Source organism: Quercus robur, chromosome 11 (genome assembly GCF_932294415.1).
Source record: "Quercus robur chromosome 11, dhQueRobu3.1, whole genome shotgun sequence".
Lineage (NCBI taxonomy): Eukaryota > Viridiplantae > Streptophyta > Magnoliopsida > Fagales > Fagaceae > Quercus > Quercus robur.
In genome coordinates, this window is record NC_065544.1 from 9,638,557 (window position 1) to 9,693,763 (window position 55,207).

At 34.7% G+C, this 55,207-nt stretch overlaps 3 protein-coding genes across 3 annotated transcripts; 1 reads left to right on the top strand and 2 right to left on the bottom strand.

Annotated features, from left to right (window-relative positions):
• Positions 1 to 3,702: 3,702 nt before the first annotated feature.
• On the top strand, positions 3,703 to 8,039 carry LOC126707214 (accelerated cell death 11-like). Its single transcript, XM_050406804.1, has 4 exons — positions 3,703 to 3,990; positions 4,131 to 4,303; positions 6,584 to 6,729; positions 7,775 to 8,039. Exons 1-4 carry the CDS (start codon positions 3,805 to 3,807, stop codon positions 7,891 to 7,893), a joined length of 624 nt encoding a protein of 207 aa, XP_050262761.1. The 5' UTR covers positions 3,703 to 3,804; the 3' UTR covers positions 7,894 to 8,039.
• A 7,333-nt stretch (positions 8,040 to 15,372) lies between these two features.
• LOC126706916 (probable disease resistance protein At4g27220) lies at positions 15,373 to 19,421 on the bottom strand. The gene is made up of 2 exons (XM_050406498.1): positions 16,154 to 19,421; positions 15,373 to 15,742 (listed from the first exon to the last, which is right to left on the bottom strand). Exon 1 carries the CDS (start codon positions 18,955 to 18,957, stop codon positions 17,161 to 17,163), a length of 1,797 nt encoding a protein of 598 aa, XP_050262455.1. The 5' UTR covers positions 18,958 to 19,421; the 3' UTR covers positions 15,373 to 15,742; positions 16,154 to 17,160.
• A 4,018-nt stretch (positions 19,422 to 23,439) lies between these two features.
• Positions 23,440 to 25,337, bottom strand: LOC126704680 (disease resistance protein At4g27190-like). Its single transcript, XM_050403709.1, has 2 exons — positions 24,447 to 25,337; positions 23,440 to 24,315 (listed from the first exon to the last, which is right to left on the bottom strand). The coding sequence occupies exons 1-2, from the start codon at positions 25,335 to 25,337 to the stop codon at positions 23,440 to 23,442; spliced, it is 1,767 nt and encodes a 588-aa protein (XP_050259666.1).
• Between the last annotated feature and the right edge of the window lie 29,870 nt (positions 25,338 to 55,207).

Genomic DNA, 55,207 nt, shown 5'->3' on the forward strand with positions numbered 1-55,207 from the left:
TCAATACAAATTTTAACTCCCTAATTTCTTTTTGAAAGGTGTATTCAATATTTATAACAATAATAAAATTATTATAAAAAAAGAACAACGTATTCTATTTCTCAATGAAAAAATAGTGGAAGGTATACACTATTTTTTCTTGAAAAAATATACTCTAATTTTCTATCCAAACTTCTCCTTTCCTTTGGCAACTTTATTACGAACACAAATATTTTCACAATTTATTAAAGTGGTGAGTTATATATAAGTGGTACACAATCACTTTCATATGATCCATCATTCATATCATGTCAATACAAGTTATTGAAAAAGTAGTATCAATAAACTTATTGTTTATTTGGAGATTAAATAGGAAAATGGACCTTGATTTTTTGAGAAACATGTTCCTAAATTTTATTACAACAATACTAGGCTACCAACAAAAATTCACAAATTAAGGAGTAGTGTGGAATATGAAATTTTTCAGTGATCTTATCTTTAGTTCTTTATTAATTTTACTAATGCATTTTATATTTCTGAAAAAAAAAAAAAAAAGTGTGTTTCATCATTTATAAGAAAATGTATCAAATCCTTTTCAATAATATGACTTAATTCGATTAGTTCTTTTAGGATCACACACTTTGTTACAATTTTTGCTACAACTTTATGATATGTGCAACTTTAATTAACTATCATTTACATATGAATTCACTACTTTTTTTGTTTTTTTTTTTACTATTTACAGTCACATATGTCAAGGTTGTGACACAAAAGTTGTCTATAAACTATCTGTTAGGTTTTAAAGTTTAGGACTTTATGTATTTAGAACTCTAATTTGTTTTGTTGGCAATCCATAATCAAAACAATGTGTTTAGAAGTGTTTAAAGCTAGCTCAAAGTTGTATGTCAATGTAAAGTTGGAATCGAGTGTAAAGCAGAAAGCAGTGTGGCTTTCGGCCTGGCTCGATCGATCGAAGCTTAGGCTCAACCGATCGAATATCGGGCAGATTGCTTTTCTGCAGAATTTTCCAACTCAGCCCTAGTTGTTTTAAAACGTTTTTAGGGTTTCTTATTTGTCCTAAGTATAAAAGGAAAACCCTAGCCACGTTTTAATGTTGCTCATATTGCGGTTTGTGTAAATCTCTTGTGAGATCTAGAGAAGCTTTCCTTTACACAAACTTAGGGTTTTCAAGGAGGAGATATTCTCTACACCTTGATGATCAAAACAGTTGCTGCCATTAAAGCTTAAAGAATACACAAGCGGGAGTGCTTGTAGCTGGTGGGAATCCAAGAAAGAAGGAGTCCGTGGATTCGGAGCTTGCACGTGGTCGTGTCAATAAGTTCTACTGGTTGGTAGCAGTAGGAAGTCGAGCGGGGGTGCTTGTAAGTCCTTTTGTATGAACTTCGATTCTTTCTGATAGTGGATTCAAGTTTATCTTGAGGATAACTAGGTCAAATCCTCCCCAGGTTTTTACCGGTTTGGTTTCCTGGGTGATCATATCGTGTGTTATTTATTTTCCGCTGCTTTGCATGATTTGATCTTTATTATTGTGATAACCTAGACTTGTTTAATTGGACTAAGTAACAACTTGGCTAATTACCTAGGTTTAATCAATTGTTTAAGGGGTCTAAAAACCAACACTATCATTGTATTAATTCCAAAATGTGTCCAATTTCTTTTAAGATGTTCATTTTCTTTTAAGCAAAATTTAGCAAATGTTTTCTTTGATAAATCTAGCTAGAGTTTAAGTATCGGTTGGCGAGGTCGATATTCTTCCCTTCCTGACCAGAGAGGAATAGGGAATCCGACAACGTATCATTGCCCAATGTATTTGTCTACACCATGATGCTGGACAAGACAATGTGCTCCAAAGTTAAACATGGCACCAGGGCAGGTCCTAAATTTTCCAAGTACTCCCAATTTTCGTGTTAGTACCAGATACTCTATGATCAGGACTTTACAAAAAACAAGACAATGTGCTCCACTGTTAAACATGGCACTATGACAGGTCCTAAATTTTCCAAGTATTCCTAATTTTCGTGTTAGCACCGGATACTCTATCAGGACTTTACAAAAATATCAAATTTACTTCGTTAGCACAAACAACACTTAAATACCGTTTCCTGTCAAAAAAAAAAAAAAAACACTTAAATACCGTTTGAAAATTTTATATTTGTTGAAGTCCACTACTTACACCACTGCATACCCTTGGTGAGATAATCACTCCACAAATATAAGTGCTTGTGAAGTGTGGGGGGCAAGGGTCGGGGTTCAAGTTACTAGGAGGGAGCTTCACACACATATACACTTAGATTAGGTTAGAGTAGAATTCTATCTTGTATTAAAAAAAAAAAAATCCACTACTTACTTTCAACGGTTTTTCTTGACTGTACATGTTTCACAGAAACTACATTATAACAATTATATGCGCAAGATAGTATAATTGTCATTATGACAATTATAACTCCACATGTGTTGGTAGTCTAGTGGCAAGAGACGCCTTATCGATGATTGGCGCTAGCAGTCTAGTGGCCAGAGATGATGCACTGACGATCGGTGTTGATGGTCTAGTGGCCAGAGACCCTGCACCAAACCATGCTAAGATTCATAAATTGATTACATTAGTTTACGGTTTGCCAATATAGTCCTATATATGAATTCAACAAATGAATTAGAAAAATGGTAGAGAGATTATTAAAGGAAAAATGATCTTGTGTTTCCACTACATGTAATGAAATACTCATATTATGTGAGCCATAGGAGGAGCTAGGGGGTGTCAAGGGGGGGCCATGGCCCCCTCTAGCTTTTAAAATTTTCCATTAATTTTCTTCCAGAGATCCGGCACCAAACCATGCTAAGATTCATAAATTGGTTACATTAGTTTACGGTTTGCCAATATAGTCCTATATATGAATTCAACAAATGAATTAGAAAAATGATAGAGAGATTATTAAAGGAAAAATGATCTTGTGTTTCCACTATATGCAATGAAATACACATATTATGTGAGCCATAGGAGGAGCTAGGGGAAATTTCCATTAATTTTCTTTTACATTTGGTGATATATCTAAAAATAATACAAAAATGTATTCACCGGCACCCCTAAGAAAATTTCTTGGCTCCACCACTGAATTTTGGGCCTCACACATTAGTGGGATCAACGGTAAGTATACAGCTGCATGCAGTGAAATTGGAGGGTGTATTTGTTTATAAAGTAGTTACATAAAATAGTAAAGATGGGTTTTGACAAAGTAGGTCAAATTTTAATGCAAATTATAACTGTTGGAGATAGATGCATGCGTTAGCAAACCTTCCCTACGAGAAAGTATTTCATGTTTTGGTAATACCAACTCAGCATCTGTTTTGGTATTTCCTACCCAATAAATGAGTGACACCTGTTTCAAAAGACCACATCAGACTACTCTAATAAATTAATTACAATCTTCTATACTATCGGGAAGATAAATTAATAATTTATTAGAATAGTCTGATGTGGTTTTTTGAAATATGTGTCACTCATTTATTGGGTCATTTATTGGGTAGAAAATACCAAAACAAATGCTGAGTTGGTACTACTGAAATATCGTATACTTTCTCCCTCCTTACAGTCAGTGTGCAGTGTGCTGTGTGTTTAGCAAGCTTTTCTGGAACGTTCTTTAATGATACTTAATATCAGAGCATCGCTTGGTTTCAACGCGGTTACAAAGAATAAATTCAACACATGAAAGCCTGGTTGTGCAATACTTAATTCTCTACACACTAATATATATTGTGATTAAGAAGCTAACCTTGAATTTTCTGTGAACTTACTGGCTTGCAATTGCAATGGCGACACGAGACAATCCCTTGAGGAAGTTGGCAGATGCAATCGAGGGGCTTTCCAGTACTGTAAACTCAGAGAATCCACACCTCAAGATCAGTGATGTAGTTCAGTTTGGCCGTCTCAGTACTCCTTCCATCTTCTTCCTAGGAATCGCTTTTAAGTTTGCGGACTTGGAGCTCCAAAGCAAGGTACTATGAAGTGTGTACCCATATAATTAATGGCAATTAATATCTTCTATAACAATGTTTCTCAAGTTTGCTGTAATTTCTTTGTTCTTCATCATACACTACTCTAACTCTGTCCCGATCTGTAATACAACCAATGAAAGGTGGATAATCTTGAGGAAGCTTCGAAGACATACGACACAGTACAGGCTTTACTGGAAGGTGAGACTGAAAATGGATCTGCCAAAAATACTGGTAGTCATTGCAGAAACCTGGTGCGGCTTAAGCGTGTAATTGACTTGGTGAGGGTGATGCTGGAGCAAGTTCTTGCTAGCGGGTATGCCAAAAATACTCATGATTTCGGTTTAAAAAACCCTGTAACAAACACTACCTATAAGAATAATGATAATAATAATAGTATAATTTTCACATAAAAGTTTTATATACTACCCTTGCTCCCAATTAAAAAAAAAAAAAGAATATATATATATATATTTTTTTTTTCATCAGAGATTAGTGAATTGGGAAAATTATTAGGTATTTCCGGAGTACCATAAATGCGTACTCCCTCATCTCACATGAATGGTGGGTCACACCATGAATTTAATTAGTGGGACTCATCATTCATGTGAGAGGAGGGAGTATGCATTTATGATAATCCGGGAATACACAATAATTTCTCGGTGAATTGCATATATGATTCTAAAAATTAAAAAAAAGAAGAAGAAGAAGAAGAAGAAGAAAAAGAAAGGTCGTGTGAATTGCATTTGTTAATGCTTTAAAACTATGCAAGTTAATAACAGTAGGGGAAAAAATGGAAGTTAATTCTTATGCCTTTAGGGAGGAATTTTTTTTTTTTAGAATGTGAGATTTACCTAAATACTAAAATTGAGACATCTATTTTCTTTAAAATAAATTGAAAAAAATACTTAGTTTATAAGTGTTAAGAGGATACCAGCAAAGTGGTACAATCAACATCGATCTCACTTCATCTCACTTCCTTGATTGCTTTATATATATATATTCTCAACATTTCTTTTTCTATTCTTCTCAATATTTAAAATTTTGGTTTATAACAAAAACCCAAATTTTAAAGTGGTGAAAAAGCGAAGAGATATAGAGGAGAAAAAGAAAAAAGAAAAAAGGATAATGGCGACTTTAAGGTTAAGAAAAAAAAAAAAAATCGCTAAGCCACCACACCTACAATGTTATGCATAAAAAAAAAAAATAAAAAATAATGCTTTATATGTTTAACTGTAAAATGTTTCAATTTGAAAATATATTAAATTTGAAAAACATTTTCAATAAAATATTTAAGGTATTTAGTGCCGCATTTTAATTTTTCACGTACAAACCACCAAAACCAACGGCTTTTAGTCACTAGAGTTAGCCAGACTGCTTGCTCTTGCCACCAAACTGCCAGATCCAGTGATCAGCTAGATCAACGATTCTGCCCACTAGGCTGGTGACCTGCCCACTAGACTGGTGACTTAGCCACTAGATGGAGAGAGAGCTATTATGTGTTTTTTGTAAAAAAAATTTACCATATTTATTGGGTGAAACCTTTTACAATATTTTATAAAGGATTTCACACTTAATGAAAATATTTTTAAGTTTGATCAATTTTGCAATGATACAAATATGGTTAAATGTTGAAACCCACAAATTATCTACAGCACCCACGACAAACCCATCGAATTGAAGCTTAAAAAAAATTAAAAGGAAGAAAAAAAAGTAATAAATAAAAACTTACCAATATTAAATTCTATTTAATTTTTTTGTTTTTTAATAATAATGCATCTGACCACTTTCCATTAGTCATCATTCATATGTTTTCTTTTACATCAACTGAATATTGATGTCCTCAAAGGCTCAAACATTCATATGTTTCTTACCTCAGACATCACTTTAGCTATAATTGTGGGTGGTAACTTTAACAATGAGAATAGAAGCTTTGTAGATAATAGTCCTCCCATGAAGGCCATTAAAGCTACTTTCTCATTTGTCTGTTGTATTTGTAACACTTCTTTGATGAATCTGGTCACATAATCTTGTTAACATTAGGGCTCACCTTTATTGTGCTTAACATTAACGAGATATGTGGCTGGTCTCTCTTGCCTTTGTCCACAGTAAAGTGATCACTTACAAACAATTTGTTCGTGGGTTCCAGTTAATTTAACTAGTAAAGTCTTTTATTATTAAATAAGAGATTTTGAATTCAATCCCAGTCAATACCAAAAACCAATTAGTGTCTAAGTCTGATAATTATCATAAAGTGAACACCATAAGTTTGAAAAATTAACATATTTATAAAAAAAACAAAAAAAAACCACTTGCTCACCTTGACAAACGACTTCCAATCTATGTGAACATTGTCGATTCTTCCACTCTATTTTTCTTATTTTTGGGTTCTCCCTGTACAACTTCCTGCCTAACTTGTGTACTATTTTCAATTTGCTTGGTGATATTGATATTCAGACCCATGTTATGCATGTAGCGAAGTAAAATATCATTTTATTATATAATAATATTATTGTCCTTATATGCATACTATTCTCTCATAGATCATTGTTATATTTAAACGTAAATTACTATATAACGCCTTCCACCATGACAGGGGAAATTCACTCGTTGAGCCATTTACAGCAGCTTATGAGCAAGTTTTTGCCCCATACCATGGATGGACCGTTAAGAAAGCTGTGATTGCTGCATTGGAAGAACTTCCTTCTAAGGACCTCTTATTTACGTTGTTAAATGAAGATGGTAAGTATTCCATCTTATATTCTTAGCTTCTTTCTTTTCGAAATGTTGATAGTATTGTATCTTCTTGAAATGAGGAGCAGATAATACACTTGCCTCACGTATTGGGTCGAAAGCTTGAGCACTGAACATAAAGGATACCAGTGTTATGATCCTAATTCCTATTTCAAAAAGACTAGCTATACGATACCTTTCAATTTTGGTTCTATATGGGAGCATAAAATGTGCAATCAATTTCAACATGTCCTATTCCTCCAAAAAAAAAAAAAAAAAAAAAAAAATTCAACATGTCCTACTCTTCCTGTCCTTTCCCTCTTCTCAAACTATTGTTGATCCTTATCCTAAGTCTACACCCCTAAACCAACTATAAATTATACAAACAATAATTTTTCATCTAAGTAACTTTTGCCTGATTTGCAGATAAATAATATTATATCTACAACAATTTCACAAAAAATCTTATGTAACAAGTTGCTTTTTTGTTACTAGTTTTAGACTAGGCCCACCAATGACATTAGCATTTCTCTTTCAAGATACCAATAAAACACTAGTTCCTAAATTTCATAGAACAAGTCACTTAAGTTCACTCCACCTTACTTTCTATCATGCCTTTAGTAACTTTATGTGAGCCATACTCTTAATGTGAGGCCTCCTCATAGTATTTTTTTTCTGTGTTTTCTAATAGTTTAGTTTTAAATTTTGAGTTCTGATCATATGCTAGCTTTTGTTTGACATATGATAACCTCAGTTACACTAGTGGTGAATAAGGGCCTATTTGGTAACGTTATTTAAGCAACAGTATTCGTTGTTTAAACAACACAACACGTATTTTCACAATACTTTTTCATCCACATATATTTCCACAACACTTAAACAACGTTACTAAAACAATTTTACCGAATGGGCTCTAAAGTTTTCACTCTAGCAAAAATGACTTCCTTTGAGATTAATCATAACCAAAAAAAAAAAAGGAAAATCTTTGCATATTTTAAATATTTATTAAATGGTTTTGGTTTTGTTCTTCTAAATTTTCTTTAAACTTTATCAGATGATTCAGTGAAGGAGCCTATGCAAAAGTACATTACTGCATCAAAAGCTGTTCTGCAGTACGTGGATAACATCTTCCTATCAACTGAGACAGGAGCTGAGCTGCTTAAGATGATCTAATTTAAACTCCACTATGGCAATTTGCTTATGAAGAATATATAATCAGTTTGCTTCATAAACAATGTGTGTTTAATAATGATGTAAAATTTGATAACTATATATTTTCTTATCATCATCTCATATGGGATTTGGAATATCTATTTTCACTTACTATAGCAATCTAGCCTACCAAACCACTCACGTTTTACCTCCTCTCTTGTCATAATCATTCCGTTAATTAATTATTAATTTTTTCTTTTTTGGGTTTACATTGTACTATATTGTACACTTTTTACAAATGTATACAATGTAAAATTTACATTACTAGTACAATGTAGATCTATAAGAGCATCTTCAGTATAATCATCAAATTTTTGTATTGTTTGGAGAATGAACAGTGATTTTTACCTTTATCTACTAACTTTTTCAAATACACTTTCCAACAGACTCTTTATTTCATTCTCTATCTCATTTAAATATTATTTCTTTATTTATTATTTATTCTTTTTTTAACAATTACACATCTTTTAACATTTTTTTATTCAACACCTAATTATTATAATAGTAAAAAAGGATTTGAAGAATGAACAGTAGCTCATCAGACTTGATGAGCTACTGTTCATGAGCCAAAAAAAATTTCATGTATAGAGAGGCCATTGGAGCAGCATTTTGTGGTTATACTCTCTAAAATAAAGATTATTTTGTCTTTGCTGATGCTATTGGAGATGCTCTAACTATATACTTTAAACTTACAGTCGGACTCCCTATTCAAGTGAAAGAAGTGAGCATTGATCCTGAAGTATTGAATAATTTACACACATAACTATGCATATATTTCATAAATAAAGTATTTATGTAATATTATTTAAGAACTAATATTTTCTCATGTACAGTAAAAATATTTACATCAAGTTAATCTTTACCTAATTCAAAATATTTTTTTTTATCAAGTATGTTTGTAAAGCATAAACTCTCTTATAAATCATATTGATGACAATTAATATTCTTTACATGTTTTGACAAAAATAATTTTTTATTAAATAAATTAGAAATTACATGGTTAGAGTACTTGTACGGACACGATTATTTAACGGCCAAAGAATGACGTTGGGCTCGCACATGAAAGATCCCTCACAATATGAGTTGTAGAGAATGGGCTTAAAAGGCTTGCCTTTGATCACGAGGCGATGGTCCGGTCCTGATTTTAGGGGAACTCATGTAAAAAAAAGGGTTCAGCCTGAACATCCAAGCCCTACAGCGTCATAGCCTGAGGGGTTGGACTCCTCGGACCGAGGAGTATTAAGTTCTTCCCCTTCTCCTCCTTTTTCTCCCCCCCCCCTTTTCTCTTGGCTTTCGTTTCCTTTTATACTCGTATTTCTCCCTCTCTTTAAGATCCACGTGTGAGCTTTACTTTCGGGGCAGAAGACTTGTCCTATCCGCCCATACCTCAAGTGGTTGGGAGTAGATGTAAAGGTTGAATAGCTTGGTCAAGAATAGGGGCTTGTCAGGCACAGAGTTCTCTACTATAGTATGAGCAGTCTTTTCACTTATCCTATTCGTGCATTAAACTCCTCCTTGACAATAGGTCTCCTCAGATCAGGCCTTGGGCCTTGATATAGGGCGAGCCTGGGCCATGAATTTTCTGGCCCACAATCGGGACCGGACCATTGCCCCGTGATCAAAGGCAAGCCTTTTAAGCCCATTCTCTACAACTCATATTGTGAGGGATCTTTCATGTGCGAGCCCAACGTCATTCTTGGGCCGTTAAATAATCGTGTCCCTACAATTGGCGCCGTCTGTGGGAAAGGCTTGCGCATTGGCCCAGGTGGCGGTGAAGTCAACTCTCTAGCAAGTAGAGATTCGCGGGGTTTCCTCCCTCTCCGATGACATGTAGTTGTTGCTCCGACATAAACTTCTGCCGGGGGCTACGCCCTGCATTGCCAACGGCGCGGGCAGCTCTAGGGGCTTCCGGCCTCAAACCAATTTTCCCCGCCATGGTCTAGGGGCTGACCTTCGAAAAACAAATAAATACACTCAAAAGAAAAACACAAGTTTTGGACAGAACCAAGGCCTCGCATGGTCCTCGGACTCAAGCTTATGGGGAAACCAAGTACTTGAAAGAAAAACACAAGTTTTGGACAGAACCAAGGCCTTGCATGGTCCTCGGACTCAAGCCTATAGGAAAACCAAGTACTCAAAAGAAAAAGATAAGTTTTGGACAGAACCAAGGCCTTGCATGGTCCTTGGACTCAAGCCTATGGGGAAACCAAGTACTCGAAAGAAAAAGACAAGTTTTGGACAGAACCAAGGCCTTGCATGGTCCTTGGACTCAAGCCTATGGGGAAACCAAGTACTCGAAAGAAAAACACAAGTTTTGGATAGAACCGAGGCCTTGCATGGTCCTCGAACTCAAGCCTATGGGGAAACCAAGTACTCAAAAGAAAAAGACAAGTTTTGGACAGAACCAAGGCCTTACATGGTCCTCGGACTCAAGCCTATGGGGAAACCAAGTACTCGAAAGAAAAAGACAAGTTTTGGACAGAACCAAGGCCTTGCATGGTCCTCGGACTCAAGCCTATGGGGAAACCAAGTACTCAAAAGAAAAAGACAAGTTTTGGACAGAACCAAGGCCTTGCATAGTCCTCCGACTCAAGCCTGTGGGGAAACCAGGTACGCAAAGAAAGAAAAACACAAGTTTTGGACAGAACCAAGGCCTTGCATGATCCTCGGACTCAAGCCTAGGGGAAAACCAACTACTTCAAAGAAAAAACTACATTGCATGGACCTTAGAATCCTTCCGAGGAGAACTCTCCATTAACAATTGGGTTAACTCCTAAACTGCATGGATTCTCAAGTCTACTCTCGGATCCTCAGTACCAAAGGGACTGATGCAATATAGAGCAATATGTTACCAAAAACACAATCGGAGTCCATTACTGCTCGGTTACCCCCTCGGATGAATTATTTAGAGTTTATCGTTCTCGGATGGTCTCCTCGCACTTATTACAGAATATTCAGCTGTTATCTCGGTTAGTTTCCTAAGTTTAATTTACTGTGAATTATCGTTATTATGCCTGGTAATGTCGGTAAATTAAAATTAGTTAGATTCTGTTTTAAAGTTTTCCTGCTCTAAGTATCATTGAAGAAAAAACACATATGGAGCACACCCATTCACAAAGTAATATTGCAAAAAAGAAAAATATTCAAAACAAATAAATAAATTTCCCTTTTTATTAAAACAAAGAAATAGTACAGCTTACAATGAAAAACTGGAGTCAGCTTATATTAAAGCTAAGTACACAATCGAAGAGAAAGATACAAGAGAATAAGATAAAGCCGAGGAGGCAGTATAAGAGAATAAGATAAAGCCGAGGAGGTAGTACAGATGAGAGGTTGGCTGCTGCTTCAAGACTTTGTTCTTCCTCAACACTTTTACATGCTCATAACTCAGGCAGCAAAAGAACCCAGCATGGGACCTGCACCGTTGAAGAAAAGGTGCAGAGAGCGCCCAGCTTTGGGCTAGCGCAGCTGAAGAAAAGGTGCAGGGAGCCCAACTTAAGGCCCACACCGTTGAAGAGAAGGTGCCGGGAACCGGAAGTTGAGGAGTCTACACCAAAATTTGCCTGCGACAAGGCAGACGACGCTGATGGCGGAAAATCTTTCTTCTGACACACCAAAAATCTGGCGTAACCAGAACCTGCTTCGGATTTTGACTAAAAGAGGGGACAATACCATCCCCACCATGTCTAAGCGGGAAGACACCTTAAATCTGTGCCTCCCCTGCCCAAGCCACATCACTTTGCGTCTCGGAAGGGTCTGGTGTCTCTGTGGTGGGTGAAGTTCCTCCATCTCCACCCAAGCCTCAAACATATGGCGCAAAGGGAAGATGACACCGGAGGAGGGAACTGGATATGGACAAAGGGTTATGATTCTGAAGAGAGCAGGGTTTATATGCCAGGAGAACAACCACTTGTCCTACTTATATAAAGGGTAAGAAGGGGCCATTTAGTTTAATTTGAGCAGATTCCCAAGACGCGCTGCAGATAAGGCAGCTCTGGCTCAATTTCCCACACCATCCACAACCGTAGGATCTCAAGATCCTCAGGAAGACGCGCTTCGATTGCTGAAACTTCAGGGTACTCGCGAACGAAGGGATGACTCTTGACTTGACACGTCTCCCATGCGGAATTTGAACGAGTCGTGATGTGGGCCCAAAGTCACCAAAACCCTCCTCCCCGACTAAAAGTTGGGCAGCAGGATTTTGAGGGGCTATTGTGGGCCAGAAAATTCATGGCCCAGGCCTGCCCTATATCAAGGCCCAGGGTTTGATCTGAGGAGACCTATTGTCAAGGAGGAGTTTAATGCACGGATAGGATAAGTGAAAAGACTGCTCATACTGTAGTAGAGAACTCTGTGCCTGACAAGCCCCTATTCTTGACCAAGCTATTCAACCTTTACGTCTACTCCTAGCCACTTGAGGTATGGGCGGATAGGACAAGTCTTCTGCCCCGAAGGTAAAGCTCACACGTGGATCTTAACGAGAGGGAGGAATACGAGTATAAAAGGAAACGAAAGCCAAGAGAAAAGGGGGGGGGGAGAAAAAGGAGGAGAAGGGGAAGAACTTAATACTCCTCGGACTAAGTCTGAGGAGTCCAACCCCTCAGGCTATGACGCTGTAGGGCTTGGATGTTCAGGCTGAATCCTTTTTTTTACATGAGTTCCCCTAAAATCGGGACCGGACCATCGCCCCGTGATCAAAGGCAAGCCTTTTAAGCCCATTCTCTACAACTCATATTGTGAGGGATCTTCCATGTGCGAGCCCAACGTCATTCTTGGGCCGTTAAATAATCGTGTCCCTACAGTACTAATAGTCTTAATAATTATGAAACAAATAAAAAGTTAATCAATTTAAATAATTTAAGTTATAGACAGTTTATACACAAATAATTTATGAAACTCCCTATGGTTTTGTTTTATGTGAAAATTTAAAGGGTTTTGCACTTTTGTGATACATTAAAAAACCTCCCGGGGGGGTCAAGAGATACAAAATTAACGATTTATACATAAAAGAATACTAGAGGAGAGTTAAGTGTTACATTCAAAACTTTAAATAATTTCATGTTTTATGGAGAATCTAAGGGGGATTTTCTCAACTTTTTCCTATTTTTGACTAGTAGAATAACATCGCTCATGTCATTTCTTGATGTTGTTGAAATGGCTAGGACTACACAAATAGACTCACTAAGTTTTATCTAGATTCTTTGATTGCTTTGTTAAAGAACCTTGTTAGAGACACTGAGAAAAGTATAAAAATATTGACTCCCTTTAACACTTAGTTCACTTGAATAGTTGAATCCCACCACAATACAGAGCATTCACAATGCCTCTAGACTTTTCATTTGTTAAATCAAAGTAAATTGATAAATTTAAAAGGGGAAAAAGAAGGAAGAAGAAAGAATAAGAAAAGGTGGTAAGCTATTAACTAAACACAAACCTCTTACTCCTACAATTTCTCATGATGAAAAAGATATGTATATATATATATATATATATATATTTTTTTTTTTTCCAAAACATTTCTATCACACTACCCAATTGTTGACATGTTGACTTTTTTACTTTTTAACAAAAACCTTATTATTTTAGTGAATGTTCTTATATATTTTGTGAAGACAAATGTATTAACCTATTCTTTATGATATTTGAAAGATTTTTAAGAATAAAAATCGAATTTTATTGTAAATTTTCCATGTGATGCAAACTAAATGATTAAATGCTAAAACTTGAGTTCTATTCAAGAAGAGTAGTATTTCATGTTGATGCATATAGAAAAATAAGGTCTTCCAAGCTCAGGGGCAACATAATTAGTCATTAAAGACCCGCATTAATGACCTATTTGGAAGGAGGGGGAAGAAGGGGGAGTGGAGGGGAGTAGAGTAGAGTTGGTTAAAAATAAGCTAATTTTGTGTTAAATCTACTCTATTCTACTCTACTCCCTCTCCCCCTCCCTCAATCCAAACGGACCATAAGTGAAAAAGAAATAACAGGGGAATTTATGAGTATAAAGAATGACTGTTGCCCAATAGCTAACAACGACAATCATTAAAGGTGTCATGACATTATAGAGCAATAACCATCCCATTAATAGGGTTTCCAACAATCACTCAAAGGGCAAGTATATAATACACACCCACTAGTATGGCCAAGGAATGGAATATATAGATCATTTCTCTCCTGAAATTTAACTTTAGCATTCGGGGCTCTACCATTATACCAAATTACCAATTACCTAAATATATAAATGATCCTAAAGTCATACTTCTGGAAAAAGGCTCCAGCAGGATACCAATTATCATGACATAAGATCTTCTTACCACCACTCACCCCAAATTTTATAAATATTCTAACATCATCTCATGGACTTAGAATATCTCTCCAGCCCCATGTGCAATCCTGTGGAAGCTTGACAATCCAAAAGCATTTGCCTTTTAGCAAACACTAATGCACCCAAACTACCCAAAGGCTCCCAATATGTTTCATAACGAAACATTGCAGCTATATTCCAATCAGCAGTTTTTTCCAAGCCCAAGCCACCTTCTTTCATAGGTAAACAAACTTAGTACCATGCTAGTATGCTATGTTGATTCCTCCTTTGCTAGAAACATGTCCTTGCCATAGAAAGTAGTTGAAGCTTTGTTCTGATGTTTTAATAACCTTTCTAGGAAAAATGAAATAGATAGACCAGAACATTAGGATATTATATAAAAGGATAATTTTCTAGAGGACCAAGAAATGATCCTAGCCAGTAGCCATGATCTTGTCTAACAAAGGTTGGCAATCCTTCAAAGTCCTGTTTACCAAGAATTATAGGCAGGCCTAAATATCTAATAGGCAGTGGTCTCTCGTTTAATTGCTAAGTCTCAAGAATTTTAAGTTTCAAATCCTGAGGAACAATAGAGCAGAAAACCTCACTCTTGCTGGGTTAACAGCAAGACAAACAGTAGCTTTGAACTCTTCTAGACCTTCCTTTACCATGTGGATTGAAAGGAGATTAGCACCAATCAAAATAAAGAAGTTATCTGCATAGTTTAAGTGAGTAATCTTCAAATCTTTACACACAGCATGAAACTTGAACAAGTTAGGTCCTTGGACTTTATTCTTTATAAATCTAGTGAAAGCTTACATTGTTAACACAAATAGATAAGGGAAGAGAGGATCCCCTTGCCTACGGCCTTTACCACCCTTAAAGTACCCGACCATACTACCATTTAAAGCGATAGGATACTTAAGATTGGTTATGCATTCCCTAACCCAAATCACAAATCTCAAAGGGATTCCAGCATCAATAAGGCACATCAAAATGAAGTTCCGGTTGACTAAATCATAAGCTTTCCAAAATTCTGCCTTTATGACACATCTAGCAGGACTAGAGCCTGTATGGTAGCCTTTGACAAATTCATGAGTTAGAAAAGACGTTAGCCTTTGACAAATTCATGAGTTAGAAAAGACATTCTCAGAAATATTCCAACCCTTTATGAATTCTGCTTGATTTGAATTAACCAGAATTTCAATGCAAGCTTTCAATCTGTTGGCAAGAATTTTAATGACACACTTGTAGATTACATTACAAAAATTACATCAAATGCTTAATGTACATCATGCATTTGAACAAGTTAACGCAAATATCTTGGCTACAAATTTGCCATACAACATTAACAGACCATAGATTAAGAAGCTCCTTCAGAATCTAAATGACATTATCTCTGAGTCCATGCATTTGAAAGCAGCTTGCAGTGCACTTCTACAGGGGCTATCTTTCCAGCATCATCTCTATTCCAAGGCATTTGAAATATCTTCTGGTTCTTTCAGTCTTCAACAATTAAGAAACAATAGGATAAAGAATTAATAAATTGTAGGAGATAAATATATCATGAAATTCAGTGCAGCTGAATTATATAGTAATTGCCCAGTGCAATCACATTTGCCTGGAATGGCTAGAAACACTATGATAGCAATTGAAAAGATTTTCCAATTGATACGAGGAGGCATGCTAGACTATAACCCATTGCATGAATAAAAACGCACAATAACAAATGTATTCTCTTGAATGATTCTATCAAAATCTCAACTACATATGAGTAACCAAAATGTGGATAAAATAGCCGAAAGTCTATATAATTTATAACCCTGATTGACATATGCATTCATAGTGCTCCCAATTGTGGAGAAAGAAATACTACTAATTTATTCACATGTAAGGAAAACCATGATGGGAACATACCTCTTCTTTAGGAGGTTATAGTGATGTTCATCATTCAAGTGGACTTGTTTGGAGCTGTGAAAGTTGGGTGCTCCAAAATTTGGACAGTCTCGAACATGCAAGTGTTCCATAAAAGGGCACTCCAATGAAGAATTTGCATCATAGAAATTAACAAGATGTGCTAGATTTTGCAGTGCTAATGTCTTCAGTCGAGAGAATGTAATTTTATCCAAAGTAATTCCACTATCTTTCTGAATAATTTCATCCAAGTCGGAGCAATCCTCTACCCAGAGCTTTTCCAATTTCGAAAGACCTTGAGACATGGTGGGCAAGAAGAGATATTTCAATTTGTTGCATTTAATGACAATCACAGTTTTGACATTTCTGAAATCTGCAAGCTGAGCAGGGCCTTTCCATATGCTTGCTAGTTGAGATAGATTGTCCAATCTCAGTTCTTTTAATCGTTCCAGGTAACGACGTCCCTCTGGTAGTCCTTAAAATTCAAACACCTCCTTAATAGAATTCCCAGTTACTTTTAGTATTTCCAGATTATTCAAATTCTGTATTATGTTTGAATGCAGAAGTGAATTCTCAAGGTAACAACACTGTTGCACCTCCAAGAATTTAAGTTTTTCAAAGGATCCTGGTGGTAATTGGCCAACACATATCTGTTTCATAGATTCCATGTCGTGAATGTGTAATTCCTGCAATCTGGCAAACACGGGGTTGTCTGGAATAACTTCTGCTAAGGGTATTAAGCATTGTACAGTGTGGCATTGCTCAACAAAGAGAGACTTCAATCCAAACAACCTTCCCTTCACATATGCTACAAGGATGTTCACGAGATCCGGGCACCATGAATAGATAAGCATCTCTGCTTTCTCGGTCACAGCCTCAAAGAACCAATCTGGTAAGGTGCTCATTGTAATGTCAATGAACAAGGTCCTTGTATGTGCCCTTTTCAATTTTGACAGGTGCACATTCATTAGCCTGCTGAATAATGATCTGCTAATACATATGTCAAACTTCTACCACTTTGGAATAAAGTTTTCATTCCGAGGGAAGCAATTAACATCTTCTATGTCAATCTTCAAAGTTGTTAGTTGAGGCAAGTTTATCAACTCTTCAAGGCTTGCATTCCTTTCTTCGTTGGTTCCCTCCACCCTGTGATTACCCCATTGGCAAAAGCTTCCTTGCAAGTATAACTCCTCCAACCCCTTTAATCTTGATATTATATTTGGCGAGATAGTTTTGATATGGTTACAAGATGTCATATCCAACATCCTTAACTCAGCCAATTCTGTTAATTCACCTGGGAAGGTATTGATAAGAGATTTATTGAGGCTAAGTATTTCCAGCTTCTTGAGTCCTCCTAATATGGAAATATCTTTTGACTTGCAACGATCCAAATATAAGGTGCAAAGGTTTTCTAGGAGTCTAATTGATGGTGGAAGTGACACTACCGGCAACCCACTTATATCCAGCACCTTAAGGGTATTCATTCTATTAAAGAACCCACTTGGGATTTCTTTCAAGTTTCTATTTTCCTGCAACAACAAGGTTTGGAGTTTTGGACATACCGGCTCATCAGGAAGTCTTTTGATATCATTGAACATAACCGAGACAGCGGTGTAGCTTTCAAAATGAGTGTCTCGGCGTGGCCACTCTTCTAAAGCAGAACCAGCTTGTGCCATAAAATTGAAAAGCTCCTCATTTCCTGATGATGATATCAATTTGGCTGTATCACGTACAACATCATGCATCTTTACAAATCCATCCTCATCACACTTTAACAACAATCCTGAGTCAATGAGATTTTTGGTGAAGGTATCAGCATCTCCTCTTGCTTCATCCAATGTGTCAACATTATGAAACAAGCGCAGCCCCATCCCATACCTCGCCAAAACTTCCTTGCTGATATTGTGATCTTCTGGAAAGAGACAACACATCAAGAAGCATGCCCTGGCTTCCCGATCTTTCAAAAAATCATAGCTCAACTTAATGCACTCGGTAACTTTTTCTTGATGATCAGGGTTTGGAGATACTGACCTTTTAAGTCGCCTTGCCGCCTTTTTCCATTCTTCCTCATCTTTGTCACCCAGAGCCCTTGCCACTGTTACGAGTGCTAAGGGAAGGCCCTGACATTCCCCGGCAACCTCACGAGCCACAGCTTCAAATTCGGGAGAGTCAAGATTAGTGCCTGCTGTCTTTTTGAATAGATCCCAAGAATCCTCCGGGGATAAGATATTGAGATGGATCCTATTTTCTTGGCATCCCATGGAATGGCAAACATGTTCTCGTCTTGTAGTCAGTAAGATCTTCGATTGGCAAGCCTCAAGGTCGTGGTCGAACGGAATTCCGATGCTAGATAGCTCAATCCTTTCCCAGACATCGTCCAAAATTATAAGAATTTTTTTTTCTGCCATTATTTTTGCCCTCAGTTCATTTGCTCTCCCATCGTCACTCTTCTTTTTCAAAAAGAGTTCTAGACCGTCCGCAATGGAACTCTGAATTTTTTTGAGATTCATAGTCTGCGACACAGTGGCCATCACCACACGATGGAAGAGACCTTCAGTCATGACCTTTTCCGCAACTTGTTTCACCATTGTGGTCTTGCCCACACCGCCCATCCCGTGAACCCCGACAATGTTGATGTTGTTGTTGTCATCTTTCAGAGCTTTCAAGATCTCTTCCATAGCATTTTGGGTGGATTGAAATGACATGAAATGACTGGCCGGTGCTGGTGCTGCAGGTTCCGGAATTGGAGGGGGTGGTGCAGGCAGAGACACACTCTCAAAATTCTTTTCTTGACAAATGACACCCATCTCTCCGGCAATACTAACAGCTTTCTTGCTCAAATTGTAGCGTGAAAGCCAATCAGGAGAACAACAAGCGCAGGCGCATCTCTGGTTCGCTCGGACTTCATTCTCCAGATTTTGTGCCTCAGTGGCTTTATTATTGGCTCTTCGTAGCTAGTCTTGGACTTCATTTTTGATTCCCTCTCTTTTTCCTCCGGCCTGCTCAACTAAATAGTTTACGTCCGCCACCACAGCGTTCAGGGTTTGTGCTTGATCTCTGAATTTGTTTATGTTTTCCGTGTACTGAACGAGGAAATCAATCGCTTACAGAAGTGGACAACAAAAGCACTCTAGCGCGTCCCTGCTGAAAGATGCAAACTCCATGGTGGCTCCGAGACAGCGTTTCTTTTTTTTATTGGTTTAGATTCTTAAGAAAGTGTATAAAGAAGAGAGCACTACAGTTAAAGTAAATTATGCTGGCATTGTGCAACTAACCCAACCCAACTAGATAAGTAACCCATTACAAAGAAGACTTGGAAATTGTCAGTGCATAATTATGCGTATATGTATTTTGTGTGGAGTAATATGTATGTACTGAAGAAAGTAGCAGATTCTAGAGAGAGTATATGAGAGAATCCAAGACTTAGATCTTTGTATATTCATCACAATACAATAATGAACCAGTAGGAATTAAGCGAATATAACTAATCTTCTAATGAACCAATTATATCTGTGTTGGGTTCTAAAAGTTTAGAACAATTGGCAAACTGTGAGTACAAACTTGTCTAAATATAGATTCTTAAGTCTATAGGTTTGATTAGACAATACTCAAGGTGATACAAGTCAAGAATCAAGAATATACAAGTTGCAGAAAGAAGAATTTGAAATATGCCAGGTTCGACCGATTGAAACACGGGTTTGCAAAATTTTAATTAAGCCCAACTACTTATTAAGCTCAATAAGTGATTAGGGTTTTAGATCTATTTCAAATAGTATATAAAGGAGACCCTAAAACACGTTTTGTGAAGACTTTGGAGGTTCTCTTGTGAGATCTAAAAGGTATTGTACCTTCATCTATCAAAGTTACTACCGGAAATCATTCTCATATCTTTAGAACCGGTAAATGTAATCTAAACCTTCAAGGGTGTTCTTAGAGTCACAAACTAAAGAGTTTGTGTTGCTAAACCTTTGAGTGAGATCTCAAAGTCATAAATGTGGGAGTTTGTGTTTTGCAAATTCAAGAGAGAAGGAGTCCGTGGATTCGGAGCTTGCACGTGGTCGTGTCAGTAAGTTACTACTGGAGGTAGCAATAGACTTAGGGTTAAATCTTTTGTAAAAACTTCAATTCTTTATTAGTGGATTTGTTTGCCTTGAGGATAGGTGAGGTTAAATCCTCCCCACATTTTTTACCTTGAGACAGTTTGTTTCATTGGTTTTTTTAGATAATCATATTGTTGTCTTATTTATTTTTCCGCACTACATGATATGATTTATTGCTGTTTAACCTAGATCTGAATAATAAGCCTAAGTGTTAACTTGGTTAATTAATTAGGTTATACAATATGAGTATACAAGGGTCTAAACAGAACAAACAAGTGGTATCAGAGCGGGTTCACTCTTATTGGATTAACGTCCTGAGTGAGATCCTTGATCCCTGCTATCATGGATAATTTTAAGTGTTTGTCTACTCATATTTGTGATGATTTGAATAAAAATGACACTATTGTTTATGTTGATCTTATTGATGTTTGTGAAACTCTTCGTAAGGAATTATTTAAATCTATGAAAATTGCTAAGAAATTCAATGAAGAGTTAAAATTGGCTAATCTTGAAAAAGAGGAATTGATAGTAAGATTAGATGAATCTAATAAAAAGAATGAAATTTTGAGAAATCTATTTTCCTCTCAAGATGAAAAGTTTGGAAAAGAAGTTAGCTAAGTCTGAAGTTAAATTTGAAAATTTGTCTAATACCAAATTTGCTGTTGATAACAAGTCTGGTTCTGATTCTGTTTCTCTTAAGCCTAAAGATGAAAAAGTTTATATTCCTCCTTTCAAGGGGAATCATAAAGAAAATGCTTATTTTGCTAGGTTAGACAAAGGTAAAAGTTTTGGTATAGATGTTGAAGTTTCTAAACCTAAGTCTAAAAATACGGTTTAACTGACCCGACCTGACCTGCAACCCGATTGACCCGAACCCGTTTTTAACCTGCTTAAAATGACCCATTTTTTACCGACAACCCAATTGACTCGACTCGAACCCAACCTGACTCGCCCGTTTGCCATATCTACTTGGCAGCTCCGGTGGCTTTTCTATGCTCTAGTGCTTCTCCAATGGTGACATTTGGGTTGGTCGAAGGTTGTAGGCTAGAGGATATTCAATTCTCAAGGGCATCTTCTTTATCGAGATGGTTTATTTTTATTTTTATTTTATTTATGAAATTGAGTATTGAGGAGTAATTGTGTAACGCCCCAAGTCATAAATAATAGAAGTCTATTCAATATAGATAATCCATAAAAATATTAAACAAATGTAACCAGCAATCTAAAATCTTATCACAACTGTCAGAGCTCTAATCCCACCAACGATAAAACATCCTCAAAATGATTCTCTAGTACAATATTGAATACCATAAAAATAATAAAAATAAAATCATCAGTTCCACAAATTAATTTGTAATTGTTATCTTCTAAGAATCTCTATTCCAATGATCCCTCTAACGTATCTATAAGGGGGAATAAAAGGGGGTGAGATAACTCAATAAGTGGAACTCACTAACATTGGGGTGTGGGAACGAACCTTTTAAATGAATAATCCATACAAAAAAGTTATAACTTGCAAACCATCAAATATTTCATTTAACAATATCATATAAACAATTCTCTAGACTTTTCTCATGGTCAATGTTTATGCCATGTTGACAGGGTTGTGGTGTCCCTTTTCGGAACTAGAACCCCCTTTTCATCTCATTTCTTAAGGGTGGCTCCTTTAGAACCTAAATGTGCACTCCTTTGCTAAGGACCTCCCTTTCTAGATCCTCAATGGTATACTCCCTTGCTAAGGAGCTACCAAATGTGCACTGTCTCCTTTCTGGGATCGTCCCATTGCTAAGGACTAGCTACAGTATAATTGTCCCTAGCTAAGAACTAAGTACAACATTGAGTTTTTAATCACAACTTGCCATAGGGATTCAAAACAAATTCAAGATACTCACAAAATATAACCCAGTCATAATACTCAAAAATACAAATATTTATCAATGCATACAAATTTAAATAAGTTTAGGTTGTCTCACAAGTTTTTCATATAACAAATAATCAAAGTTTCCATACAATGTGCACATCAAACATTTATAGAATATCAACATATTTCTTTGTTATAAACATAGTTTGATAATAAAAATTGTTTTTGGGAAAACCCCTAAATTAGTAAATACCACTTACCTCTCATTTGCAAAAAAATGAAATCAACCACCCTTGAGTCACAATTAATCCGTAGAATTAGAACCTAGTAACACCAAAATATATAGGTCCATCAATTTATACATATTTTCCCACTTAAAAATCTGTTTTCATACTTAAATAATATAATTTAGGACAACACTGATATTTTCAAAATTTTCCATTTATTTAATAAATTGTCCAATTCACTTTCAGGTTTGATCGGATTGTTTAATTCACATATTTTCACTATCTATTTAATTGGCATGATTGTACTACCACTTTGTAGAACTCTAGCACGTCATCGCGTGTCTAGCCATCATATAGTCTACTACTATTCTTTAGAAGCCACTATTATATTTTGATCAATCCATCAGACTAAGTATTTGAACACTGATATGTGCGTGGACGATAGATTGGTGGTGAACTTAGATAGTATAATTATATAATAACCATAAAGCACCTTTTTCCCATTATCTTGGTCACAAAATTAGATTGCTTAGGTCCACGCCTACCAACCTGTGATCTGCGGGCACAAAGACTAAATATTCATAACCATTCTTTTTCCTAGATGTGGGAGATATCACCAACCCTTAAACCATATATGTGCTTGATAGTTATCATATAAATAAAAGAACCCAAGTAGTGAGGTTCTCATTGTAAGCATGAATAGATAAGCATCTCTGCTTTCTCGGTCACAGCCTCAAAGAACCAATCTGGTAAGGTGCTCATTGTAATGTCAATGAACAAGGTCCTTGTATGTGCCCTTTTCAATTTTGACAGGTGCACATTCATTAGCCTGCTGAATAATGATCTGCTAATACATATGTCAAACTTCTCCCACTTCGGAATAAAGTTTACATTCCGAGGGAAGCAATTAACATCTTCTATGCCAATCTTCAAAATTGTTAGTCGAGGCAAGTTTATCAACTTTTCAAGGCTTGCATTCCTTTCTTCCTTGGTTCCCTCCACCCTGTGATTACCCCATTGGCAAAAGCTTCCTTGCAAGTATAACTCTTCCAACCCATTTAATCTTGATATTATATTTGGCGAGATAGTCTCGATATGGTTTCAAGATGACATATCTAACATCCTTAACTCAGCCAATTCTGTTAATTCACCTGGGAAGGTATTGATAAGAGATTTATTGAGGCTAAGTATTTCCAGTTTCTTGAGTCCTCCTAATATGGAAATATCTTTTGACTTGCAACGATCCAAATATAAGGTGCAAAGGTTTTCTAGGAGTCTAATTGATGGTGGAAGTGATACTACCGGCAACCCACTTATATCCAGCACCTTAAGGGTATTCATTCTATTAAAGAACCCACTTGGGATTTCTATCAAGTTTCTATTTTCCTGCAACAACAAGGTTTGGAGTTTTGGGCATACCGGCTCATCAAGAAGTCTTTTGATATCATTGAACATAACCGAGACAGCGGTGTAGCTTTCAAAATGAGTGTCTCGGCGTGGCCACTCTTCTAAAGCAGAACCAGCTTGTGCCATAAAATTGAAAAGCTCCTCATTTCCTGATGATGATATCAATTTGGCTGTATCACGTACAACATCATGCATCTTTACAAATCCATCCTCATCACACTTTAACAACAATCCTGAGTCAATGAGATTTTTGGTGAAGGTATCAGCATCTCCTCTTGCTTCATCCAATGTGTCAACATTATGAAACAAGCGCAGCCCCATCCCATACCTCGCCAAAACTTCCTTGCTGATATTGTGATCTTCTGGAAAGAGACAACACATCAAGAAGCATGCCCTGGCTTCCCGATCTTTCAAAAAATCATAGCTCAACTTAATGCACTCGGTAACTTTTTCTTGATGATCAGGGTTTGGAGATACTGACCTTTTAAGTCGCCTTGCCGCCTTTTTCCATTCTTCCTCATCTTTGTCACCCAGAGCCCTTGCCACTGTTACGAGTGCTAAGGGAAGGCCCTGACATTCCCCGGCAACCTCACGAGCCACAGCTTCATATTCGGGAGAGTCAAGATTAGATCCCAAGAATCCTCCGGGGATAAGATATTGAGATGGATCCTATTTTCTTTGCATCCCATGGAATGGCAAACATGTTCTCGTCTTGTAGTCAGTAAGATCTTCGATTGGCAAGCCTCAAGGTCGTGGTCGAACGGAATTCCGATGCTAGATAGCTCAATCCTTTCCCAGACATCGTCCGAAATTATAAGAATTTTTTTTTCTGCCATTATTTTTGCCCTCAGTTCATTTGCTCTCCCATCGTCACTCTTCTTTTTCAAAAAGAGTTCTAGACCGTCCGCAATGGAACTCTGAATTTTTTTGAGATTCATAGTCTGCGACACAGTGGCCATCACCACACGATGGAAGAGACCTTCAGTCATGACCTTTTCCGCAACTTGTTTCACCATTGTGGTCTTGCCCACACCGCCCATCCCGTGAACCCCGACAATGTTGATGTTGTTGTTGTCATCTTTCACAGCTTTCAAGATCAATTCCATAGCATTTTGGGTGGATTGAAATGACATGAAATGACTGGCCGGTGCTGGTGCTGCAGGTTCCGGAATTGGAGGGGGTGGTGCAGGCAGAGACACACTCTCAAAATTCTTTTCTTTACAAATGACACCCATCTCTCCGGCAATACTAACAGCTTTCTTGCTCAAATTGTAGCGTGAAAGCCAAGCAGGAGAACAACAAGCGCAGGCGCATCTCTGGTTCGCTCGGACTTCATTCTCCAGATTTTGCGCCTCAGTGGCTTTATTATTGGCTCTTCGTAGCCAGTCTTGGACTTCATTTTTGATTCCCACTCCATTTCCTGTGGCCTGCTGAACTGAATAGTTTACGTCCGCCACCACAGCGTTCAGTGTTTGTGCTTGATCTCTGAATTTGTTTATGTTTTCTGTGTACTGAACGAGGAAATCAATCTCTTGCAGAAGTGGACAACAAAAGCACTCTAGCGCGTCCCTGCTGAAAGATGCAAACTCCATGGTGGCTCCAAGATAGCGTTTCTTCTTCTTCTTCTTTTCCTTTTTTTTTTTTTTTTTCTTGCTTTTCTGTTTTGGTTTAGAATCTTAAGAAAGTGTACAAAGAAGATAGCACTACTGTTAAAAGTAAATTATGCTGGCATTGTACGACTAGCCCAATTAGAGAAGTAAGGGCATCTGCACCCATGGAGCGCTTTTTTTTTTTTTTTTTTTTTTTTTTGGTCAAAAAAAATTATTTTATTTATTTTACCACTTTATTTTACAATCTTTTAATACAATAAAATAATATATCCATCGTTACAAAAAAACACACCACAACTATCAATATCACCGTCCACAGTCACTGCCAACCAAAAACAACCACCCAACAACAACTAGCAAGCCAAAAACAACCACCCACGACTAGAGGTGGCAATTTTTATCCATATCCATAAACCCACCCATTACCCACCTTATTTGGATAAGTTTTAACCTAACCCATTTGTATATTTGGGTTAAATGGGTAAAGACTCATTTGGTTATTTAATTAGATGGGTCTAAATGGATAATCCCACTAATACCCACTAAACCCATCTAAAATTTAAATAAACAACATAAAATCTAAATTTCTAGAAAATGACTAAAATACCCCTAAAACTTAAAAAATGACCAAAATACTACCAAAACCCAAAAAATGACCAAAATACCCCTAAAACCCAAAAATGACCAAAATACCCCCGAAACCTAAAAAATGACCAAAATACCCCCCAAAACCTAAAAATTACCAAAATATCCCCAAAACTCCAAAAAAAAATGACCAAAATATCTCTGAAACTCCAAAAAAATGATCAAAATACCCCCAAAACCCAACAAATGACCAAAATACCCCCCGAAACCAAAAAATTACCAAACTACCCCCAAAATCCAAAAAATGACCAAAATACCTCTGAAACCCAAAAAATGACCAAAATACCCCTAAAACCTAAAAATTACTAAAATACCACCAAAACCCAAAAACTGACCAAAATACCCCCAAAATCTAAAAATGACCAAAATACTTCCAAAACCCAAAAAAAAAAAAACCAAAATACCCCTGAAACCCAAAAAAATGACCAAAATACTCCCAAAACCCAAAAAATGACCAAAATACCCCCAAAACCCACAAAATGACCAAAATACCCCCAAAACCCACAAAATGACCAAAATACCTCCAAAATCTCTAAAATGAGCAAAATACCCCCCCAAAACCTCTCAAATGTCCAAAATATCCCCAAAACCCAAAAACTGACCAAAATACCCTCAAAACCCAAAAAATAACCAAAATACCTCTGAAATCCAAAAAAAATGACCAAAATACTCCCAAAACCCAAAAAATGACCAAAATACCTCTGAAACCCAAAAAATGACCAAAATACCTCCAAAACCCAAAAAATGACAAAAATACCCTCGAAACCCAAAAAATGACCAAAATTTCCCCAAAACCCAAAAAATGACGAAAATACCCCCAAAACCCACAAAATGACCAAAATACCTCCAAAATCTCTAAAATGAGCAAAATACCCCCCCCCCAAAAACCTCTCAAATGTCCAAAATATCCCCAAAACCCAAAAACTGACCAAAATAACCTCAAAACCCAAAATACCCTCAAAACGCACAAAATGAGAAAAATACCTCCAAAACCTCTAAAATGAGCAAAATACCCCCCCCCCCTCCCCCCAAACCTCTAAAATGTCCAAAATATCCCCAAAATCCAAAAATTACCAAAATACCCTAAAAACCCAAAAAATGACCAAAATGCTTACTAAACCTAAAAAATGACCAAAATACGCCCTAAACCTTAAAAATGACCGAAATACCTTTGAAACCTTAAAATTACCAAAAATACCCCTGAAACCTAAAAAATGACCAAAATACCTCTGAAACCTGTAAAATGATTAAAATACCCCAAGACCTAAAAAATGACTAAAATAACCCCAAAACCTATTACAATAACCAAAATACCCCAAAAACCTAAAAAAATGATCAAAATACCCCCAAAACCTAATAATTACCAAAATACACCCTAAACCTAAAAAATTACCAAAATACTCCCTAAACCTAAAAAATTACCAAAATACTCCATAAAACCTAAAAAATGACCGAAATACCTCTAAAACCTAAAAAATAATTGAAATACCCCAGAAACCTAAAAAAATTACCAAAATACCCTGAAACCTAAAAAATGATCGAAATACTCCCAAAAACCTAAAAAAATGACCAAAATAATCCCAAAACCTAAAAAACTGATCGATAAAAACCCCTGAAACCCAAATTTTGACCAAAATTCCCCTAAACATGTAAGATGACCAAAATACACCTGAAACATCTAAAATTACCGAAATAGAGGTTTTAGGGTATTTTGGATGTTTCAAGGATATTTTTGACAAATTAAAGGTTCTAAGAGTCTTTCATTCATTTTATAGGTTTCGGGGGAATTTCGGTAATTTTTTAGGTTTCAGGGTTATTTTGATTATCTTTTAGATTCTAAGGGTATTTTAGCCATTTTTTAAGTTACGAGGGCATCTCTGTCATCTTTTAGTTTTAGGGTTATTTCGGTAAATTTCTATGGTTCGGAAGTATTTGGGTAATATTTAGGTTTTGGGGTATTTCGGTAATTTTTTAGGTTTCGGTGGTATTTTGGTCACTTTTAGGTTTTGAGGGTATTTCGGTCATTTTTCGGGTTTCAAGGGTATTTGGTATTTTTTGAGGTTTTGGGGGTATTTTGGTCATTTTTAGGTTTTGGGGGTATTTTGGTAATTTTTTAGGTTTCGAGGGTATTTTGGTAATTTTTAGGTTTTGGGGAGTATTTTGGTCAGTTTCTGGGTTTCGGGGGTATTTTGGTAATTTTTAGGTTTTGGGGGTATTTTGGTTAGTTTTTGGGTTTCGGGGGTATTTTGGTAATTTTTTAGGTTTCGGGGTATTTTAGTCATTTTTGGGGTTTCGGGGGTATTTTGGCCATTTTTTGGGTTTCGAGGGTATTTTGGCTATTTTTTGGGTTTTAGAAGTATTTTGGTCATTTTTAGGTTTCGGGGGTATTTTGGTAATTTTTTGGGTTTCAGGGGTATTTTAGTAATTTTTAGGTTTTGGGGGTATTTTGGTCATTTTTTTGGGTTTTGGGGGTACTTTGGTTATTTTTTGGGTTTCAGAGGTATTTTGGTCATTTTTTTGGGTTTTGAGGGTATTTTGGTCATTTTTTGGGTTTTGGGGGTATTTTGGTCATTTTTTAGGTTTTGGGGGGTATTTTAGTAATTTTTAGGTTTCAAGGGTATTTTGGTCATTTTTTGAGTTTTGGGGGTATTTTGGTCATTTTTTGGGTTTCAGTGGGTATTTTGGTCATTTTAGTGGTTTTTAAGCATATTTGGTGATTTTAGAGATATCAGGGGTATTTTGGTCATTTTAGAGGTTTCATGGGTATTTTGAGATAATTTTAGAGATTTTTGGGATAATTTTGGATGTCCAAGGGTATATTGGTAATTTTGGAAGATTAGGGGTATTTGCATCATTTTAGGTATTTATGGGTATTTTGGAGGTCAAGAGGGTATTCAAGTAGTTTTAGAGGTATTTGGGTCATATTGGGTTAAATGGGTGGGTTACTAATTAAATGGGTTGGGTTGGTAATGGATAATTAATTTATATATAAACGGGTCATAAATGGATAAATGGATAATTATACACCCAACCCATCTATGACCCAACCCATTTATGACCCAACCCGCCCATTTGCCACCCCTAATTTACGGCTAGCTGTCAGTCATGCACGAACGAATGATGGGAAAGAGAAAGGGCCATGGCCATGGGCAGCGCTCTCCAACTGCTGAAGACTGAAGTGGGGGAATCTTGCCATTTAACAGGTCATTGCACAACAGCAATTAATAATAAATTGTTCCAAATTTAAACATTTTTGTTCAAAAACTTCTAACATCAATTTTTCTATAACACTATAAATTTACGTTTTTGCTATACAATTATTGTAATTTTGTATTCAAATATTTTACTACTTTCTGTCTCTCAGATAAATCTAGCTACCACCGCAACCCACCATCACCACAAGTTACAACCTATTACAAAATTTGATCATCCTATAACAAAATTCGATTAACCCATCAACCGGAAAACTCAAATCAAACCCAATAACAGCCGCTCAAAGCCATTAACCCAACATCATATTAGTGCACCCATTTGAACGGTTCTCCATTTCCTTTCCACATTCATTAAAACAAGCTATAAGAATAGTAGCAAAGATCAGAGCAATTCTCTACACCTCACCACGGTTTTTTAACATCTTGCGCAGAAGGTTATTCCACGTAAAACCAATGTCTTTGTCTCTTGCGCACTTGTTTTCACTTTTTACACGCCATTCAGTCTGGAATTGCAGTTAGAAATAGTGGTAGATAGAATCTAAACTTGTTCACAATGTCATATCCATCCGATTATGACCCACCAACCACATACATATTTTACGATTCCACAGGTATTGAACCCAAAATCTCTAGTTCACCCTAAAAAGTCTATTTACCCATTCCACTCTTCATAACCTTTTACGCTGCAATATGCCTCCCAAGAAGACAGTGCTTGCATCAAACACAAAGGAAAGAAAAGAACCGTAAGTGAACAAGGCAAAGTCCATTGGAGTCTAGCTAGGAAGGGAGACCAATGGATGGGGGTAATGCTACTCGTGACCTTCTTGGAAGAACTATATGACGTTCTCAGGACACCAAATTGACTAAGATTCAAGCCATGTGTAGGGGGTGGGGTCAGGATTTTTTGTTTAAAGGCTGAATTGCGGTACTACTATGTTAGTCTAGACAAACCTCCCACACATGTGCGTGCGCACACACATACACATATAAATGTTAATATTTAATTTTAAGTCATAATTTATAAAGGAAATGGTTTTGCTCTAAACATGTCTGGAGTATTAAGATCCAACGTTCTCGAGACACAAAATTGACTAAGATTCAAGCCATGTGTAGGGGTGGGTTTAGGATTTTTTGTTTAAAGACTGAATTGCGGTACTACTATGTTAGTCTAGACAAACCTCCCGCACATGTGCATGCGCACACACATACACATATAACGTTAATATTTAATTTTAAGTCATAATTTATAAAGGAAATGGTTTTGCTCTAAACATGTTTGGAGTATTAAGATCCAACTACCAATAGGAAGATGACATGTGTCTCATCATATGCAATAAAAATGACTTAATTATTTATTTGAGTTAAGTGAGTCATGTGCATTGCACATTATAAGGACTAATGTCATCTTTCTATAAGTAGTTAAAGCTCAAGACTCTAAACATGTTTGAAGCCAAATTTTGTCCATTTATACATCTATTGGATACAAAATTATTATCAACTTTGACTTATATATAAATAATTTTTAGAAAAATTTATCATCTATTAAATTCCAAAAAGTATATAAAACCTATTTAATTTGATATTAGGCATGTATAAAAGTACCCAAAAAAATAGTATCTCCTATAAAAATTATGCTAGATGATTTTCTCTCATAGAATAAAATTCATCTTTTACTATCTTCATACTAAAATTGTTAAAATTTTCATTGTTAATATAAATTATAAAATTGTCAATCAAGATGAATAAAAGAAAATTTTTATGGAACAGCTGAAGTCTTCAAAGACATGATCACATAAATGATTCAAAAATTAATAAATACAAGAGAAAATTTTAACCCAAAAAAATTAAATTAGAAAAACAAAAACTACTTTGTTTCTGTACTAAAGACCACTTGGCAAATTCCATTTTCTTAAATTAAAAAAAAAAAATCATTGGACAAACTCAATATACATATATATATATATATATATATATATATGCAGCGAGGGGAAGGACAATGTATAGAATATGCAGTTTAATTTATGTAATTTGTAAATTTTATATAATTTTAGAAATTTTAAATTTGCATGTCAACCATGTCATGTCAATTTGCTTCTTCCTTTTTTTTCGTAGAATGGCATGGTCAACCTGTCTTTAGTTTATTGCATATTGCATATATGGATCAGATCAACCGGTTGCACAGCATCAACTTGCATACAGTGGGTTCTCAGTTCTCACGCACACCATAAAAAATAAAATAAAAAATAAAAAGTGCATGATCCAACGAACTTTAAGTTTCTATAGTTTAGAATCAACTTGATATAGACAATCTTTATATTTTATTTAAGAGAAATGTTATATCAACAATATTTTCATAATTTTTTTATAATAAATCTTAAATGGCAGGTTGTTATAGGTTCTTAATATTGGTGAGATAAAAAAATAATTTTAATAATAAATTCAAATTCAAATTAATAATAATTAACCAAAATTTGATATAAAATTGTTGTTGATGTACCACTTTCCTTTATTTAATTTATCTTCTCCAATTGTGCTATACGACTTTTTCTGAAAAACCTCCTGCCCTCTATATATTAAACAGTATTTACATTGGCCACGAATTTAAAAAGGTGCAAAGTCTCTGTCTGTTGCTCCACAGCATTAGATTAGACACGTGGTAAATATGTGACCAAACTATAAATATTCATTCAAAATCGTATCGAGTTCAACGCACAACATTGAGCTCATGTCAATCTCTTCAAGAAGACAGGTGACGTCTACTTATCACTACCTTCCAATTGTTAGTACAGTTCAATACACTTACATACTAAAACAAAGTTAGTTTATTGCATACGATCAACTTATTATATTGCAAGGCATCAACTTGCCCAATGTCCATTGAAATTTACGATTCCACTGGTATTGAACCCAAAATCTCTAGTTCACCCTAAAAAGTCTATTTACCCATTCCACTCTTCATAACCTTTTACGCTGCAATATGCCTCCCAAGAAGACAGTGCTTGCATCAAACACAAAGGAAAGGAAAGAACCATAAGTGAACAAGGCAAAGTCCATTGGAGTCTAGCTAGGAAGGGAGACCAATGGATGGGGGTGATGCTACTCGTGACCTTCTTGGAAGAACTATATGACGTTCTCAAACACAAAATCGACTAAGATTCAAGCCATGTGTAGGGGGTGGGGTCAGGATTTTTTGTTTAAAGGCTGAATTGCGGTACTACTATGTTAGTCTAGACAAACCTCCCACACATGTGCATGCGCACGCGCACACACATACACATATAAACGTTAATATTTAATTTTAAGTCATAATTTATAAAGGAAATGGTTTTGCTCTAAACATGTTTGGAGTATTAAGATCCAACTACCAATAGAAAGATGACGTGTATCTCATCATATGCAATAAAAATGACTTAATTATTTATTTGAGTTAAGTGAGTCGTGTACCACTGCAAATTATAAGGACTAATGTCATCTTTCTATTAGCAGTTAAAGCTCCAGACTCTAAACAAGTTTGAAGTCAAACTTTGTCCATTTATACATCTATTGGATACAAAATTATTATCAACTTTGACTTATATATAAATAATTTTTAGAAAAATTTATCATCTATTAAATTCCAAAAAGTATATAAAACCTATATAATTTGATATTAGGCATGTATAAAAGTACCAAAAAAATTAGTATCTCCTATAAAGATTATGCTAGATGATTTTCTCTCATAGAATAAAATTCATCTTTTACTATTTTCATACTAAAATTGTTAAAATTTTCATTGTTAATATAAATTATAAAATTGTCAATCAAGATGAATAAAAGAAAATTTTTATGGAACAACTGAAAGTCTTCAAAGACATGATCACATAAATGATTAAAAATTAATAAATACAAGAGAAAATTTTAACCCAAAAAAATTAAATTAGAAAAACAAAAACTACTTTGTCTCTGTACTAAAGACCACTTGGCAAATTCCATTTTCTTAAATTTAAAAAAAAAAATCATTGGACAAACTCAATATATATATATATATATATATATAAATATATATATATATATATATGCAGCGAGGGGAAGGACAATGTATAGAATATGCAGTTTAATTTATGTAATTTGTAAATTTTAAATTTGCATGTCAACCATGTCTCTGTACTGATCGCCTTGCTTCTCAATCTTCAATGACTTTTCTTGTACGTGTGATATATACAATCAGAAATTACATCCTAGATCGGGGATCAATTTGATGGGTTGATCTCACATCCTCTGAAAATAGAGTCAGATGAAGGAGGAGTAAATATTAACTAGGAAAATTTTTAGTTTACATTTTACTAGATTTTGTGAAATTTTAAAGCACTCAAAAGTACACGAACTGTACCAAAGTATTTTTTGGTAAGAATGAGGTCGAACCATAGAAACTTGTATGAATGTAGAAAAATTAATCAAACCTTAACTAAATAAATCTTAATCTAGTTCAATAAAAATTGATTACTTTGAAATTAAATAAAACTAAGCAAATAATTAATCTAAGAAAAGAGATGACAAAAAAGCAGTAAAAAGATGTAAACAATCTAAAAAAAATTAAGGTTTTAGAATTTTCCTTGTTAATTTATATCCACATATATTCATTATCATTTATTTTGCTCAAAGTACTGCATAATAATCTAGAAACCAATGTTGTTATCATTGAAGATATTCTCTTTAAAATCTCTATTTTAAAATCTAAAGCATGCTCTCTTCTTCGCTTCCTAAGTAAAAAATTAAATTATCAATTGTATCCATTGACAAACAAATAAAAAGAGATATCCAATTTTAAAGCCAAGAAATAATAAACTAAGTATTCAATCAATTAAGATAAATCATATATCATGAGAAAAACATAATTGAACCCATATTCGGAATCCTATTTTAGTCAATTGATATGACCAAGAACAATTAAATCATTGAAGAACAACCATGATTGTGGCAAAAATCAAAGCTCATAAATAAATACTGATAATCCTTAACAATTTTTTTTTCCAAACCTTAATTAAAAATTTAGCTACACATAGTAATTGAAAGAAAACATAAAAATAGAATACTGAACATTAACCTAGACAAATAAAATAAAAAAGAGAAAGAAATAGTTAATATGCTATCATGGAGGAAAGCCACAGAGGCAACTACCATCGGCAGCAGCCTGCTACTCCTATGCCTCTCTCTTCTTCTATTCTTTTACTTCCTACCCACAAATTGAATTAAAGCCTTTATATAAGAGAGCACTCTCCTAATACAAGTTGGACAAGAAGTAAATCTAAAAGGATAAGGAAATTCGGATTGAAAAATTCGTTAGATTTTTAGGCCCATGTTGCGGGGTGATTTTAGCCAAGTAAAAGTGATAATTTGCGCTTTCCATAAACTACAAAGTTGTATCCCTTTGGGTTAACTTTGCAGCCAAACTTGAATCATTGGAATCCAATATCTGAGCTGAGAGTTATGCCTGAAATACTAAGACATAGGCAGAAAAATCATGATTTTGAAAATGACGTTTTTTGACCCATTTTTTTTCCTCCAATTGGCTTCTTTCCTTGATTAATTAGGCTTCCCCACATCTTGTAGGTCTTTGAGTTTGAGTTGGGTTTAGCCCACTTGAGTTAGAATCCATCCTTATGGATTAAATAAAGCCCATTAGCATGTAAATTCTTAATTACCTATAAAATATAGATAATTCAAAATTAGTTATAAATTAACATAAAAGTAATATGAGAGTACTTTATATATTTAGTATATTTCATGCTCATCAAATACCCTAAACTTACATCTACAAGTCCTCAAGCAAAATAAATAAAGAATAAAAAGACAAAATAAATTAAAATGAAGAAAAAGAAAATCCTAATTAATCCACTTTTGCTGGAATTTTTTATTGCTTTTAACATATGCAACAAGCTTTTAAATCCCAGCTTAAAGGTGGGTTTTGTTTTCTTTTAATAAAAAAAAATATATGAAATTGGGTTTTGAGGAGTGATTGTGTGTAGCAGGTTTATGTGATTTTTTAGTGAAATGCTGATGTTGCATGTTTTTATTGGAGGTATAAAATATGAGATTTACACCACATCTTGTTTGAATGATTTCTCTTCAAGCTTGGGTAAACATATTAATCTAGATAAAATCATAGATATTTCGGAATAATCTAATTTCAATGGCAATATAAATACAAAAGGAGATTGACCAGGCCAAAGAGAAATGCTTTAAGGGTGTTTGGATTGAGGTGTTTTTTGTTATATAACTCAACTCATCACTCAAAACCCAAAATCAATGGGATCCACTGAGTGAAAATTTGTTTGATTGAGTTTTTAGTTTTTGTTTTCATAACTCATATCTTAAATTTTTGAGTTATGAAAATCAAAACTGAGAATTGCTCTGAAGGTGTTTTCAATTTTTAAGAAATGAGTTTGATGGCAATTTCATAAATAAGTGCAACCATGTGGGGGCCCCGTTAGTGACTTATCACATCCTTGCTCAATATACCGATGGAAGCTTTTCTCTTCTTTGGCTTTAGCTCCAACTTCACAACGAAGGTAAGTAAATACATACGTACACCCACTGTACGAGCTGTGGGCTCAACAAAAAAGTGATAAAGTTGAGTTATGACAATGAGAAACATGGTTTTAAGTTATGGACCAAACAAGAAATTTTCAGTTTTGGATTTTTGATGAAATAGAGTTTTGAAATATGAGTGATGAGTTTGAGTAATGAGTTTTGACTTTTGAGTTTTGAGATAGCTTCAAAATAAACATGCTCTTAAAAACCCTAATTTTATAGTTTGATTCCCTTTAATTATTCATATGCTATGTTAAGAATTGAAGAGTCTCTTGCCAGCATATCACACACACATCCCAACAAGTCTGCCGACGCATTTCACACACATCCCAACAAGTCTCTGTCGTTATCCATCTTTTTGTTGCAAGTGTTCATAGATTAAGTTTGATTGTTGATCAACTACGTCATCATTTGACTGGCATCTATAGGAAATGTACTTTGTGTTTTCCTCCAAAACAAGTACTCCAACTCAGATGATTATGATCAGAAACATGGACACAACCACTAACTACGTCGATATACGAAGCAATAGGCTAAGACATCCCAACTAAAAACTGTGGCATTCCTTGATAGTGTCTCGCCGTGGTCACTCTTCTAAAGCAGAACCGGCTTGTGCCATAAAAAGCTCCTCATTTCCTTATGATGATATCAATTTGGCTGTATCGCATACGACATCATGCATTTTTACAAATCCATCCTCATGACTCCTTAACAACAATCCCGAGTCAATGAGATTTTTGGAGAAGGTATATCAGCATCTCGTCTTGCTTCATCCAATGTGTCAACATTATGAAACAAGTGCAGCCCCATCCCATACCCCGCCAAAACTTCCTTGCTGATATTGTGATCTTCTGGAAAGAGACAACACATCAAGAAGCAGAGACAGACCCGGCCAGGATTTCCAGTTAAGGGGGGCAGAGTATAAGTAAAAAACACAAAATCATGAAATTTCACATAAGTACCTATTTAGTATTAACAAACAATTAATAAAGAAAAATACATAAAATCTTTGTTTCATAATTCATTATAATGCAATCATCTACTAATAAAGGTAAAAACACAAAACCTCATTGTTTCTTACAACATTAGTGCATTTGCATCAGCTCATGCAAAAAATTTTATTTATTTTAGCATAATAATCTACTTTGAAAAAAAAAATTATATACTCACTATTATTTATTTTACACTACATTTCATCATAATACTATTTCCTTGTCAATTTTTTTTATTATTATCTCAAATCATCTCTCTCTTCCTCAACTAATAAAAACCATTGCCCTCAATCTAAATAATTTCTAAAACATTCATATGCATAGCAACAATAATTGTGTAAAATTTTCCAATCAACCCAAAATACACACACATTAATTGTACAAAAATACATTTATGCTATTATAATTGTGTAAATTTGCAAAAATACATTTGTGTTACAACAATTGTGTAAATTTGCATAGTTACTATAACACATATTTATTTTTGCACAATGATACATAAACTTATGTGGATGTATTTTGGAGTTGATTGGACAAATTTAGGATTTTATACTATTTTACAACTAATGCAAATGCTATTAGCCCATTACAATAAAATTAGTGTAAAATTATAGGGGAAAGGGCCCAAAATTTTTGAAAGTGTGGCCCAAATATAAAATTGTAAAAGATATATCTATATATATATATTAATCTTAAGAACTAGGGGGGATCAGTCCCCCTTGAGCCCCCACCTAGTTCCATCCCTACCAAGAAGCATGCCTTAGCTTTCTGATCTTTTAAGAAATGACAAAATTTAGTTACGAAATTGGTCTTACTTAATATCTTTTTATTGGAAATAAATTTTGACAAATCTACCATTAAATTACTACTTCTTCTTATATCCTTCATGCTCGAAAATTTCTAGAAAATTAAAGATTCATAGCTATGTCATCAATAAATTGTTTAAATTGCAAGTTTTTGTAATTTAAAATTATGCATGAAGTAAAAGCTTATAAATCATATCGTAAATAATATCTGATTGACACAAAATTTGACATGTTTATTATAAGTGTAAAGAATATGTAATTTAACGGTTAGATTTTCAAAATATATAGTAATATTTATTTCATTGAGTAAGGTTGTAACCTTAAGTTACAACCAATTTTGTAACTAAACTTTATCCTTCAAGAAATCGGATTCAAATCCTCTAGATTTCCTAAAGTACTCTATCAATAGATTTTCTTAAATCCTAACCACATTTTAATGATTTAATGGTCTAGATTCTGTCATGTCATCATTCTACTAACAATATTCTTAAAATAATAAAATAATGTTGCAAATAAAACAATTAAGATTATTATTAGTAGAATACTGACATGATAGAGTTTAGACCATTAAATCATTAAAGAATTGTTAAAATTTAAGGAAATCTATTTAGTAGAATACCTTTGGAAATCTAGAAAATCTGAATCCCAATAAATCATAACTCAACTTAATGCACTCAGTAACTTTTTCCTAATGATCGGCTTGGGTTTGGAGATACTGACCTTTTAAGTCGCCTCGCTGCCTTTTTCCATTCTTCCTCATCTATGTCACCCGGTGCCCTCGCCATTGTTACAAGTTCTAAAAGGAAGCCCTGACATTCCCCTGCAACCTCACGAGCCATAGCTTCAAATTTAGGGGAGTCAAAAACTGTGCCTACTGTCTTTATGAATAGATCCCAAGAATTCTCCAGCGATAAGATACTGAGATGGATCCTATTTACTTTGCATCTCATCGAATGGCAAACACGTTCTGATCTCGTAGTCAGTAAGATCTTCGATTTACAAGCCTCAAGGTCGCTGCCAAATGGAATTCCAATGCTAGATAGATCAATCCTTTCTCAGACATTATCCAAAATTATAAGGACTGTTTTATCTACCTTTATCTTTGTCCTCGGTTCATTTGCTCTCCCTTCTTCACCCTTCTTTTTCAACTGGAGCTCTAGATCTTCTACAATGGAACTCTAAATTTTTTCGAGATTCAGTTTGCGACACAATGGCCATCACCACACGATAAAAGAGACCATGGCTCATGACCTTTTCCACAACTTGTTTCACCATTGTGGTCTTGCCCACGTACAACTCCCATCCCGCAGGACTGGCCCTAGGCCTAGGCCATGGCCTAGGACCCCTAACAAAGAAAGGCCCCCAAATTGGCTAGTAAGGGGTTTGTTTGTTTTTTTTTTTTTTTTTTTTTTTTCTTCTAATTAAAAAAAAGTGTGTAACTTGCACATTTTTTTTACCGCATTGGTCTTATAAATTGATATGTCCAATCACAATAAGTAATTCAATATTCTTTTTTTTTTTAAATGTCATATCAGTTTGTAAGTTTTTTATAGCATAATTTGTATTAATTTAGTATCTTCTTCACACACACACACAAAATTATGAATTAGTAGAAATAAAACACAATCACCAATTCACCATTAAGTGAATGAAAAATGTTAAAACTAATACAAATTTTATGACAAAAAACTTACCATCTTATCAAACAATATAATAAATGAATGTTTTAAATAATTTTTATTTATTGATGACTCGTCAGTTTGTAAAACCTACATAATATATATCACTAGCTCACTTTGGATTAATTACTCTTATTAATTAGTAAGAATTAATAATAGATTTAAAATAAAAATAAATTATAATATAAAAATAATATAAATATCATTTAAGTGATATTTCCATATAAAAGCCCCTTTAAAATTTTTGCCATAAGTCTAAACTATCTTGGACCGGCCTGCCATCCCGTGAACCCCGACAATGTTGATACTGTTGTTGTCATCTTTTAGAGCTTTCAATATATCTTCCATAGCATTTTTGGTGGACTCAAACGACACGAAATGACTGGCTGGTGCTGGTGCTGTAGGTTCAGGAATCGCAGGGAGAGACAGTCTCAAAACTCTTCTTTCCTTCACAGTGACACCCATCTTTTTACCGATACTTACTGCTTGCTTGCTCAAATTGTAGCGTGAAAGCCAATCAGGAAAACAGCAAGCACAGGAGCATCTGTGGTTCCAAATCGCTTGTACTTCATTGTCCAGATTTTGAGCCTCAGTGGCTTTATTAATTATTGGCTCTTAGCAGCCAATCTTGGACTTCATTTTTTATTCCTTCTCTATTTCTTTCTGCCTGCTCAACTGAATATTTGACATCCGCCACCGCAGCGTTCAGTCTTTGTGCTTGATCTCTGAATTCGTTAATGTTTTCAATCTCTTGCAGAACTGGACAACAGAAGCACTCTACCGTGGTAAAAGGTGCAATCTCTATGCAGGTGGCTCAGAGACAGGGCCGGCCCAGGGCCTAGGCCTAAGGCCCCCACCATAAAAAATTTTTGCCCTTTACAGAAAAGTCCCATTTCATTATAAAAAGCTTAAAATTTTGTAAGAAATATGAATTTTTTCAAATTATTGTGCACTTTTTATTATTAGTGATATTAGAGATATAACAAATTTTATTATAGATTTACAAACTGACATGTTACCAATTACAAAAAAATATTTTAAATATTCATTAATTACACTGTTGAAGCATCCTTCACTATTGTTATCACATTATATTATGAATATTTTATAGTACCTTTAGCATTTTCCTTTTTTATTTCTAATAAGGCTTTAAAAAAATTTTGCAAATGTGTTAGATCATCAATGATGATTAATCTCCCTTAATAGTTTGAAATTTTAATATTTGTAAACTAATCTACTACAAAACCACTCATCAATTAATATCATAGATTATAAATGTAATTAACTATGTATCGTTATATATCCAAGATAAATTAATTTTCTTTAAAAAAAATTATTTTTGTTAAATTAATTTTTCAACTATGATATTCAATTCTCTATATGAAATTAACCTTAATTTTAGTTAGTATTATTCATTAAATTATGTATTTAATACATCAAATTAACCTCAATTTGATTAATATTAAATAATTTTATTTAATTAATATTTATATATAAAAGGCCCCACATATATATTTCGTCTTGAGCCCCAAATTAGGTTGGGCCAGCCCTGTTCAGAGATTGCATTTTTTTTTTTTTTAGTGCAACGTAAAAATAGTTTTTTTTTTTTTTTATACATCTTTTGTCACAATATTGATGTGTCTGATCGTGAGTTATGAAAAAAAATAAAATAAAATAAAATAAAAAATAAACTGATAATTTATGTGAAAATGACACACTACCGGCTAAAGTAGAAGAAGTTAATAATTATACTACGGTTCATATGAATTAAAACCATATTAATAGTAGGTTGAGATAAAAAAAAAAAAAATATATATATATATATATATATATAAAACAAAACAAAACAAATCCAGGTTAAGGGTCTGTTTGGATAGAACTTATTTTGCTGAAACTGAAAACTTAAAACTGAAAATACTGTAGCAAAATAATTTTTAAATGTGTGAATAGTGCTATGGGACCCATTTTTAATGAAAAAGTTGATAAAAAGTGGAGTTTGTGGGACCCGTGAACAGTGCACTTGTGCACTGTTCACAAAGGACGGGGTCAACAATTGTTGCTGGGGAGAATTAAAAAAAAAAAAAAAAAAAAAAAAAAAAAAAAAAAAAAAACGCAGAAAACGTGAAACGTAGACGCGCAACGCTCTATACAAACACACACTAAATGTAAGTCAAATTTGATCCAAAAACCTAACCTTTTCAAATTTTGCTCTTTTTTTTTTTTTTTTTTTCCTTCGTTCTTGCCTTGCTATTGATGTTTCAGAAAGTGTAGAAAGACGTTAGAAGAAACGACACTGCTCACTAAATTCAAATCGGATGTGGTCTAATAGAAAAATTATTAGATACGGTGACTCACTATTCATGTAAAAGGAGTAAGTATTGATATTGAAATATCGAATAATTTAAACACACATGCATGTATATTACTTATACATAAAGTATATTTGTAACATTATTTAAGATATAATAATATTTGCTCATGTACAACAAAAATATTTACATTAACTTAATCTTTACGTTATTCAAAACATTTTTTTTTCCAACAAGTACTTTTGTAATTTGACAAAAAAGAAAAAATATATAAATTTTTATTAAAAAAATTAGATATTACATAGTTAGAGTATATTAAAAGTTTTAATAATTATGAAACAAATAAAAACTTAATCAATTTTAAACAGTTTACACATTAATTGTTTATGAAACCCCTATGGTTTTGTTTTATATAAAAAGTTAGGAGGTTTTTCGAAACATTAAAAATAAATAAATAAATAAAATTTGGGTGTTAAAAGTTTCACGATCAAGAGTTTATACATTAAAAAATAAAATAAAAATAAAAAAACTACTTGATTTTAGAACATCCACAGTAGTGGAGCTAAAAACTTAGCAATTTAGTTCCACCAAAAGTTATTTTATCTATTCTACCTACACACATGCTGCAGCAGTAGATCTATTTTAGCTTTCAACACAATAAAATAATATAAATATCACAATAAATATATCTACTACAATAAAATAATCTATCTCACTACAATAAAAACACCACAAACCGATCCACCAACATAGCCAACCAAGAACAACCTCCCAAAACCACCCAACAACAACTAGCAAGCCAAGAATAACCACCCACAACCACTACCAAAAATCCAAATTAGCCAAAAACTACCACACAAATCACCACCAACACAGTCACACTACCACTGGCCCACGAAACTCAGCCACCATGAAACCCAGCCAAACCGTCATCACAAAACTCACGAAATCCAGCCATAGCCACGAAATCCGCAGCACTCTTGAGTTCGATGAAGGCGATGATAAGGGAGCTTGGATCGATGATGAAGCTTAGGTCGGCAATGGAGCTTGGATTGGCGATGAGATGGAGGACTAGGCTTGTCGGCGTTGGGTGAGTGGTGAGATGGAGGACTGGGCAAGATGGGTCGGCGGCGTGGGACGGCAACGTGGGCGATGACGATGAAGATCGGCGATGATGAAGATTCAGAATAGATCGGCGAAGTAGAGAGTAGATGAGGGAGAGAAAAAAAAATGAGAAGGAAAGAGGAAGAAAGAAGAGAAGCCGGAGAGAGAGAAAAAAAAAAAAGAAAGAAAAAGAAAATATTTTTTTAATGGAAGAGGAGAGAGAAATTTAATAAAATAAAAAAAAAATTTAAGCTCTCATGAACAGTGCACATCTATTTATAGATGTGCACTGTAGCAATGGAGTTTAAAAAAAAAAAAAAAAAAAAAAAAAAAAAAGGATTTAGCTCCACTACTAGGTGTTAATTTTGAAATTTGAGGAACTAAAATATAGCAATATAGCACCACTACTGTGAGTACTAATTTTGGAATGACTGTTAAGCTGTCGTTTAGCGTGCACTATTGCATGCCTCACGTGAGTCCCCCAAGACACTACTACAAGTCTCATTTAACTTGTTTTCGGTCAAAAAAGTCACTATTTAGCGGGTCCCACTATTTTGTTTTTTGCTCACCTTTTTATTTAGGCGAAAAGCACATTTTAGTCCCTACATTTTCAGGTGATTCCCATTTTAGTCCTTACATTTTATTTTTACCACTTTTAGTCTCTATCCTGAAAAACGCTTTTTATTTTGGTCTCTGCCGTTACATCAGAAACGGAAAAGGCTGATGTGGCAAACGGTATGAATAAATAATATTAAATTAATGTCCACATGGCCTAAATTAATAATAAAAAATGTTTTTTGGCATTAAAAAATGCCACGTCAGCATTTAAATGAAAAAAAATTAATTTATTAATTTTAACTAAATAAGAAAAATTAAAAACAAAAATCACATTAATTAAGATCTGAGTGGATTTTAACCAAAAAAATTTGAAACCCAAAAAATTATCATTTTTTTCTTTCTCTTTTTTGGGAAGAATACAAAGAACTCTGAACAGAACATGAATTCATGTTCTTCAAGCTCTGGATAGCCCCAGAAAGGGTAAAAAAAATACTAGAAAATCTGGGCATGTGTTCTTATATTTAAAATCTGGGTTTGTGGCCTTTAGTGTTCTTGTTAAAGATGAAAACAGATCTATGTTTTTTTTTTTTTTTAATTTCTGGGTTTGTGTTCTTAGATCTGTGTTTGTATTCTTGTTATTCTTGTTGAAGACACACTTAGATTTCAATTCATATGATTTTTAATTTTTATTTTTTTTTATTTAGTTAAAATTAATAAATTAATTTTTTTAATTTAAATTCTAACGTGGCATTTTTTAATGCCAAAAAACATTTTTTATTATTAATTTAAACCACATGTACATTAATTTAATATTATTTATTCATGCTGTTTGCCACGTCAGCCTTTTCCGTTTCTGATGTAACGGCAGGGACCAAAATAGGAAGCGTTTTTCAGGATAGGGACTAAAAGCAGTAAAAATTAGATGTAAGGACTAAAATGGGAATCGCCTGAAAATATGGGGACTAAAATGTGTTTTTCGCCTTTTATTTATCGCTAGTCTCACTATATATATATATATATATATATATTTTTTTTTTTTTTTTTGGCAATAGCATTTTCAGCCAAAAAAATGAACTTATTTTATTTAATTTAAAAAAATTTTCTACGGCACTATCAACAATTAGCTTCAAAGAATTCCATATTTTATGGAGAAATCAAGAGGGTTTTCTAAACATTTTCCTATTGTTCACTGCTCGTTTCATTTCTTGATTTTGCTAAAATGGCGAGAACAAAAGTAAACTAACTAAGTTTTAGGTGTTATCTAAATTCTTTGACTATTTTCTTAAGGATCAGTTTGGTTGGAGGGATAAAAAATGGGGGATAGAAAATAGGGCAATTATAGGAAAATGAGAGAAAAGAAGAGGTTTAGTTTTCTCTTATATGCATTTCGTTAGAAGGATAGAAAAATAAAAAGATAGAAAATTCATTTGTTTGGTTGAGAAAAAAAAAATGAAATGATTAAAAATCAAGTTGGAAGAAAATTACAATTATGTCCCTTCTAAATAAAACAAAAAATAACACATTTTATTTAAAAATATTGAATGGACACCCTTTAAAAAAAAAAAAAAAAAAGGCACAATCCAAAGGAATTGATACATATGAAAAAAAAAAAAAAAACAAACAAACAAACAAACAAACAAATGAGATGGTAATAGAAAAAAAAAATAGACAAAAAGAAAGAATAGAAGAAACACGTGATCATAAAATTCTCTCTCTCTCTCTCTCTCTCTCTCTCTCACTCAAAGAAGCGTTGTACAAGTACAGCCATATAGGGGCCATTTTGGTCTCTCCAAGCTAGACCTTTTTGCTTTGATCCCCTTTTCTCTTGAGTTTTCTCCCCAAATTAGGAAAATAAAGTTTTGGTTGGTTCGAGTAGAAAACACTCAAGCCTCATCAGTTTTCCCATTTAAAATCCACCTAACCAAGCACCTTCAAAAATAGTTTTCTCTCCCCACCTTTTCAATCTCCCTAAAATCCATCTAACCAAACAAAACCTAAAGAGCCTTTTTAGAGGCACCGAATAAAAAGCACAAAACAATTCACTCTCTAACACTCGATTCACTTGAGTCCCACGACTCCCACCACATATACATTCACAGTGCCTCTAGAGTCTAGACTTTTCATTTGTTAAATCAAGGTAAGTTGATAAATTTAAAGGGGAAAAAACGAGAAACAGACGATAATAAAAAATAAAAAATAAATAAATAAAAAAAAAGGGAATGGTGGCAAGCTATTAACTTAACACAAAACCTCCTCCTCCTCCTCCTCTTCCACTAGGCTGATTCTCATGACAAAAGATTTTTTTTTTTCCCCAAAACATTTCTACCACACTATTCAATTTATTGACATGTTGACTTTTTTAAGTTATTATTTTATGTTAATGCTCATATATTTTTTTGTGAAGAAAATGTATTAACCTGTACTATATGATATTTGAAAGATGTTTGAGAATGAAAGTCAAGTTTTATTGTAAATTTTCCATGTGGTGCAAACTAACTGATTAAATGCTAAAATTTTCATTTTTATGCAAAAAGAGTAGTATTTCATGTCAATGGATATAGAAAAATAAGGTCTTCCAAGCTCATGGACTACCTATTTCGCTGTTAAAGACCCATAATAAGTAAAAAGTGATAACTAGGAGTTATTATCCAAAAAAAAAACAAAACAAAACAAAAGCAATACCAAGGAGAATTTATAAGCTAGCATATCCGACAACCGTTACTCAACAACTATCAATGCCAATCATTAAAGGTGTCAAACGTTATAAATCCATAACCATCCCATTAACAGGGTCTCCGATGGTCACCCAAATTGTAAGTATATAATACACAGTCCAAGAATTACTCCAAAAGAGACCCATTATTCCTCCTCAACAATTTAATGTTTCATGGTGCCAAAGCGGATTTTTTCCTAAGCACTCTTTAGGGGAGGAAGAGTAGGAGGTGTCCGAAGAGACTATCTGGGCATGGTAGCAGCACCCCTACCCCCCCCCCCCCCCCCAAAAGTGCTGCCATGGTCTTGTAGGGGTCCTAAGAGCATGCCATGGCCTTGGCATCCCACCAGTATGAAATACATAGACCATTTCTCTACCTTTCTAATTGGTCATTGCAATCCACTCAGTGGGAGTTGGGTCTTTCTTCCATGGCCCCTATGTCCTTGCTAGATTTGTATGCTATGCTTCCTATGATGACGTTGACACCATTAACTCAAAAATAATAATAATAAAATTAAAATAAAATAAAATCTTGAGAATCGGATGTATTCAACTTTCGTTGTTAATGTCTTTCAAAATAAAAGGTTTCGTTATTGATGCTATTTCCATTAAAAAATGGTTATACTTCTATTTATATTTATTCTAATAAATTTTTCATGTGGTGCAAACTAACTGATTAAATGCTAAAACTTTTATTTTTAGGCCAAACTCCAAAACTCATCATCTAAGTTTCATTATTTTTTATTTAAGTCCTCTAAGTTTGCGTTATTTCATTTTAGTCATCTAAATTTTAAAACTCCTTTATTCAGTCCTCCACTAACCTGCCATCCACGGCTGCCGTTAAATCCCCAAACAATGCCGTTTTGCTCTTGATTTAATATTTAGTTTATATTTCTTAATTTATAAAAATAAAAATAAAAATAAGCGTTAATTAGAAAATTCCAGAAATTAAAAATAAAAATAAAATCCGCAAACCAAACACGTACTGTCGTTCCCTCACCGTAAAATTAAAAAAAGAAGCCACCACAAAAACTACCTTGAAGCCTCTTAAATCAACAACGAATGAATCCATGGGCAACTGTTCCATTGACACAGTGACTGTTATGTTTTGTTATGCTAGACGTTAGGTTGCTTTAGTGGGCTGTTGGTGGGCTGTTGCCAATCTGTCAATAAATCCCTATTGTTAAGGGTTAGTTGTTCATTTGAATTAGTCTTACCACGTTATTAGGAGCTCTAAAACGTGGGCTGTTATTTTTCTTGTTTTTCAAGTGTTGCTCTGTAAGGCTATAAGATAGCCAGGTTTACTTTTCAATAAACACAAAGATTTCTCCCAAAATTTCCTTATTTGTTTCATAAGTTTTTCTGATTCCTAACATTTGGTATCAGAGCGCCGTCACGGGGCCTGGTTAAAATTAGAAGCAGCAGTCTTCTACGTGTGTAGTGATTGAAGTACGATGACAGAAAATTCTTTTGTGCAACCAGCTGTTCCGAAATTTGATGGGCATTATGATCATTGGGCAATGCTCATGGAAAACTTCTTGCGTTCTAAGGAGTACTGGGGCTTAGTGGAGAATGGGATTCCTGCAGCAGCAGAAGGTCTCACAGATGCTCAGAGGAAGAACATTGAAGATCAGAAGTTGAAAGATTTGAAAGCAAAAAACTATCTATTTCAAGCAATAGATCGTTCGGTCCTGGAGACAATCCTCAACAAGGATACAGCAAAGAACATATGGGATTCTTTGAAACAGAAGTATCAAGGTACAACACGAGTAAAGCGTGCTCACTTACAAGCTCTCCGGAAGGAGTTTGAAATTCTTCACATGAAGGCAGGGGAATCTGTGAATGAGTATTTTGCACGGACTCTTACCATAGCCAACAAGATGAAAGCAAATGGTGATGACAAGGGAGATGTTGCTGTGGTTGAAAAGATTTTGAGGTCCATGACTCCAAAGTTTGATTATGTTGTGTGTTCCATTGAGGAGTCTAAGGATATAGACACCTTAACCATTGATGAGTTGCAAAGCAGCCTGCTTGTGCACGAACAACGCATGAGTTCTCATGAGGAAGAAGAACACGCTTTGAAAATTACACATGGAGAACAATCTGGAGGAAGGGGTCGAGGCCGTGGAAGTTTTAGAGGAAGAGGAAGGGGACGAGGCAGACAAAGCTTCGACAAAGCCACAGTGGAGTGCTATTACTGTCATAAGCTTGGGCATTTTCAATGGGAATGTCCAAGCAAGGAGAAGGAAGCCAACTATGCTCAGATTCAAGAAGAGATGTTACTGATGTCTTATGTTGATATGAATAAGGCAAATGGAGAAGATATGTGGTTCCTTGACTCAGGATGCAGCAATCATATGTGTGGAAAGAAAGAATACTTCTCGGATTTTGATGGAAGTTTCAGAGATTCAGTAAAGCTGGGCAACAACTCAAGTATGGTTGTGATGGGAAAGGGCAATGTACGACTACAAGTTCATGGAAGAGTACAGATTATCACAGGAGTGTTTTATGTGCCGGAGCTGAAGAACAATTTACTAAGTATTGGGAAATTGCAAGAAAAAGGGCTGAACATTCTGTTTCAAGGTAAAAAGTGTAAAGTGTTTCATCCTGAGAAAGGCTTAATAATGGAGACGAAGATGGCTTTGAATCGAATGTTCATACTGCATGCTATATCTCAGCCTATAGCATCTGCTTGTTTCAACACAATCACGGAAGATATGGTGCAACTTTGGCATTGTAGATATGGACACTTGAGCTTTAAGGGCTTAAAGACTCTTCAGCAGAAGAAGATGGTGAATGGTTTACCACAACTTAAGTCTCCCTCAAGGCTGTGTAAGGCTTGTTTGGTAGGGAAGCAACAAAGGTTCTCATTTCCAAGGAAAAGCACTTGGAGAGCTTCACAAATTCTTCAATTAGTGCATGCTGATATTTGTGGACCAATCAAGCCCATCTCAAATGGCAAGAAGAGGTATTTGATTACTTTCATTGATGACTTTAGTAGAAAAACATGGGTTTATTTTTTAATGGAGAAATCAGAAGCTTTTGCTGTTTTTATGAGTTTTAAGATACATGTTGAGAAGGAGACAAACTCGTTTGTTAGAATGTTACGTACTGATCGAGGAGGAGAGTTTACATCACAAGAGTTCATCAATTTTTGTGATGTAAATGGCATACGAAGACAATTGACAGCTGCCTACACACCACAACAGAATGGTGTTGCAGAACGGAAGAATAGAACTATTATGAATATGGTTCGTAGTATGATTTCCGAAAAGAAACTTCCAAAAACTTTCTGGCCTGAAGCAGTAAATTGGACAGTGCATGTCTTGAATCGAAGTCCAACAATGGCAGTAAAACACAAGACTCCAGAAGAAGCTTGGAGTGGAGTTAAGCCTTCAGTTGAGCATTTTAGAGTTTTTGGATGTATCTCCCATGTTCATGTGCCTGACAGTAAAAGAACTAAGCTGGATGATAAGAGCTTGAGTTGTGTTTTGTTGGGAGTTAGTGAAGAGTCCAAGGCTTACAGGCTTTATGATCCAGTTTCACAAAGAATCATAACAAGTAGGGATGTTGTATTCAAAGAAGACAAGAATTGGGATTGGAATAAGAAATATGAAGAATCCATTGTGAGTGAATTGGAATGGGGTGATCTTGAGGAGGAAGCAACTATGTTTGATGACAATGAAGAGGGAAATGAAGTTGATCCTAATGAAGAGGGGAGCGAATCTGAATCTGATCCTGAAGCTAATGTAGAAGCAGCTGAAGGTAATTTTTCCTCTGATTCCTTGACCGAAGAAAGCTCTCCTAGCTCAAATGAAGGGAGGAATAGGAGACCACCAATCTGGATGAGAGACTATGAAACAGGGGAAGGCATTTCTGAAGAAGATAATGAAGCTCATTTGGCTCATTTGGCCATGTTTGCAACTATTGATCCTATTTACTTTGAAGATGCTGTGAAGAGTGAGAAATGGAGGAAAGCTATGGATTTAGAAATGGAAGCAATAAAAAACAATGGTACGTGGGAATTGACAGAGTTACCTAAGGAAGCAAAGAAGGTTGGAGTGAAATGGATTTATAAGACCAAGTTTAATGAAAATGGAGAAGTGGACAAATACAAGGCTAGGCTTGTAGCAAAGGGGTATACTCAGCAGCATGGGGTAGACTATACTGAAGTATTTGCACCTGTGGCACGCATGGAGACAATTCGATTGGTGGCAGCACTTGCAGCTCAAAAAGGATGGACTATCTACCAGTTAGATGTGAAGTCTGCATTTTTACATGGTGAGTTGAATGAAGTGGTTTTTGTGGAGCAGCCTTGTGGTTATGTGCAAAAGGGAAATGAACAGAAGGTTTACAGGTTAAAGAAGGCACTTTATGGGCTTAAACAAGCACCACGTGCTTGGTACAGCCGTATAGAGGCCTATTTCATGAAAGAAGGCTTTGAGAAGTGTGACTATGAGCATACTCTATTCATCAAGACAAGCAAAGAAGGCAAAGTATTAATTGTAAGTCTTTATGTTGATGATCTCATTTTTACTGGAAATGATGAATTGATGTTTACAGAGTTTAAAAATTCCATGAAGCATGAGTTTGACATGACAGATCTTGGTAAGATGAGGTATTTCCTTGGTCTTGAAGTCTTGCAAAGATCTGATGGTGTTTTTATCAGTCAAAAGAAGTATGCTTTGGAGGTGCTGAAACGGTTTGGAATGGATAAAAGTAATTTTGTTCATAATCCCATTGTTCCTGGCTTTAAGCTCATGAAGGATGAAGGAGGAGTTAAGGTGGACAAGACTTACTATAAACAGATTGTGGGTAGTCTCATGTATCTAACAGCTACTCGACCTGACATGATGTTTGTGGTGAGTCTTATTAGTAGATATATGGAGAATCCTACTGAGCTTCATTTACAGGCAGCAAAAAGGGTGCTAAGATATTTGAAAGGAACAACTGAGTTTGGAATTTTCTATAAGAAGGGAGGAGATGATGAACTTGCTGCATACACTGATAGTGATTATGCTGGAGATTTGGAGGACAGAAAGAGTACTTCAGGCTATGTGTTTTTATTGAGTTCAGGAGCAGTATCATGGTCATCAAGAAAACAACCAGTAGTGAGTCTATCTACCACAGAGGCAGAGTTTATTGCTGCTGCTTCGTGTGCATGCCAAGCAGTATGGTTGAAAAGGGTGTTAGGAAAGCTGAGTCAAAATCAAGGCAAGTCAACCACTATTCGTTGTGATAATAGTTCTGCAATCAAACTCTCAAAGAATCCAGTAATGCATGGTCGTAGTAAGCACATAGATGTGCGTTTCCATTTTCTTCGAGAGCTCACAAAGGCTGGTACAGTGGAGCTGGTGCATTGTGGTACACAAGAACAGTTGGCTGATGTGATGACTAAACCACTCAAGCTGGATGTTTTCTTGAACCTGCGAGGGCTATTGGGAGTTTGTTCTGAGATGGATATAAACTGAATGCTTGTAGCATTCAGTTTAAGGGAGGAATTGTTATGTTTTGTTATGCTAGACGTTAGGTTGCTTTAGTGGGCTGTTGGTGGGCTGTTGCCAATCTGTCAATAAATCCCTATTGTTAAGGGTTAGTTGTTCATTTGAATTAGTCTTACCACGTTATTAGGAGCTCTAAAACGTGGGCTGTTATTTTTCTTGTTTTTCAAGTGTTGCTCTGTAAGGCTATAAGATAGCCAGGTTTACTTTTCAATAAACACAGAGATTTCTCCCAAAATTTCCTTATTTGTTTCATAAGTTTTTCTGATTCCTAACAGTGACACCACGGAAAATAATGAGGTAATGGTTTTGCAAAAGTGAAAGTAAAATACGGAAACAATATTAAAGAATACCAGGACAAACATCACTGAAACTTTAGCTTCAGAAGGGAGAGAAATAAGTAAATAACTCAAAACCTCAAACTTCTTATTCAAGTGCAAACATGTACCAACAAAATCAGGGGACTTGCTAGGAAAAACAATGAGTCCATGTTATTCTTCTTTTGTTTTTGCATTTCTGGAGACGCGGATAATAGCTCTTTCTCTCCCTCTCGTTCTCTCGCTCTCCTTCTCACTCTCAATCTCAATCTTGTTCTTCCTCTTTCTTCCTCAGTTTTCGGGTTAGGTAGGGATTTTGGGGTGGGTTCTTTTTCGATTTTATGGAGAGGGGACAACACTGTTTGGTTTGGGGATTTTTTAAAAAAAAAAATTCTGGATTTTTTTAATTAACATTTTTTTATATATAAATTGAGAAATAAAAACTAAATATTAAATAAAGAGCAAAACAGCGTCATTTTCAGGATTTAATGGCAGGTTAATGGAGGACTGAATCGAGGAGTTTTAAAACTTAGATGACTGAAATGAAAAAAAAAAAAAAAAAAAAAAAAAAACAAACAAACAAACAAACTTAGAGAACTAAAATGAAAAGTAGTGAAACTTAGAGAAAAAGTTTTGGAACTTAACCTTATTTTTATGCAAAAAGAGTAGTATCTATGTCGATGCATAAGGAAAAATAAGGTCTTCCAAGCTCACAAATGACCTAATTCGTCATTAAAGACCCGCATTAAGTAAAAAGCAATAACTAAGCGAAGTTATGAACAATAACCAACAGTGGCATTTTCAGGATCTAAGCAAAGTTATGAGCAATAACCAACAGAAGTTATGAACAATAACCAATAGCGACACTACAAAGCACTGCTATAACCCAGATGGGCCTATAGTGGCGTTTTCAAGATTTATAGCAATGTTTTGCAAGTGGCGGCACTATAGCCCTCGTATTTTGTAGTGCAATGACCATTGCCTAACAACTATCAATGCCAATCATTAAAAGTGTCAGACGTTATAGAGCCATCTCATTAATGGGGTTTCCAACGGTCACTCAAACGGAAAGTATATAATGCATACCCACCAATACAGCCAAAATATGAAATACATAAATCATTTCTCTCCCTTTTCAATTGGTCATTATTCTCTAGAATTCTGAGTTTAGTATCGGAGATCCATGCCCTTCTTATCTAATCTCATTTTTTTGCAAGCTAATTGGATAGGCCCTCAACAAGTGCGAGTGGACGAGTTACTTACCCGGAAATTCGGTTTCATCACATGTGAAAATTTTTTGCGAGACAATATTTAGTTTCACAATTTTCTTTTTTCCTTTTTTCTTTTTTGGTAATAACATTCCTAAATTTTGTTATACTCTAGACATACAAAACTAATAAAGATCCACAAAATTTGACTAACACAAAAACCTTAATCTACGGCACCATAAAATTCTACATGTGTTGATAACTTGATATCCTACACACCAATGAGCTCTCACAGCCAAACACATACCCAACTGAAAAGTAGTCCAGATATCATTCAAATAAGACCAAGTATTTCACGATACACTCCACCACCATACGTCGTCGTTGCTCTAATCCATCTTTCTGATCAGTGTTTGCGTTTGGAGTTACCATGAGCATACGGAGGATGGTCTTTTTGAAACACATTGGTGCGGTTGGGTAGGTGGAAAAATTATAATCCTATATACTATGGGACTACAATAACTTTGTACGCACTTCATTCATGTGAATAATGAAACCTACTATAAATTTAATTACTAAGTAGGCTCAATTTTATATATATATATATATATATATATATTTATAGGTAAAGCTCAAATAAAATCCAAGTAGATTCTAAAATTAAGCAATAATTTTGTGTCATATGTCCTAAAATTTATCTTAATTTTGATGCGCAGATATTTACTACACGCTAAAATCAAAGGGACTAGGCAAAATTGAACTCTAATTTTGTGCTAGAGAAAATCCAATTAGATTTCAATTGGATTCTCAATTTCACGCCATGTGTCCCATCTAATTTTTAATTTTTAATTTTTGTGCCAAGTGAATTATTATGTGTAAAATCAAAGAGTCTAAATCCAGTTAGATTCTAAATTAGATTTCAATTGGAGTCCAATTTTGCACCGTGTGTCCATCTAATTTTTTAATTCTTGTGACAGGTGAATTATTGGGTATAAAAATCGAGGAGTCTAAATTCAATTAAATTCTAAATCATATATATATATATATATATATATAAAATGAGAAACCATTACATATTTTATGGTTTAAAAAAAATGTAAGCTAATTAATACCATGTATAATTTGAACCTCATCTAAAAAAAAAATATAATTTGAATTGTAAAATTGTGATTGTTTTTAATTATATTTGTGTATATGCATGAAATTACACACTAGTTATATCAAATGAGTGAATACGGCATTATTGTACGTTAGGAAGATTGTATCATTACTCTGGTAGGATTTTAGGTAGGTGGAAAAATTATACAACACTTTGGGACTACAATAACTTCATACTCCCCCTTTTTACATGAATAATAAATTAAATATGTAAGATCAATTATTATATCAAATTAATGAATATGACATTATTTGTAGTTTAATTCTGAATATTGTATAATTACTCTGGTAGGAGTTGAAACTATGATAGGAAAGAGAGGGAGAAGGAGATAAGAGTTTTCATGTCTTATAAATTTTCTACCTTCTATAATTTATTATTTTTATTTTAAAAATATTGTTCAAAACATCTTTTTGTGGATTAACAGTGAAAATTTGAGGAATTTGAAGGCTTAAATGGTAAGCTTTAAAACTCGATGGACCAATTTAGAAAAAGAAAAACCCAAATATGGAAATTTGTACAAGATTGGTAGTGTCTAGATACATACCTTTATTAGCAGCAAGTTGCCTACCAAGTATTTCACCATATTTGAAACACATTGGTGGTCAGGTAGGTGGAAAAATTATGCAATATTTTGGGATTACAATAATTTTGTGCTCACTTCTTTCATATGAATAATGGAACCTTCAATAAATTTAATTAGTGGGATCGATTATTATATCATATAAGTTAATAATGTGGCATTATTATACTTTAGGAAGATTGTATAATTACTCCTATAGGAGTTGAAACTATGACAGGAACTAGAGGAAGAAGGGGATAAAGAGTTTTATGTCTGATTATTTTTCCACACATTATAATTTATTATTTTTATTAAAAAAGAAAAAAAAAATGGTTTAAAACATCTCTTCTGTGGATGAACAGTGAAAATTTGAGGAAATTGAGGGCTTATATTGTAAGCTTTAAAAATCAATGGACCAATTTAGAAGGAAAAAAAAAACCGCAAATATGGAAATTTAAACAAGATTGGTAGTGTCTAGATAGATTTTCATTGTAATTCCTTTTTCTTCTCCTTTCTTCCT

What these genes read in the sequence shown, in the direction of transcription:
- LOC126707214 (XM_050406804.1), top strand. Translation starts at nt 3,805, where the DNA reads ATGGCGACACGAGACAATCCCTTGAGGAAGTTGGCAGATGCAATCGAG. An exon ending in ACTTGGAGCTCCAAAGCAAG is followed by an intron (nt 3,991 to 4,130) that starts GTACTATGAAGT and finishes AACCAATGAAAG; the next exon opens with GTGGATAATCTTGAGGAAGC. An exon ending in GAGCAAGTTCTTGCTAGCGG is followed by an intron (nt 4,304 to 6,583) that starts GTATGCCAAAAA and finishes CCACCATGACAG; the next exon opens with GGGAAATTCACTCGTTGAGC.
- LOC126706916 (XM_050406498.1), bottom strand. Translation starts at nt 18,957, where the DNA reads ATGGGTGTCATTTGTCAAGAAAAGAATTTTGAGAGTGTGTCTCTGCCT.
- LOC126704680 (XM_050403709.1), bottom strand. Translation starts at nt 25,337, where the DNA reads ATGGAGTTTGCATCTTTCAGCAGGGACGCGCTAGAGTGCTTTTGTTGT. An exon ending in TGACTACAAGACGAGAACAT is followed by an intron (nt 24,316 to 24,446) that starts GTTTGCCATTCC and finishes GGGGAATGTCAG; the next exon opens with GGCCTTCCCTTAGCACTCGT.